Raw genomic sequence first — 72089 nt, 5'->3', positions numbered from 1 at the left:
TTTTTTTCATTTTCCTAAAAGTTTTAGCAAAAATCTTGGGTTTTTGAAATTTTCGCGAGCATTGAATTTTGCGAATTTTCGGGAAAACTTGGGAAATTTGCCAAATTTAGTCCTTGCGAAAATTAATCCATTTAAGGAGAATTAACTTACAAGTGTCCCTGAAATTATTGTAACTTTCACTATAACTCTCTCTCTAAGGGTGAGAAAATCATGAAAAGCAGAATAATTCATCTTCGAGTCGAACATATGGTATTATTTTTTCCTTCAGAAATACATTTTGGGGAAAGTGTCAGCACTTTATGAAAAATACGGATTCGAAGATAATGATGACTTCTTAGAAAGGTAAAAAAAAATTGATTTCTTTTGTTTAACAGTCTGTCCTTTTTATTTTGCCCATTTCTTTGTCCTCCTTCCAGGAGCAGAGACGTAATTCGATACAGGATCAGCCATTCTTCAATCGGAAAATGATTTAGCTTTTCACTTTTATTCCGATTTTAATGTAATTTTGAACATTTGAACATTGTTTTCTTTTGTTCTCTTGTTCATTCATTCGTTTTTTTATATATGGTCCTTCGTTCAGACTTTATTTCTCTGGTTATTCTATTTTCTGCAAATAACTGATTTTCTAGGTATCTCCAAGTTGAGATCGTCAATCTGGCTTGTAACAATGGCCATATTGGTTGTCTTGGCAACTCTACAAAACTTTTCAAAGATTGGATGGAAAAAGATACACCGTATGTAACATCTTTTAACGATTTTTTGAAATCTACTCACGTGTAAACCTATCTTAAAGGCTATCTAAAGAAATGAAAGAAACTGTAAAATTCAACACATAAAACAAGAAAGCGCCAACAGGCCCGGCGGAAGTAAGGAGTCTGGGGAGACTTCAGCCTTCCCACTTTTGAGCAAATCAAATTTTTTTATCAAATGCCTAGCGAATTTTATCTCATTTTGAGCCTTCAGCCTCCCCACTTCTAAGGCTGTTCCGCCGGGCCTTACCAATTGCAAAAATTACCCTATACTTCTCTAAGCCTAAAGCACAAAGGTTGTGCCTTTTTTAGAGCGGTCGAGAAAAAGAAATCAATGGCCCTTGGTGAACAGAGAATTTTTCAATGGCTTTTTTAATTGCTGAATTTAATCGACCGCCGGAGGCGGTTTCTTTCATAGTGGTACGCTAATTTCGTTTTGCCTTGGCTCATTACTTTGTCTGCCATTTACTTTCGGTTTTTTTAACTAGTTTACCCAGGTGTTTCTCTTTTTTTTCTCTGAATGTCTTTTATTCGGAATTGAATAATCGAGACATGAAAAATGACTATATTGTAATCTGTTTTCAATGAATAATCTAAAATGTACTGGAGATGACATGTAGGCGTTAATAATGTGCGTGCGCTCTTTCGCGAGCGTGATGCGTGATGGAAGGCGGTCGTTTCAGTGTGGTTTAGATCCACACTGTGACCTAGTTTTATTTTGCCTTTTCAGCTCTTCATTAATTGTCCATTCGGGAATAAGTTGTCGGGGAATTGTCAGTTCGGGGAGTTGTCCTTTCGGGGAATTACTTGCTTGGGGAATTGTCCTGTCAGGGAATCGTCCACTTGGGGAATTTCCTGGTCGGGATGTTGCCCGGTCGGGGAATGGTCCGGGATTCATTGAAAATAACTTTCTGAATTTTCTACCTTTTCTTTTCAGAGTTCCAGGTGATTTCCGTAATCTTGTTTATTATTACGGTATCAAGAATTCCGGAATCGAAGCTTGGGATGAAATGTTCACGAAATTTTTGAGCAACAAGATTGCATCAGAGAAAACGAAACTTCTTTACGGATTAGCTGCAATTCAAGAACCTTGGGCTTTGGAGAGGTGAGGAATAACTCTTTAAATGTTCATGTGAGATGAAATACGGTTTTTTATAAGAACGTTTATCCTTGGGCTTTGGAAAGGTGAGGAATAACTCTTTGAATGTTGATGGGAGATGAAAAACGGTTTTGTATTAGAACATTCATCTTTGGGCTTTGGAAAGGTGAGGAATAACTCTTTAAATGTTCATGTGAGATGAAATACGGGTTTTTATAAGAACATTCAACCTTGGGCTTTGGAAAGGTGAGGAATAACTCTTTAAATGTTCATGTGAGATGAAATACGGTTTTGTATAAGAACATTCAACCTTGGGCTTTGGAAAGGTGAGGAATAACTCTTTGAATGTTGATGGGAGATGAAATACGGTTTTGTATTAGAACATTCATCTTTGGGCTTTGGAAAGGTGAGGGATAACTCTTTAAATGTTCATGTGAGATGAAATACGGGTTTTTATAAGAACATTCAACCTTGGGCTTTGGAAAGGTGAGGAATAACTCTTTAAATGTTCATGTGAGATGAAATACGGGTTTTTATAAGAACATTCAACCTTGGGCTTTGGAAAGGTGAGGAATAACTCTTTAAATGTTCATGTGAGATGAAATACGGTTTTGTATAAGAACATTCAACCTTGGGCTTTGGAAAGGTGAGGAATAACTCTTTGAATGTTGATGGGAGATGAAATACGGTTTTGTATTAGAACATTCATCTTTGGGCTTTGGAAAGGTGAGGAATAACTCTTTAAATGTTCATGTGAGATGAAATACGGGTTTTTATAAGAACATTCAACCTTGGGCTTTGGAAAGGTGAGGAAACTCTTTAAATGTTCATGTGAGATGAAATACGGTTTTGTATAAGAACATTCAACCTTGGGCTTTGGAAAGGTGAGGAATACTCTTTGAATGTTCAAGTGAGATGAAATACGGTTTTTTATAAGAACATTCAACCTTGGGCTTTGGAAAGGTGAGGAATAACTCTTTAAATGTTCATGTGAGATGAAATATGTTTTTTTATAAGAACATTCAGCCTTGGGCTTTGGAAAGGTGAGGAATAGCTGGTATAGTGTAGTTTCCAGGGATTGTTTTTTCATTTTTCCAGGGGGTTAAAAGTTATTGTAAAATCTCCAGGGGGTAAAAGACTGATTTTAGTTCGTCCACCTTCATTTTAAGGCTTCAAAAGGATTTTTCCAAGGATATTTTTCAAATTTTCCCATTTTCCAGGGGGGTATCCACACATTTTCAATAATTTGTTTTTGACTTGAAAAGGTTCGTCCATCCCCCCTGTATGGTTTTTTAATGGAACAGCCCATTGGTTTTGGAACGTTTCGGATCAAGAAAACGGAGCAGTTCCGTCCCGATAAAAATAGTGGAGGGAAACGAATTTCGTCTAATTTTATTTTTTAGATACTTAGATTATGCAATATCGGGTAGGAAGATCAGACCGCAAGATGCTTCATATGTTTTCGATTACGTAGCCAATCATAATCCAATAGGACGTCCAGTGGCATGGAATTTCTTGAAACAAAACTGGGACAAAATTTATGAAATGTAAGTAGTACTATCGACTTGTAAAGTGATACAATACCGTAGAAAGTTTTGAGGAGCGTTGGCCGATTGGTTAAAGGCGTTATCAATAAATTCGAACCAATCAGAAATAAATGTCATTTTGTAACAAGTACATTAAAATTTCGAGTAAAAGCGTGATTTTTATTCAGACTTTAATTTTGCAACCGGTGTATTTGTGACTAAATATTCAACTGGCATAAATATTTTTTCGATAATAAGACGTAAAAATTTTAGTAAAAATATAGAACTTTTCATAAATTATTTTGAGTTCAATGACTGCATCGTTTTGAAACTATTACCAAGGTGATTAAATCCCTTGAGTCTTCAAGTGTTACTCTTATAAATAGAGAAAACTCCTTCTGAGATCCATTAGGGATCAATTACCACAGCAATACATATTTTGAAAACGAGGTAAGCGTTATGCTCGTGACATAATTCATAAAGGTCTATTCTTTCTATTTAGTCTGTTCATTCTTGTTTTTAGGTTTAAAGATACATTTTTTGGAAGAATTGTTGGTTCTGTAACTTCAGGGTTTACGACAAATTATGAACTAGATAAGGTCAGCTTGACAAAACTCTACTTTTTTAACCGAGTAGCGAATAAATTTTTGAAAAGTTGCACCTTTTCATCATAAGTTCCACCGTAAAAGCTACAATGAATTTTATTTCTAATTCTAACGGGCTCTTCCAGAAAATGTTCGTACATGGGGGTGGAGGATATAGTGTCCGGGGGGAGAATAGTGGCAAACTTGCTTTGTTTCGGGGTAATTTTGAATGTTTAGAGGGTCAACTAATGCTTGTCGGGGTCAAAAGTCACAATGTCCAGGGGGTAGATTTCAAATTCAAATTTTTGCTGGAAAGCCCAATGTGTATTTACTTCAAGGCAACTAAAAATTCAGAAAGCTCGAAATTTAACCGAAATATATTGTGGACCGCATAATACACTCTTCTCGAGATGCATAAATTTATTGTTGTCCTCGTTTTCAAACAGATTTCATTGCTATAAAATTACATATTCACAATGATAATTGTGTTGTTTACACCTCATGAGACATTTTGAATTTCAAGTACTTTTGTTTTAGAGTTAATGTTTGCCTTTTGGGAATTTAAATTGGTTTAAATGTATAATTTCATGGCAATGAAATCTGTTTGAAAACGAGGACAACAATAAACTTATGCATCTCGAGAAGAGTGTATTAAGTACCCTTAGCATCAATATCACGAGAGAAAATAGATACCAACATGTGTCGTGAAATCACGAAAATGGTAACTAAATTATCCTTTCTTCTCAATCTAGATGCGAGCGTTCATCGCCGAAAAGAAGCCAGAAAATGGGCAACGTATTATCCAACAATCTGAAGAAACAATCAAATCCACAATCGAATGGTTGAGCAAATATGAAGAACCTATTGATCAATGGTTGTCCACTAAAGTTCCTGCTGCTGCTGCTTAAAATGCTATGAACTACCAATAACTATTAGATGTTATGGCAGGTTTGAGTATTTAGCAACGATTATCTACCTTTAAACCGAAAACTCGAATCACTCTTCATAAAACGTTAAAAAACAGATATGTATCTTTTAACGTGATAATCATGACACACAGAATAATTTTTGCAGTATAAGCAGAAATAAACCAATGCATCTGTATATAACAAATTAAAAAATCTTTGACAAGGCTTATCGGCAAAGAAACGTTCGCTGCTTTGTAAAAATGTAAAGTACAAATTCTACATGTATGTTACCTTATCGGGGGAAAAAATGCCGGGGGGAAGTGACGAAAATTTTGAGGGGGTGATTAAATTTTCCCCCGGCGAAATATTTCCCCGACATTTTATCATACGACCAAAACTTGTACCCGATTTTTTATCCCCGATCAAAACATTTACCCGAAATTTTAAACCAAAATTCAAATCTAATATTTTTACACCTTTATTTACCGAAATTAGTGCTTTAAATGTCGAATTACAAAAGATCCATCTTCGAGCTAGTGAAGGAAACCATTTCTTTTGGACAGTTTAGTCGGGTGAAAGTGACGAATTTGAAATTTTGGTCGGGGAAAAGTGACGACAATGCCTCTAGGTGACGAAATCTTTCCCTGACGAAGAAAAACCCCAACTAAATAAAACTCCGACATTTTTTCCCCGATAAGGAAACACTTGACGTTAAAGAGTTTGTTTTTAAATAAGAGTAATATCATTTGTTTACTCATCAATTTTAATTTACAAGCATTTGCATATTGAATTGACGCAGATGTGGAGCAAGATTGGTCAGGAAGAGGAAAAGAAAAACCGTCCTGGTATGCAACATGTGCCAGATATGAAACGGGAACTCTGATGTTAAAGGTTTTATTTTCACATGAGTGATCCCGTTTCATATCAGACAGTGTCTGCCTATTGTTATATCATATTATGAACCATTGAGTTTCAAGTCCAAAGGGCTAGAGGCGAGACTTCTGGATGGGAAATAAAACCACTTATTTCTCATCCAGAACGCCCGCGCGTAGTTTTTATACAAACGCCGGTTTGAAGCTATAGTCTATCTCTAGATTTCAAAAAATGTATTCCTCCAGAACAAAGGAATCGTTAGATACAATCCGTTGTCATGATTGCGGTGCGATCTATGCGCGTTTTGGATGGGAAATAAGTCGCTTCAATTTCTCTCGCCTGAGAAGATTTGAAGTTTCGCCTCTAGCCCTTCGGACTTGAAACTCGATGTTTTGACCAATTTTGCTCTACATCCGTGTCAATCCAATGTGAGAAAGCTTGTAAATTAAAATTGATGAATAAGCAAATTATATCACTCTTATTTAAAAACAAAACCTTTAAAGTAAAACCTTTAAGGTACTAAGCTACTAAAACTTACAAATATATTTTCTCACTAAAAAAATAGAAAAAATTTACAAAACTGTATATATTTTTTATAAAACTTCGCCAGAAATAATAAAATGATCTCCAAAAAAGAATGATTCTAAGATAAATTTATCAATATTTCGCTCTCAAAGCAGATAAAATTTTCAACCGAAATCGCAGCTTTAAGATGCGATTATCAGGATAAAATTATCATTTCACTGGGGTTGGTGACTAAAAGCGGTTGTCCAGTAGATCTTTATGATAAATCCATAAAATTCTTGTCATGTAGAATAATAACTCATCACCCTTTCTATTTCCACAAAAAAACACATTTGCTATTTCCCAGGGGGTACTAGGGTTGGGAGCTGACCGGGGGGGGGGGGGGTGCCGCTCAACTTTCGAACTTTGGACCCTTACCGGGACTAAAAAGGAGAAAACAAAGGAAAATTTTGGGAATTTTGCGACCCTTAGCGGGATAAATTTGACCGAAGTTCGATCTTTCAGGGGGTAAAAAGTTGATATCTCCCTATTCTTCCGACCCTTAGTTGGACTGAAATTTGATTTTCTGATTTTTCCGACCCTTAGCGGGACTTTGGAAATCCAAAAAAGTACCCTTTAGGGCGGCACATACCGTACCCGCCATTTGCCTAAGCACCCCCCCCCCCGGGCTATTTCCATTGAAAAAAAAGATCATTTAAAAACTACTTGACGTTTGCCAAGATTTTTAATTGGATTTAAAATCACTTTTTTTATTAGACAAAAATAGTTAGAGCTTAAGAGAACTAGTTTCAGAAGTTTGTTGAACAAAAGATGTCTTGAGAGTAAATAGAGCAGTGCAAAAGAAAGTGTCGAGAGTTTTCGATGGAATTTGTTCTACACGTACAAAAGGGATCTAAGGTGTCACGAAAATTGTGTCTAAATTTATGTTCATTGAGGTGACTAAATCCTACTCGAAGAAACTCGAAGATTGTTGCTTTTTTGAAGGTATATACTGAAGGCATATCTCTTATACGACCACCCAGAATATTCCACTGTGATATGCAGTAAGGATAAAAGGTATTTCGGAAACGCTCAATTCGAATATTAAGTTGATAAATAGGATTTATTGTTCGTAGATTATTCGGTGCCGCAAGTCTTGCTGGTAAGTAGTTACGTAAATAAGAGGGGGGCTAAATTGTTTTAAAAATTTTGTAGAAGAAGATCATTCGTCTATTAAATCAAGAAAAATATGTGCGGTACAGGACAAATTTCATGTTTTGATCGTTTTTGAGGAATTGCTATGATGTTCTAGCAGTTGAACCAATTCATGATATGAACCATTGGAGAGTCTTCTGAGAACTTTTAAAATTATCCGCCCAATACGTCACTTAAACAATAGAAAAAGTGACGTATTGGGTGGAACAAACAAAAACAGAAAAGTTGCATAATTTCGTGAAGTCATTGCAGTGTTGCATATCATGAATAAGGACCCCGCTGGCACACAACCTTATTTCAACGTTTATCTATAAACGCTATATAAACGTTGTGAACATTGATAAACATTGAAACAACGTTGTGTGCCAGTTGGGAATACAATTCTAATGGATACGATAATCGCGTTGGTGCAATGCAACATGCTCCATCCCATCAACACAAGAAAAAAAATTGCGTTAGTAGGGACCAAGCCTGGGGTTCCATTATTTTTAGGTTATTATTTTTGAAATTTAAGACCAACTAACTGTCAGTTCTACAGTGACTTGACGTCAAATCTTGTCTTGATGGTACTGACGTCGGTATGTTTTTGAACTTCAAGCGGCTGTATTTCTTTGTGTGTTGTACACGCTTTTTTTATAAGAATGGTGTAAATCCATTTTATCATGGATATTCTTAACTTTTTTGGGAAAATGATCCTAAAATATTCTTACAGCACATTCTTAGGTTAGGATCCTAATTCATACTAGATTTAACATGTAGTACATACGTCTCAAGCATAAAATGGCACTTTTGTAAAAGGAGCCTTACTTAGGGATAATTGATAATTTATAATTGAAAATGCTCTTAAAATGGCATTCTTAGCTTCAGTAGCAAAATTCCATGATGGTGATATTCTTAGCATATGCTTAGTTTTTTGGCCATTTTCATCATGGACATTCTTATAAAGTGTATTCTTATAAAAAAAGCGTGTAGTTAGAGAGTTGTTGTAATACATTTTTTTGCTCAGAATTTCATGCTATTCAAACCAAGGACCCTATTATGAAATCTTTTTACTATCAAAGATATAAAACATACAAAAATCTCATAGTTACTCTTACACGTAAGAGTAAGAATAATTATTATTCCAATTTTTTCTCCGTTCATGCTACAAATATTTTGAAAGTCTGGGAAGGGATCAGAGATATCATTGGATCTGATTCCAAATCTTCTCCTTCATCTGTTCGTGCCAATGGCCATCTCAACTCTGACCCAAACGTTGTTGCCAATGGCTTCAATGACTTTTTTACTTCTATTGCAGATACTGTCCGTTCCAAAATTGGTCCAACCAATCGTCACTTCTCTCACTATCTCAAAAATCGCATTAGGAACTCTATTTTTCTTGATCGTGTTAACCCTGCTGAAGTTTTACTAACAATTAATTCTTTATCCTTTAACAAATCATCTGGCCCTTATAGCATTTCCCCAAAAATTCTTCGTCTTCTAAAGTTTGACCTCTCTGGACCCCTTTCTTTTCTTTTTAACCTTTCATTTGAATCTGGTTGTTTTCCCACAATGCTTAAACTCTCGAAAGTTATTCCCGTTTTCAAAAACAAAGGCTCTCCACTTGAAATATCCAATTATCGCCCTATATCTCTTCTTTCCAACATAGAGAAAATTCTTGAGAAACTTATGTACTCTCGTCTTATTACTTTCTTAGATTCTCATCGAGTATTTTTTGAGCGCCAGTTTGGTTTTCGTAGATCTCACTCAACCATCCATACCTTACTTAATATTGTTGAACGTATTCGGAAATCTCTTGATGATGGTAACTTTGTGTGTGGTGTTTTTGTTGATTTGCAAAAGGCTTTTGACACTGTTGATCATTCTATTCTAATTTCAAAACTGGACCACTATGGGGTTAGAGGAAAGGCTAATGACTGGTTCAGATCATATTTATCTAACAGATCCCAGTTTGTCTCTATTTCATCTAATAAATCTTCTATTAAAATAATCCCTCATGGTGTTCCACAAGGCTCTGTTCTAGGACCTCTCTTATTTTTAATCTATATTAATGATCTTCACAATGCAATCTTTTCAAGTGAAACTTTTCATTTCGCCGATGATACCCATATTTTACATTTTAATGATGATCTTCTTTCCCTTTGCAACAGAGTCAATCGTGACCTAAGATCCCTCCAAACTTGGCTCAAAGCCAATAAAATATCCCTTAACGCTGGAAAAACTGAATTTTTAATTTTCAGACACTGTCGAAAAATTCTTCCTTTTGTTCCTTTTCTTAAAATTGGAGGTAAGAAAATTTTTCAAAGTTTAAATATCAAATATCTTGGCGTTTTAATTGACATGCACCTCAACTGGAAAGCCCACACTACATCTTTATCAGCTAAACTTGCCAGAGCAAATGGTATTATATCTAAGCTCAGGCACTTATGTTTCAACAAAAAACCTTAGTTAACATTTATTATGCTCTTTTTCATTCTCATCTTCAGTATGGTTGCCAACTCTGGGGTCTTACTGACAATACCACCTCCAAGCCTATATTTATCCTTCAAAAGAAAGCCTTACGTCTTATTACTTTTAACAACTCTCGATGCCCTTCTTCTCCACTCTTTTCTGATCTCAAAATTCTCAAGATTTTTGACCTTGTCAAATGCCTTAATATATCTTTTGTCCACAGATTCCTAAATAACAAATTACCCTTTGACCTTCTGGAGTTTTTTAACTTTATTCAGCTCGATGCTGAAGACGAAAACACTCAAAGTACCAGAGGAGCATGTTTGAAACTACTTTTTGTTCCCTCCTACAACACCATTACCTTTGGGAACAAATCTTTCTCTAAGTTTTGCATAACACATTGGAACAGCATGCAGCGATCTTATCCAAATATTACCCTGAGCTCATCTGATTTCAGTTTTGTTAAATCTCTCGCCCTTACTCACTGTCTTGGGAGATACTGAGCACACCCCTCCCTTACCAAGAAAGGTTAGCAAACTTTCTTTTAATTTATTTTTCATTACATAACAAAATTCTTAAAAATATATAAACATTTTTAACTAATTTACAATGTGTTATAAACGCAATCTGTACTTAGGTGGCCGCATCTTTTTGATTAGCTAGACTATAAGGCGGTCTCCTTCCATATATTTTTTGTGCATATCATCACTTGTATCTTTTCTGTAGTGTTAAATGGTAAATAAATACTTACTTACTTACTTACTTACTTACTTACCTCTCACAATTGTTTAATAATGCGTTAAATGGCAACATCCAAGTCCCTGATTGGTGACAAAAGCAAAAACCACACCCTTGTCGAAAAACAAGGAGACCAAACAGCCCAAAAACTACCGCCCTATCGCACTACAAAACATAATGCTAAAACTCTACACATCGTGTATCAATCAATTTGTTCAACACCATTGCGAATCGAACAACATTGTTACAACTGAACAAGCTGGAGGAAAAAAGGACGTTTGGGGTTGCTTAGAGCAACTCTTGATCAACAAAACCGTAATGAATGAAACTAAGCACTATCGGAGATCGCTTGTTACCATGTGGCTAGATTACCAGAAGGCATTTGATAGCGTACCACACCAATGGCTCATCAAAGCACTCCAACTTGCGAAAGTTCCCCCAGTTATCATCTCCGCACTCGAGCACCTTATCACGAAATGGTCAACAAACGTTCATCTTCGAACTACCGAGACGACGATAGTATCTGACGAAATTAAATATAACAGAGGAATATTCCAAGGAGACAGTTTATCAGTCATCCTATTCATCTTATGTCTCAACCCGTTATCATTTCTTTTAAACAAACTCGTGGGCTATAAGATGGGACCCAATGGTAATCGAACTCAGAATATCACAAACCTATTTTTCGTTGACGATCTTAAACTATTCGCTACCAACCTGACTCAGATGAAAACCTTGCTGGACATTGTCACGGAGTTTTCGAATGACATTGACATGAAATTCGGCTTAACAAAGTGCGCATATCTTCGAATCGACAAAGGTAAAATCGCAACATCAAAAGAACCAATCGTAATGAACAATGTCTCGATCGACCCAGTGAAGGAAGGAGATTCGTACAAGTATCTCGGCCAAGACGAAAATCTTGGATACGTCGGTCCAATCAACAAAGAAAGAGTCGTAAAGGAATACCTAAAACGAGTCAGAAAAGTCTGGGAGAGTGAACTCTCAGGCTACCATAAACACATCGCCCATAATGCTTATGCTGTTCCAGTTATCGTACCTACATTCGGTTTGCTTGATTGGACCAAAGCAGAGATCGAACAAATCGACATAAAAACTCGAAAAACACTTTGTATGATCGGCAGTTTCCACAGAAACTCTGATGTGGACCGTCTCTACGTCCAGAGAAAGAAAGGAGGTCGTGGACTTAAGTCAATTCAAATCGCCTATGAAACCAAGATCATCTCTATACGACAACATATAACCCAAAATGTCAAACAAAATAAATACATCGAATGTGCCAGAGCTCACGAGGAAGACAAAATTGTACGAGTTGCGAGAGAATTGTTACAACAAGCCGGTATTGACGACGATGAGAACGTTAGCCCTCGAACGATCAGCCAACGCTACCTTCAAAAAGTTTTGAAAACCAAATTTGAGAAGTTCGAAAGCAAAATACTCCATGGTTACGTTCAAAGAAAAGTCTCTGCAGATCAAAACGTCGACCATTCTGCATCAAAAGAATGGCTCACCAACAAATATACTTCGTCTCACTTTGAAGCGTACGCATGTGCTATCCAGGAAGGTGAAATTGGAACGAAGGATTTGATATATCGCAGAGACAGAAAGAACAACGTACCAGTAAAGCATGATAATAAATGTAGACTGTGTAAAAGCCAAGTTGAAGATATTACACACGTAATCAGCAGTTGTCCGAAAATGTCTTCACGCTACTACCTACCAATGAGACATGATATCGTTGCTAAGTTTGTATATGAGAAAATTCGACATGAACACGACAAAGAATACAACGTCAGATACGATGCTGACGAGTTCATCACTACTGGTGGCGACCGTGAATACTGGTGGAACGTGTCCGTTAAAACACCTGCAAATGTTCGTCATAACAAGCCTGATTTGATCATGTGGAATAAGGCAACAAAAAGTTGTCATATTATTGAGTTTAGTTGTCCCAACGATATGAATGTATCGAAAAAGGTGAAGGAAAAAGAGGACCACTATGGTCCACTGATTCGGGCAATGAATATCATGTACCCCGACTACAAGTTTGTCTTTGTTCCGATTATTGTTGGTGCTCTTGGTACTGTTCCCAAAGAACTGTTAATGAACATTAAATTGCTTGGCTTTTCGGAAAATGAAAGCAAACAAATGATAAGATTTATGCAACAAAAAAGTATCATCGGGACTGTAAAAATTACGAAAACATTTTTAAATTTTAAAATTTAACATAATTCATTCACAATTCAATATAATTTTTTTTTTCCTCTAGCCTGTTTTTCCTATTCTACTCAAGTTCATTTACAAGTCTCGTATGTTTTTATCATGACCTTACTGCTCGGCAGCAGAGAACAGGGTTAATTTCCACCCTGAGAATCTGTAGGCCAGAATCTTATGGGTGTAAATCAACCATTTTCTTTGTTCCTTTGCTAATTTAGTCTCGACATTTTCGGTAACGTTTTTACTATAAATTTTAACTCATATTTCATTTGATTTTAACACACTTTATTGTTTTAATCCTTGCCCTTCAGACGTCGGGCCGGAGTTTTTATTGTACATCTATATAATAATTTTAAATATATTCTCGAACCTTACTTGTACCCAGATATTTGTCTATCCGGAATAAAGTCCATAGCCCCTCTGTTGCGATTTCGCGCGGCCGAGTGGCGGAATACTATGCCCCAACAAACCGCCTCTGGCGCTAAAAGGATACAGGAAAAGTGTGTAATTCGTTATCGGAAGTAATTTCCCAATTTACATTACGAATTTGGCTTTGAAAAGAAGCTAATGTACGGTGGCGGAGACGACGAAAGTGTGACCCTGCTGATTCTAACCGAATAAATTAAATTACCATGATGCATCCGTTCTCGTTGTAAAATGAGAAAATGAGAAAATCATTGTCAAGTTTTGAAATATTTATAATTCAGACAGTCAAGGAAATCCCTCAAGTGCAGTAGTAATTTTTACTGCAATTGCGGTATGAACATTGCTTTTACATTTTCATATACTACAATTGCAGTTTATACAAGAAACAAAATTCATGATTCCAGAAGAAAACAGGCAATTTTGGTACATAATTGATCATATCTTTTTAACGCACAGATGAATTAATTTTTCTGTAGATCAGATTCTTTTAATTAAGACAAGCTTTCTTCTCGTATGATTTTTTACAGTTGATGTTTGTTTACTCAGGTAAAAACTAAAATACGTCAAATAATGATGACGTCATCAAAAAATTTCAAATATTTTTAATGCATTATTTCAAAATCAACAATCAACGTCTCCAGTCAAAATTTGGTGTTGATTGCATTAATAGACTTGAAGTTATCGCTGTTTTCAATAATGACGTCATTTGAATCTTACTTATGACGTGTTCTTTCGACGTATTTCCTAACGTCAAAATCAGTTTTTGGTCAATATCTTGAGATTGGCTTAATTTAAATTTTCGGCCCAGCACTTTCCGAAATCCTCTCATTGATACGCTTCTTTTGAGCTATATACAAGAGTTAAGGAACAATGGCATAAGCCTATGTAGGCTAACCACAAATGAAAACTACCGCAATTATTGAGTGTCAGAAGCGTTTGGTTTGGCCTAACACTACTAGGCCTGAAAACATCAATTGTGGACACGGTTGATGTTTTTTATCCACAGTCAATCATTTTTATGGACAGTCAATCATTTTTATGGACAGTCAATACCCAAACATCGACTGTCAATACTTTTCATCAACTGTCAATATCCAGATATCAACAGTCAATATCCAGACATCAGCAGTCAATTAAATAATCTCAACAGTTGATGAAAAGTATTGACAGTCGACGTTTGGATATTGACAGTCGATGTTTGGATATTGACTGCTGATGTCTGGATATTGACTGTTGATATCTGGATATTGACTGTTGATATCTGGATATTGACTGTTGATATCTGGATATTGACAGTTGATGAAAAGTATTGACAGTCGATGTTTGGATATTGACTGTCCATAAAAATGATTGACTGTGGATAAAAAACATCAACCGTGGACAATTGATGTTTTAAGACCTAGCAGTGTAAGTAGTGCTTAAATAGAATAGTTGGAATAGTGTTTCAAATAACCAAGAAATTAGATAAGAAAGTTACTAAGGAACAAAGTTAAAGTAAAGAAGAAATTAGAGAAGAAAGTTATAGAGGAATAGTGTTTCAATTAACCAAGAAATTAGATAGAAAGTTACTGAGGAACAAAGTTAAAGTAACAAAGAAATTAGAGAAGATAGTTCAGAGGAATAAAGTTAAAGTAACAAAGAGATTAGAAAAGAAAGTTACAGAGGAATAGTGTTTCGAGTAATTAAGAAATTAGAGAAGTAGACCAGCGGCTGAAGTAGTGTTAACTGTGTCACTTCCTAGGGTACTCCTTGGTATTGTCTGTTTACTTTTGATGTCTAGACAGTGTAGGTGGAACTTTGATATTCCAGGATTTATGATTTTACCAGCTTTTTAGCAATTTTTGCCTTGCTAACCCAAATCTCGCAAAATACATCTTTTGGTCAATGGCTTTTTTTCTGACGTTCTTTCTTTGAAGAATATCGATCACTTTCGTTTTCCCCTTGAGAACGTGATAAAAAAATTATTTGCTCGCGTTCTCGCACGGTGGAATAAAGATGAGGCGGTAATCTTGTGCTGAGGACACTACATAGTTTCCGCCTTATTTTGCACCCACGATAGCAGACCCCCCTTTCTTAAGTGGAGATGACACCTTCCGAAGAAGGGGATCAGAAATTTTCATGAAAAAGGGGGGGGATAGCAAGGAAGGTGGGATAGTTTAAGAAAGGGGGCTTACATATATATTGTAGATTATTTATAAGCTCTGTTATAAATTTGGTCTTCATGAAAGGAAATTTTCTATTAAAATAGTCTCAGTCAAAAAGAAGAAGGAAGTTTATTATTTTGCTTTCTCTCTCTAAAGATATTTCACATATATTTGTTAGCTATTTTTGTCCGAAATCAATGGGGCATAGGCATTTTTAAAGGTTTTGGGATTTTATTTTCGTCTGCCAAGAAGGGGAGGGGGTCATTTAGGATGGGGGATCAGACCCCTTTCCACACTATGGACAGAATGATCCAATGTTATCTAAAATAAATCATGACATGCCACAACTTATTGAGTAAGCTAAACTTTGGCTGGTTATTTTTGGACCTACATGGAGGTGACAGTATGACAGTAACCAAAAAGTGACGGAGCTAGATTTTTGAGATAAATATTTTTTTGGGTAAATTTGGTTTCTTGGACTTTGTGTGAGTGGCTTCATTAGTTTTTTTCTGTTTTTTAGCATAAAGACTAAGAATTATGTGGCTGAAGCTGTTTTTCCTAGAAAATTTTTGTTGTCTTTACAGATTTTCTTTTTTTGGGGGGAAATCCCATTTGATTGTTGACCAGTGACAGATAATGAATAATCGTTTAGATCAAGTGATTTGTGATATATGTGTTTTACAGACATGTGTTTCATATGACATTAAGTCAATGATTAATGAAAAATCAACTTATGCTTAAATGATATATCATGATTTCGTTGTACGCCTACTAACAAAATGGACCTATTTTCATATCACAATTGGAAAGTGCTCTGGACTTGTTTTATATACTTTTTTAGTCTTAGTTCTATAGTTGCCATTTTCTTCCTATTTTCTTATTACATCAATTTTCAGGTCGGTTCAAATTTCCAAAACAAAGTTTTGTTACATGCACTCAACCTTATACGCATATGCATAACCACTTTTTATTAAGTGCATTGTCAGTACTCTAAAGTACTGTTTAAAACTTTTGATATAAAAACGATAGAAAAAAGGATCTGATAACAAATTTGAAATGAGGCTCAAATATTCCCAACTGTGTCAAGAAGGGATTTTTTAAAGTTTAAGTTACGTTGCCAAAACCTCTCATGTTTGCAAGTAGCCACAAAACTTCTACCTTGATCAGTGAGGGTAAATTGACGTTCAGGTAACCCAGGATAACCAGAGAGATCGAAATATTTTTGAAGCTCTCACTGACAATTTACTGAGAAGAAAATGTTCTTAGATTTAAAGTTTTCTAGGCTAAGGTAAAATCAGATTTTTTCCGTTCAATACAATAATACATTTTTATTTCAGACAACACAATACAAATAAATATGCTCCGCTTATTTTCACAAAACATGATTATTAGTAATCTAAATAAGATGAAAGCCTCACACAGGCATATTTCATGTCTACCCATTCTGCGTGCTAAGTTAGACATTAGCCCATTGAAGAAAGCGTCCATGCCAATGTTCAGAGATCAACTCAAAAATTGCAATCGCATTGTTGTGAAGATGGGATCAGCCGTCATAACCAGAGAAGATGAGACTGGTGTGGCTCTTGGTCGACTTGCTGCTATAGTAGAGCAAGTAAGTACTATCTGAGTATTTTTATATGTATTTACTTCATGCTTTTGTGCAACAACAATTTCTATGGATGTAAACCATTATAAGTAGTTGAAACAATGCTTCAACTACTATAACTTCTTTTAAAAAGCAAATAAACTTTGGTTTAAACAAAAGCAGAATGCTAACACGAATTTTAGAAAATATATTTAGCTATAATATGATTTACTACTGATTTCTTCAGGTATCAGAACTGCAGAATGTTGGCAAAGAAATGATGATCATTACAAGTGGAGCTGTTGCATTTGGAAGACAAACACTTCGAAACGAACTTTCTATGCAACAGACAATGAGAGATTCCCTTAAATTCAACACAAGACGAATGGTAATTTTTATCATTATAAATTATATTATATTGTTTATTTTAAATTCTTAAAAAAGGCAGTATAGAGGAAAAGCGGAGCCTGTTGTTTTCTCGACTCTTTAGTTCTTTCAGTACTTCTTTTGTATATGAAATACTTCCGATTTTGAGAATGCTAAAGTTTTTTTTGATTTCCTTGGTATACTTTATTTAATTAAATGACGCATTTGTTTAGTATGTATTTTATCCAGGAAATTAATATGTGAAATGATGCTGAAATGATTAAGTATATCACCACCTGCCACTAGTTTTAAATATATTTTACATCAATCAAATACTTGCTTTTTGGAAGTTTGATGTTTCTTATGTTATTCTTCTTTTAGGGGTTTATTGATTCAAGAGCATGTGCTGCAGTTGGTCAAGGTGGCCTCTTATCCTTGTATGAAGAAATGTTCAATCAGTATGGTTTGACTGTTGCCCAGGTTTTTATTTTAAAATTATGATTAAAAATTATGTTCTGTGCATATGTTTGTTATTTCAAAAGATGACTTTTTTAATAAAAGGAGGGTGCATTTTTTCTGGTTTTCAAGGCTCATTTCTTTAGTTAATAATTTAGTTTAGAGCGGAACACTTTAGATATTTCCCTTATGAAATTATTGTGTTTGTAAACTGTTTAGATACAAATTAAGACATTAATGAATTTACAGTTTAAACTAGGATGAACATCTTTTAGCAAGAATAAAAACACTTAAAGTCTACTTGCAAGTCACCAGTTACTAACAGGAAGAATGGACGTACAAGAAGTTGATTCTTTCATAGTAGGAAATGAGGGAATGAGTATTTTTTTCTTGGGATCTGGTTTTAACATCATACAATACTCACAACAAGCACAAAAACTATGTGTGATTTTATTTCTCCAGGTTTTGCTCACCAAACCAGACTTACAGAACAATGGCAGCCGTGCGAATTTACGTGCGACAATGGAAGAATTGATTCGAATGAATTGTGTACCCATCATTAATGCTAATGATGCTGTTGTACCTCCCCTTGGTCCTGAAGTTGACCTAGCTGGGGTAACTATTGTTTTTTTCCTTGTTTACTCATTTAGTCCTACCTTGAGATAAGCTCGTTTGTTTTTAGTACAAAGTTTACGATTGGGATACCTAGATTTGACAGGATATGTAAATGGCTGAAATTATACTAAGGAAGTTGTTGTTTTCCATTTAGGTTTCTCTCGCCCTCGCCCACAAAAATAGTCATTGATCATGGTAACCTTCAAAGTTATATATTAGTTTGATTTTCAATCAAAATGAATTCTTGACCCGGACTGAACAGTTTTCTGTGTTTTTATAGAATTGTAAAGTATTTATTTCTATGTATTCATTCAGGTTAATCTTAATACTTTAAACTAAAGTATTTATGTATGTTGTTCTTTTAGATGACACCTTGGACTAAATCAGTAAGTTTCAAATTGTTGTTTGCTATATGTTTTGCAGGATTCCCATAGTGCAGTTAGATAATTGCGTCAACATCATCACAATTTAAACAGGGTTCTTAAAAAGAGCTATTCATTATGCAAACGTTCGTTCGCTCGTTCGTTTACTTCACACTTACTGTAAAGGTTATCGTTTTATGTATCCAATCATTCATTTTTAGACACTTGCTTTGAAAGATAATGATAGTTTAGCTGCATTACTAGCAGTGGAGATGAATGCTGACTTATTGGTCATCCTATCTGACGTTGATGGAATCTATACAGCTCCACCAAAAGAAGAGCATTCCCGACTGTTAAGTATCTTCAGACCAAGTGACAAGAACCTGGTTCGCTTTGGCGCATCTGATTCTAAAGTTGGAACTGGTGGAATGGAATCAAAGGTTTAGTTATCATTATTTTCTAATTTAATTTTTAATTTTTTTAGCGATATTGAAGTTTGACATTGACTCTGGTTTATCACTCTTGGATATCCTCCACATTACTCGATTTGATTTAAAATAGAAACGTTAAAACACAACTACTGATTAGTAGCTCAGTTGCCTTACAATCCAAGTGTTATAGGTTTGATTCCCGGTCACCACCAACTCTGCGAATAAGTAGCTTAGATTAGTCAATTTGATCTAGGTAGGAAGTTTCTGGTAGTTGAGAGTAGATTTAGCGCTCTACCTCAGCATTCAGAAAAGTGGATAGACTCCCCCATCTCTAGCTCAGAGGACAGCCGGCTTGGATTTATATGAACTAAGCGGAACATGGGAAGGACCAGGGGGGGATGGTAAAGCACTTACTGTATATGTGATGTTTATTTGTTGTCTTTTATTAGGTGAACGCATCTTTGTATGCGTTAGAAGGTGGTACTTCAGTCGTCATTGCTAACGGTCAATTCAAAGAAATTAACACTGTCAATGACATTGTCAACGGGAAGAAGATTGGTACCTTTTTCACTTACGCTGAACGAGATATAGTTCCTATTGAAGATCAAGCTATCAGAGGTAAATACAAATTCCTTTCCTCATCATCATTCTGCAACGGTCGTGATAATGGATTCGGACCTTTCACGTCGAGAATCGTGGTTGCAAGATCACAAATACTCTTGTCCGATGTACTTTTTTACTGAGTCAATAAAACTTGTAAGTAAAAGGAGGTATTGCCTTCTCAGGGCGTACGAAATTTATGACCAGCAAACTGGTTACTGCTGGTTATCTATGGTTGAAGAAGAGATTATTTACAACTAATACATAGTGAAACTTTTCTCAAATCAATCAACTATATAATATGAAATGTTAATTCTTCTCATTCTAACAGCTCGAGCTGGTAGCAAAGCTTTAGCGAATCTGACACCGAACGAACGTGCTCAGATCATCCAACAGTTAGCTGAACTTATCCAAGAGAATCACCATGAGATTCTCACTGCAAACCAAAAAGACATGGAAGCCGCCAGACGTGACGGTACCATGGCTGCTTCTTTGATCTCTAGGCTAGCTTTGACCCCACAAAAACTGAATGTACTTACTGAAGGTTTAAGACAGATTGCTGAATCATCAAAAAATATTCTTGGACGTCCTATACGGGCAACACGTGTTGGAGATGGGTTGGATTTGCACCAGATTACAGTTCCCATCGGTGTATTGCTGGTTATCTTTGAATCTAGACCTGACTGTCTTCCACAAGTAAGACTATTTTATTTGTTGCATCTGTTTTGTTCGAATCCTAAGTAAGTCAAAAAGATTTGGAGATTTTACTTAGAACCATAAAATCCAAGAAAATCCCTTTCAATATCAGGCAATATTTGACATATTGTTTTCAGGTTGCCGCACTCTCAATTGCCAGTGGCAATGGTTTACTGTTGAAAGGTGGCAAAGAAGCGAAGCACAGTAACGAATTTCTACAAACACTGGTGAAGAAAGCATTATCACTTCATGGTGTGAATTGCAGTGGTGCTATTACTTTGGTACGATTTGAACAATTGTCACAGAAAAAAAATCCACAGTGACATTTTTGGTAAATTCATGGTGATAAGCTAAAAAGTTTTCTACAATTTGGTGCTTGGCGCTGATAATTTAAAATCAAAAGCTCACAGGACATTTTTTTAGTTTTCCTAGTGAGTTTTGTCGATTCTTTCAGCTTTCTATCATTCCTTGATGGCTTCCATCTGTAATATGAAAACAATACTTGTATACACGGGCATGAGGTTGTCTTTTTATTGTTGTACATTGCTTGCAATTTTAACCACAAACTTTATTATGTTCATGTAGTTGCCAGAAATTCATAGGTTAACCATAACATGAAGCACTTTTTCTAAAGGGAGGAGGTAGCCGTATTTAGGGAGGAGAAGGCAATTTGATTGTTTTACTTTAATACTATCTAATAGTATACTCATGATTTTCACTTCGTAGATTTATTGGGGAGGGTTCTTCAGATATTGAAAAACTTCGATCAAAAGTGGCTGTTGAAACTCAATCCTTAAGGAGATTGACCTAGGGGAGCGTCTTGACCCCTCTAGAAACTATGATACTTTTCAAATTTTAAACAGGTTGATTCAAAAGATGAAGTATCTGATTTGCTACGAATGAAAGAACATATTGACCTTGTCATCCCTCGTGGTTCAAGTGAAATGATTGCCAACATTAAAGAACAAAGTAAAGACATTCCAGTGCTCGGTCATGCCGAAGGAATCTGTCATGTCTTCGTTGACCGAGATGCGGATATGGAAACTGCTGTCAGAGTCGGTTAGATTTTTGTTTAAAAAATGCGTTCAAAATAATCATGTTCTCCCGTCCCTAACAGATTTCTGTCTCATTAAAAGTTTAATAGGTCGATTTTTAACGATTTCGAGCACTTTCTGAAAGTAACTTTTTCATTCAATTGAGCATAACTTTTGATTTAATGAATCGAATTTAATAAATGAGCCATCAAAATTTAAGTTTATCTTTCTTCTTTTCAATGCAATAGGAATGGCTCATAAAATTCTTAGATTTCGAGAAAATAAGTTTCAAAGAGAGGCGCACCCGGCACAAAGAAGTATTTCAGCCTCAAAACTCAGAGAAATTCAATAAAATATTGAAGAATTGGGACTATCTATTCGGAAAAATTTATTTTCTGTCTTAGAAGAAAAATTCTAGTTTGACCATTGAATATTACGCGTTGAGAATTTTTTAATCAGTGGGGATATAATGCTGGTGCGAATTGAAAATAGCCCATTTTTCAGGGAGTGGAGACTCAAAATCCAATGGGAAATTTCAAAAATAGATTCTTATCCATGCGATTGAGAGTTTAGTGTAGTTTTCAATGATGGGCGTGACATTCTATGGTACCTTTCTCTCTTGGGACGGTTTTCCTGTGGGTGGGTAAGTTCAGATAAGATGAGTTCTATGTACTTTAACCTAGAATATTGAAACTGTACAATGATTTTAAAAAGTACCTTCAAAATTTCTTCCCTTCTTGTTTAGTGATAGATTCTAAATGCAACTATCCTGCGGCCTGCAACGCCATGGAAACGTTATTGGTGGACAAGACGTTATTCGGGACCACCGCTTTTGATGAATTACTCCAAGCTCTTAAAATTAACAACGTAAGAAGCGAGCTCGTAGCGTCAGCCCCCTGCTAGTTGGGGGGAGGTTACACCCTCCAAAAAGCCCAAAAAAGGTGGGGGCTAAAGATTTTTGAAATATTTGGGGGCCTAATGTACTTGGGGGAGATGAAATCTCATCATTTAACGTGGGGACTGTATACTTCATCTTAATGGTTGGCCTCAATTACTCAAATTAAAGCTCATGAAGCTGAAAACTTTTTTATAACCCTTTTTTTCGTGGAACAAATTTTTAAAAATGTAAAGGGTAAACTCAGGGGGGGGGCTAATTTTTGCCTAGGACCTAAACCTAGGCTGACGCTATTGAGCTATATTGGATAAATATTTTGCCTGTACTTTCCAATCTCTTACATTTATCATGCTACTAATTCTTTTTATTTTTTAATGGTAGTTTTAGCCGAAGTTTTAAGCGAGGACTAACAGAATTAGACACACAGCGTACATGACTGTAAAAATAGGCCAATCTCATATGATGTCAGTGACACTTAAAGGTTTTAGTTTTACATAAAGTGTGCCCGTTTCATATGAGACACATATCTTCTATCAGGCCAGTTTATCCTATTGTTATAATGCGTTCGACTTCGTGCTAAATAAAAGAAAAAGGTTTCCTTTTCCTCTTTCTAACCAGCTCCACATTCGCGTGTCAGTTCAATGTGAAAAAGCTTCTCAATTGAAATTAATAAACAATATCCCTCTTATCGGAAACAAAACCTTTAATGAGTTAAGGCATACCCAATTTAGATTTTTATGTGACATTTCCACTGTACATTCACTCTCACAGTCTCGTTTTTGTATGTCATCAGGTGAAAGCCCATGCTGGGCCACGTCTATCACATGAGTTACCTTTCGGTCCAGTTCCCGCCCATTCATTACGTAAGGAATATTCAGACATGGAATGTGCTATAGAGCTGGTGGAAAACGTGGATGACGCTATCAAACATATTGAGAATCACGGAAGCTCACACACTGATTCAATTATCACCGAGAACGGTAATTTCCACCAACCAGATTCTTTATTTATTTACTGGTCAGTAACAGACATTAACTGCGTAATAAAAATAATCTTGTGCAAGATTATTAAAAAAATCGCCCTTGTCATTGGATAATTTTCGGAAAATCTTTTTACACGGTATCTTGTAGCCTGTACCAAACTCTTCGTCGCTGACATGATAAGGTGATTTATGACATTTAGTTTTTCAAAGTATAAAAAGTTGTCTGTGAGCGTTGTTGTACAGGCTAAGAAAAGAGATCTGTTGGAGAGTTGTTTTCAATAAATTACCCCCGGACTCCTTAAATTTTGACGGTTGCTTAACAACTGATATTGATTGACCCTCTAGATACCGAAAATTACTTAATAGCAGTAATAGTAATATTTGGTATGAAACATATACAGAGTTTCAAGCAGAGTTTTTTTGAAGAATGACGATTCATAATATCTCCAAGCAGAAATGATTGAAGCCAAAAAGAGCGATCTGAGAACACTATATAGACTGGCCCTAAGTGCCAAGGGCTGATTACCGTTGATTTTACTAAGGGATAATTATTCTTACATTTCCAGAGGCCACTGCATCCAAGTTCTTGAAGAACGTTGACAGCGCGTGTGTATTTCACAATGCGAGCACCAGGTTCGCTGATGGATATCGCTTTGGACTTGGTATGAATCTATTCTCTGTGTTTTCTTAGACGTTACTCTTCTTTGAGATGAATCAAAATCAATCGGGTCTTTTTTCAGAGACAAAAGTAACGACAATCGCATGTTTTTGAGGACGTTGCAGTTACTGTAACGATTAGGAACAACCCGCAGTTCTGATCTGAGTAGGGTAAAAGTGCGGATTTACCTGTCGTCCTCAGTCAGTAAGGATATAGGCAAATCAAAAACTAACCTTAGAAAACACATCGGGTATCGCATTTCATCTTACAGAAGTGAAAATGTTCGCGATCACAAATCAAACAATGCCGTTGAAGTATCTTGTATACTTTGTAAACGAGGGCCGCAATTATTGTATGCATTTCGGAGAAAAGTGTGTTGTGAAAAAAGAATATCGCAACGACAGAGTGTATCTTTTTGTAGATCGCTTTTGAAGAACTAAGAGTGACTAGTAACAATTCTGCTGATAACTTGAAATTAACAACCTCAAATACCTGTTTTTGCATGCTGAAAATTTCTTAACGTATTTAATTCGGGTGACAGTTTTAGCATGCATTATTGATAATTGGCTGCTAAGTCGTGACTTACTTAACTCGTCATTTATTAGTAAGTAATTATCTTTTCAATAATTAACTATTCGCATATTATTACCTTTCTAATGATAGTATTTCCCTGTAACGGTTAATTTCGTTTTCAAATTTTCACGAATAATCTCAAATGCGCGAGCCTTTGGCTAAAATATGTGTTGGGGTTAGCCTTCACTCTCCAGAAATATCGGAGACAGACCAGCATCGGGGTTACATTACATTAGTTTACTGAAATTAAAGTTTAAAAATTGACTATGAAACATGCTTTTATCGAAAACAAAGTATAGACGCGAGTTTATCTATTTTGGAACAGTATAATAAGTGCATTAGAGGGTGTGAAAGGAAGACATATACCAGAAGAAGTTAAAGACTTTAAGTAAAAAGTGCAATCAATAAACATCATCGTTAATATATCGGGCCAAGCAATCAACAGTATATTTAGAACGCGAAGAAGAGAATTGTGAAATAAAGAATAACAAGGTATTATCAGTTAATTGATTTTTCAACATTTCTGGTGCATTATGAATGAAAAATAACACAAATGACTTTTAAGTGAAGTTTAATCATACAAAGGGCCGTAATGATTATCTTAAACATATGGAGATTTTCTTTGAGCTCACACTAAAAATGTTCGGTCAATAACTCTGACACACGTTTTCATTATAATATAGTTTCCCTTTAAGGGGGGGGGTTCAAGGGGTACTGAATACCGAAAAACCGGCATTTTTTCCTGGATACCGAAATACCGGACACAATTAACTCCAAATACCGTCACCGAAAATTTTTACATTTCATTTTGGGCTTATTTCGCGAGGAAAGGTATTTCAACTGCAAGAATTGTTGATGTAATAAGGAGTAGGGATACCCTGTTGAAAATTTCATTTTCAACTGTTATTAGCTGAGTATATCAGACGAACGATCTAATTTCCAAGTGCAAATAGCTACTGCACCACGCTACTGTTTGGGAGCTATATATATAGTCTAGAAGTATAAAACCTTCAACTACTCAAAATGGAAACAATAAAGACAAAAACCCCACAAAACAAAAAGACAATACAAATACAACAAAAATCTAGAATGAACATTCACAGAAAATCAATCAGGTTGGAGTAGAAAAGGAAAATATGATGACATAGAAATCCGTCAATGTAAAACTAGTGATCTAAAATGACTTTAAGGAAGAAAGTAACTCAATATGAGTCAAAAAATATTTCAAGAAAACACATTATCTGTTCCTCAGTTTTCGACCTACACAGGATTTCGGCCTTTTACGAAAATATCCTCCTATATGATGGAAATAGGGTTGTGTAGGTAGGCCAAGCAGTGTTAATTAAACACCACCACAGATAAAAGATAGTATATGTATATATACTATATACTATATAAAAGTACTACTATATAAAAGATGTATATATATATATATATATATACATGGGTGTAGTTTTCTAAAATTTAAGAAAGTCTAGCGCCGCAGGCGATTTTTGGAAGTCTCTTTATGAAGAAAAAAACAGTTCGGAAAGATTTTAAAGTTACCGAAATACCGAAGTTTTACGAGTAAATACCGAAATACCGAAGCATTTTTAGGCAATTTACCGTCACCGGCAGCATTTCAAATACCGAAATACCGTACTTTTTTTTCTTAAAATACCGAAAAACCGGACAGAAAAAAGGCCGATACCTTGTCACCGTAAACCTTGAACCCCCCCCCCCTTTGAAGGAGAACCCCTCCCATTCTTTCAAAGAGTCTAACCCTACTCCTTAGCATTATTTTACACTTCGACACCCAATAAACTAGCGGGCTGGAATGAACAGACGAGCTTAAATAAGCGAATGGAGCAGAGGGGGTTGGCAAAACATTCAATAAACAGGGAAGGGATTAGTCTTGGATGATGGGAATGGATATTGTTCTCCTTAAAACCTAAAATAAGATAAATTGAAAGTAAGATCAGACCATCTAAAGAAAGCGAAGGAATTTTGTTTGACAGCTGAAGATATTTTCCAACTAATGAAGTAGAGTTCCTAATAAGTTCATCAATAATACGATGTTGATGATAAAGTTGGTCGAAAAGTTATTTTTATTGGTCTTTATGAAAGCTGTTAAGCCATTGTCACCTTGTTTAGCATTGAACTAGATAACATCTTAACGCTTTCTTGTAGGTGCTGAAGTGGGAATAAGTACAACAAAAATTCACGCCCGTGGACCAGTGGGTGTTGAAGGACTTCTAACCACCAAGTGGGTGCTCAAAGGTCATGGACATTGTGTGACTGACTTTGGGGAAGGTGGACAATACCAATACATACATCAAGAACTCGATACTGGTGCATGAGGATGTGGGATACCATAGCAGTGACGGATTGTGATCAGTTGGGATCAGGATTTAACAAAGTTTTAAACGATGTGAAAAGCGACATTGAAAATTTACAGTAGCGTTTTTATAAAAACAAAATGACAACACGAAATACTTAAAAATGACATTGAAGATATTTAAATAAAAAGGAGAAAATGACAAATATATTATTTAGAATGACAGGTACACAAATGACAATTGAAGCAAAATATTTATGGGGAGTGAAATTTTTAGATTTTTTAGTTCGTTAGGTTTTTTTTTATTTAACTTTGTTTTATTTAATCATATCGGATAATCATAAGGGACCTAGGGACGCACAATAAAGGTGCGCTTGACAATTTTTTTTAACAACTCTTAAAAATTTTATTTAAACACTTTTGTAACAATTTTTTCATATTTTTTATCCGATGGTTAGAAAAATAATACAAGTAGAATAGACATTAAAAAGTAAAATTATCTGTTTTCATTTTCATCGGCTATAATTACAATCCCGGAGAAAAGTTTTAGGACAAGAAAATGTTCGATTTTTACCCAATTCAATGTTGTTGTATTTCGATTTAAAGAGGGCACCTGCAGAAGGTAGGTCTACTCTTCGTTCACTCAACATTAATTTCACAGACTGGACGTGACCCTATTCACTGAGAAAAAAATGGCTAAAGACTTAGTTTAGAGTGGGAATGTGTCGAGGTATTAACCCTTTCAGTCCCACGATAGTACCACTTGGCGGCCTTTGACGGACTATATCGAACAGATTTTGGGACTGAAGGGTAAAAAATGTCTTCTTTATATAAAATCTCCAGCGAGTTATTCGAGTAGTTAATCGAATGGGAATTTGTATCCAATCAGATTTCTATTAAAACAACGATTTTCGCTTTATACCGTATATGGCCCCTGAAATGTAGGTTAAATCTAAAATCCCAAGCGAGACGTTAGCAATAAATTTCCGTTTAAAGTGAAACTGTAGGTCAAAATAATTTTGCCTTTGATAGCAACATAGTTTCATTGCTTCGTTAAAGGCGAGCATATATTTACCGAATTTGTTTGCAATCAAGCTCTTATTGCACATCATTTTATTTTTTTTGGAATCTCAGATCTTGAAATTCTGGTCCATGGCCATATTCAAACAACTCTTTATTTCACTGGCGATATTCATTGAAAACATGGATTTCTAGCAGTTTCGGGTATCGAGTATTCAATTTTTGAACAAAACGCTCAGTTTTACCCAAATGCGTTATTTGAAGTCAAAACACATGTTTGGCCAAGTGCAAAAATAATTAATCTCCATGTGTCATTTTTCACCATGGTGTATTATTATGATTGGGCTCTTCCAGAAAAAAACCATTCATGGGGGGTGGAGGATATATTGTCCAGGGGTATTGAAAAAACCCTGAAAAACTGCCATGTCCATGGGGTAAATCTGCGATGTCCAGGGGTAAATATTTGTGTCCAGGGGGTCAACTTGATGCTTGTCCAGGGGTAAAACACGTGTCCAGGGGGTGAAAAATCGAAATGTCCAGGGGTAGATCACAGAAAAAATAATATATCCTCCACCCCCCATGAACGAATTTTTTCTGGAAAAGCCCATTTCAAAATTTTGCGCTTATTTATCAATTAAAGATCGCGAAATATAGCGGATGCTATGCATAACGATTATAGATTTTTAATAGCATTTTACGACCTTTCACGTTCAAGACATGCCCGAAATTTTTAATTACGATGAAATATCAAAAACCTCAAAAAGGCAATGTGGAAGAGTATTTTTGAAATTACCTTTTGACCACAATGGAATTTTGAGTATGAAATAATCTATCAAGCCTTATAATGCTTTTTATCAATAATGATGGAAGTTTACCGGTGGGCCATTTCAAAATATATTCAAAACACTAACGGCCCGAGCCGATGGTTACGCACGGAATCTATTTCCAGATCGTATATTTATCACAGGGTTTTAAAGAAATACTCCATTAAAGCGTTTTAATACTCTGTTCTTTGTAAACCGAGGCAGCTCCAAAACAACAATTTGATGCTATTTGACTAGGTTAGGGATTTCTAGGCTAGCTAAGGATGCCCTGATTGATTACCGTGTAACAAAATTTGAAAAAAAATTGACGGTTTTTCTTCTACTTGATGTATATGATATAGTATATGAGTGTTAAAATTCGTGGTATGCGCGTTTTGGTTGGCATTTGTTGAGTTTGTGGGAACTAAGTTGCGTGTGGCGGAAGTATGTTTTGACTGAACGGAACCTTTTAACGAATGTTAAATTCGTGAAGTTAAACAGACATTAAAAGATAGCCGTGCTTTTTGATATCAACCTTTAATAGCTACTTAACATACATCGTTAGAATAGATTAAAGGAGCTTTAAACGACTCATTATTGCTGTTTTAAATCTTTTTTAAGACCTATTCTTCTTAATGTGATTAAAAAATTTGTCAATCATATTTCGTCAAGGAGTCTTATTCGTTAATTGTACGAGGAACTAAAAATATAAAGTAGACCTTTCAAAACTTTGAAATCTCCTCTTAGTACCATTTTTCGTATTTAAATTCAAGTGACGTATAGAATTCTCGGGCACCATTTAGACGGGAGTTTGAAATAAACGGAATGTGTCGAAATCTTTCACAAAATCTAATAGCTGATGGGAGAGTTCGAATTAAAAAGCCCTATGGTACACTGTATGGGACTAAAATTTACTTTCTGGAGATCTTTGGTAGCGCTGAATCCCGGAAGTAGAGAAGAGCACTTGATAAGGTCGCCATTTTGAAAATTTTCACTTCCGCTTTTAGAAACTTCTAACCAAACAAAACAGAAACTAAAACAACAGAATTTTTCCCGGTGAAAACCTATGAAAGGATGTACCAGCGTCTCTATCGAGAGCTATCGACGAAAGGGCCAGTTATAGAAGGGTTTTTTGAAAACAGTAACTTTACAGCGCGCCTAAGATATTTGAAAGAAAAGTTTACATATAGGTAATTGAAAAATGACAACAAAGAGATAATAGAGAAAGCGGAAATCTTCTACACTTTAATTGCATTAGCTTTCCGTTTCTATATCCTGCCTAACAGAGCATGAATTTCCGTAATTCATTGTAATTCTTTGCTATTTTTAACATGTCATTTTACGCAATATGCCATAAGCTTTTCGTCGCTAATAATTTTACCAGTGTGACAAAAACACTATTTTGGCGTATTTTTGAAGAAGTTTTCGCCTCGAATTGCTGTTGTATCTCTCTTCATTGAAGAATCGTAATTGCTTAGAATTCTTTTTTGTCAAGCTGTACATGGCTAACCAACCATCAAAATGTTATGTACGTGTTCTTTTAATGCAATTTGTATATACATTGTGTCCGAAAAAAAGCCAAACTGAATTCATTTTAACTTTTCTGACCTAATTACTCCATATTTTTTTCAAAGACGTTTTTAATCTTATCTCCATCATTTTAAACAAGTGAGATAACGAGTTTTGAGGATTTATATGAAACTTGGTCCGCTTTTTACCGGACACTGTATAGTGTATAGTGTATAACAGCTTTGTTTTAATTTTATTTGTGTAGAAGTTCACTTTCTCTGCTCCATGGTTGAAGCCAGTATAAGAGAGGAATATTTTGATGTGTGGAAGGTTATGTCAGTGTACGCAGTGTAACAAAGGGAAGAGAAACGGTGCATACGTGGAGGGCGGTTGTGGCGTGATGGAGAAATCATTGTGGGTGACCAGGCAGAATATGGAGCGTGACATATAAGAACTTGTTGTTTTTTTATAAGTATTCAAACAGCTTTAAATAGAGAAAACTGAAAAGCTTTCTTCGTACCTTCTCAGTCCTTAATATTATTAGCATCCCTGCTGCCTGGACGCCCTGTCAAAACAGCACTGGAGAGCGGGAGGGGAATAAAAGCATATAACAGGTATTCAATCTATTTAGATTCCACCCTCTTGACTATGATTTCTTGTTCCGCCTATTGAAAGGGCGGTCACCAACACGCCATTAGAAAATAGACAATTCCTATCATCAGATCCGATAGAATTCTTTCAAGTTCTTTTTTAGCTTATAGATTTTTGTATAAAACTGATCGTGTTAAAATCCATTGTTTATGTTCGAAAGAAAGCCGCTTATGCTGACCAACTGTTTTGGGACTTTAAAGAAACATTGAAATAATATTATTCTGTTGGTTTTTCTTTCCTTAATTTTTAAGAATGTAAAGATTTTTTCGAGTTAATATTCTACACCATAATTCTGTTTAGACACGATTTGTATATCTTTAGTTTTTCCTTTTTTTGAAAAGAAAGTCACTGAATCTCAAGGACAGTTGCTGGATTGAAAATTCTCGAATTCTGCTTATTTTCTGAAAGTTTCAGGGATTTGAGAGAATGGCAATCATTTGTTTTCATTATATCAATTACCGTGAGTATCACAGCGCACGAATATTACATACACTGTGATGACAAATCGTGATCCTTTTCCTAAACGCGCATTCGGCAAAAATAATAGTAACCATGGCAATCGTCCAGGTTCTTGGATGAAGGCCGTACCAATCACAAAATTAGCAAAGTGGAAAATATTCTATGAAAGAGAGCCAGCGATTTCGAAACACAGTGTACAGGTTTTTCTATTGAATCGATTAAAGTAACGTCAGAGGATTGGAAATTTAAACCTGTTTGTATCTAAAATCTGTCTCTATGAAGAAGAAAAAATCAACTTTTTGTAGAAATATGGTATAATTACCATTTTCACAGGAGTGACTCTTCAATCGTAGATCATCATCAATGTGAAAAAAATTTTCAAAAATATTCATTCAATCAAAAGATATCAAACAAAGTTTATTGCTGGTTGATCGACAAAAGGCTGTTTTTTTGTCGTTTTTTACCAGTTTTTACTATTTTATAGAGTCAACCAGCAATAATCTTTCTTTGATATCTTTTGATTGAATGAATATTTTTGAAAATTTTTTTGACAGTGATGATGATCTAAGATTGAAGAATCACTCCTGTAAAAATGGTAATTATACCACATTTCTACAAAAAGTTGATTTTTTTCTTCTTCATTTTTCATTTTCATTTCCCTTTTTTTTCTCAATTTTTTTACTTGATAATATTCCACTCACGAATATCATTTTAACAAGCACTTAATCGCAACTTGATTCGAACTCTATCAAAAGTTACAGCCATTTTTGTCTCCAGCTGCAAATTATTTCGAGACAGACTTTAGTATTTTACAGACCTGCCCAGAATTGCCCTTATTACCTAAACCAGCCCTTTACTGTATCTAAGAATTGGAATATGCTACTTGCTAAACTTTTGACAAGTGTTATGTTAGGTATTTTAGGTAGTCATGATACAAGCTTACAACCAAAATTTCAGCAAAATCGGACAAGCGGTTATACGCTGAAAGTGAGCATTTTAGGTAAAAAGCAGACCAGTCTGTAAAATACGCACGCACGCCAACGCACGTGACCGAACTGAAATTTTACACACTGTCAAGCTTAACCTTTCAAAGCCGCTAACTTTTTTGAAAAATGCCAAAAAGTTCATCATTTTTATCTGGAAATTTATTCTTTCAAAGGCAATTTCTCGACCAGGACAAACGATTCAGGTATCAACCTCGGTATCGTTGGAAAGCTCTTCTTTCAGCTACAAAAAATAGCGATTTTTTTTTCTCTGAATCTCAAGTGGTCAGGAGTTATGACCAAAAGACTGTGTATCGGTAAAATGACCTTTTCAAAACGTATACATACGTCTTTCGCCTCCTAAGGGTTAAGTAGTCAATGAGTTCCGGTAGGACCAACGTGTATTTTACAGACCGGTCTGCGAAGTACCAAAATATACTCATGAAAGCAATTTTATTCCGTCACTAGTCTCTTTAAGTTTCTTGTTTTTACAAACCTTAGCAGCCTTCAGAAACAAATTTCAGTCAAACTGAAACGAACCAAACGGTCGCTACGTGATCGTGGGGCACGCGACTGAATCGAAAATTTCTTTGGATTTTAAGGGGGCCTCGAGACACCCCTAAAGATGCCTCCCCTAGTAACAAAGTAGGAAGATGCTCGAAAGGGTAAATGGCTGGATAATTACTCACTTATGACCTTATGAGTCGGAGAAAGGATTTCTTTTAAAGTAAACTCATTTCACAGAAAGGTCATGGTATGTATCAATTTTAGAGTGAATCAAGTTTGCAAATGTTAAAATACAACCAAAGTTTTCAAAACTTGTCAATCACCAATCAACTTTGCAATCTGATTTGTCTTTTCGGTCTAAAGTTCTCGAAATGATTTTATCTCTGGCATGTGATCAAAAAACATGGATAGGTTTCTTCATGGGATTAGGGAAAACGTTTCCGTGTACAAAATAAACTTGCGCTAAACAAAAAGAAAGACTATCAAAACATTATTATTTGCAACCATGCCAAATGCTAGGGTTTTTGTAAACGTACCCGTTACTTTGATCGAAGGCGAGATAACCAACCGTACTGCAGGGGGTAGAATTCATAGAAGCAGCGAATCCTTTGCAATTGTATTTTCTACTTGCTCAAAACAACAGTATGAAAGATCAGCAGATTAGTACGAGATCGAAATCATATTATCGATGTTAATTACTCTACCACATACAAAGTAATTAGGTTAACAGCGGGAAAGTGATTAACGCTCACTAAGTTAATTAATGAGACACATACGGGGTTTATTTTTATTACCTTTCTTTTTTTAATCTTGATTTTTAATCTTGTTAGTTCTTCTAAGGTTGATATCTACTTAGGACTTAATGTGATTATTTTTTTGACGTGATTAACAACGTGGAGCTTGATTTAAAACGTATGATAATTAATCTTTCGATTCGATTTTGATAATTTTTTAGGGTAATTAATAGTCTTACGTAATTATAGATTTGAATCTATATATTAATAGCGGTGCTTTGTGTGTCTGTGTGTCACCACTTTTGTTTTCGCTTTGTTTGTGTTTTCAAATTATGACTTTTAGTCTCTTGCTCCACAAATTTGTTCTATTGGATTCGCGCCATTTGCAAAAGATCGGATAGAGCTTGGTTTAGACTTAGTTTTGAAATTTAAGGCCCATCTACATTTAGTAATTTTAATTTCTGCCCAGACATATGCCTTTTTCTCTCTTCTTTTGTTTTAAATGTTTTCGAATGTATTTGACGATCGTATTTATTAATGACATTCGAATTCTTTTCAAAACAAAACAATTTCATTTCATAGAAAGGAATATTTCAAAAGTAAATCAAAACATACTCTTGTCTCCCGAATAGACGGGGGGGGGGTCCGAATAAGCAGGGGGGTAGGAAAATTTTCTAAATTCTAATAAGCGGGGGGGGGGGTAATTTGAAGACAGAATTTTTTAAAACTGATATCAATTTTACCAACAAAAAAGAAACTTTAACAAATAAACACGTAAAATAAGAACCAATACTAACAAAAAGGAAAATTTTAACAAGTTTAAGGTTTATCTATATACTGTAATAAAATATTGAATTATTCGAGTAAGCGGGGGGGGGGGTGGATTTCTGTTCTCTTAACAATAAGCGGGGGGCGTCTGTTCGGGAGACAAGAGTAAAAATCAAAAAGTTTGAGAACAACAACAGCATTCAAAGGGCGATATAAAGCATAAGAAAAAATTAGTTCACTGGTTCTTTCTTCTTATAAAAATATTCAAGTCGTTGTGACTGTTAAAAAGTATGTACGTCATTTTTTATGTTTAAATTCGAAAAGTTACGACAAGGGTTTAAAAAAGCAACTTAGAATTGTCTTATTTTATTTCAATCTGATAAAAACAAAGAGTTGCACTATTCTTTGTGACCTTCCCACTTTTTCCTGAAAAATTGTCATTTAAACTGGACGGCTAGCGAGAAAAATAACTACCTGCAGAGTCGTGTCAAACGACACTGGTACAGTAAACGATGCTTTTTCTGATAACTTTTGACTTAAACAAAAAATTATGTCACGTTAAAAGATAAGACACCCAGGGAAAGTTAGAGTTAAACGTTGTAGAGATTTCTTTTTTTTATTTGATCGCTTTTTTAAGCCAGCTTCAACATCCAAAGGACTTTTAGTGCATTCAGCTACAGCTTAACCGGCGTGCGACGCCGGGTACCGGCTAGTTTCAATATATTGGTCGTTTTAGTTGCATTCGACATAAGTCTGTTCCATCCTGCAAGAAGTATCGCATATGGGGTTTGATTAAAACTGTGGAGGCAAAGTTATTGCTGAGGCATGTGAGAAAATATCGCTTCAAAAAGAAAGGTCGATTCTGATTCTAAGAACACGTCTTCCAGCTTCTTCCCATAATTCAGTGGGGTAGTTCGACCGTATGTTTATAAAAATATATGGTGATCGTGTGTACATGAATAAAACATTGATACGCACGGTCGTCGGTTGATTTCAAATGGAAGCTTATCTTTGATGAGCCTCTAAATCAATATAATGAAAGTGGTCATTTCAAAAAAGGATAATTTGATAGCAATTAAGGTATGTGTATTTTTTCTATCGTTGTGAAAAGAAGCAATGATTGCTTAAGAAGTTTTTAATTTAGCAGTGCGTTGAAATACGGGTGTGGTCAGACCAATAATGTCGATAGTTCTAAATCTTTCATTGAAAATATTGAGCAATATTGAAGAATAGAATGTTTCAACTTTGGGTTTGTCGTTGGACAATGACTAGATATGACTACTATTGTATTTTTTAGGAAAAATTAGAAATTAGAAAGCACGCAATTAAATTACACAGTCGACTTTTAATCGTCGTCACTGAATGAATGGGAAATTCCTTTTTTTTTTCGAATTACACAGAGAGAGAGATTCGAGTTAAAGTAAGTATTTTACCAAGCGTAAGTAAAGTTCAACAAGGGGATCGGTTTCCAGTTAAGGGCTCGAAGGTTGATTGTCAATGAAACGGCTTTAGATATTTGGTGTCTTTGAGTGACACCTGAAGCTAATTCCATTGTTAAACTTTGGTTGATAGCCATTGCACGCTTTTTTCTTTATAAGAATGGTGTAATTCCATTTCATCATGGATATTCTTAACTTTTTTGGGAAAATCATCCTAAAATATTCTTACAGTATTCTTAGGTTAGGATCCTAATTCAGACTATAAATTTAACATTTAGTAAATACGTCTCAAGCATAAAATGGTATTTTTGTGAAGGACTGAGCCTTACATGGGGGTAATTGGCAATTTATAATTGAAAATGCTCTAAAAATAGCATTCTTAGCTTCAGTAGCCAAATTCCATGATGGTGATATTCTTAGCATTATTCTTATGTTTTTGGCCATTTTCATCATGGACATTCTTATAAAGTGTATTCTTATAAAAAAAGCGTGCAGCTCAAATTATAGAAAGGATTCGAATGATTAAAGTTCAAATTAGCGATAGCGTACTTTAGCTTATGAATATATAGGTAAAAACTACATATAAATTTTGACACTGTCTAGCTTTCTTGGTATTGTGAAATCTTTCCATTGAAAGATAAAAGATAATCAGAGATCGGAAGTTATTAATGGTACAAGCAAGCTGTCAGGTATTCACTATCATTTGAAGGGAGCAATCCGATTTTTATACAAATGCAACCAAGATAAGAAGAAAATGTTTAAGATACGATCAATGTCAGTCAGTTTTATTCATCATTTCAAACAAATCATTTCCAGAAATCAGGCTGTTGCTTGCAGAATCCAGCATAATAACCCAATCTCAATTTTTCGGTTTTGTAGCTGAGGGAAGGTCAACTTTATATTCATGAATTTTTGGTCCTTTTTTACACCCCTTCTTACAGCCCAAGTAGAGCTTTTTTCCACGGTGGGGATAAAAATTCCTATTGAAATCCCAATTGAGGATGGTTTTGGAGTACAATTTTTAAACATTGAATTTCGAGTGGGGATGAAATCAAAGTCAAATTCCTAGTGGGGCTGAAATTCCAAGGTATTTTCTTGCCGGGGACGAAATTTTTACCAAATTTTCCAGTAGAGCTGGGGTTCCAGCGGGTCTGTGACACAGGGGTGTTTTTTCTAATGACATCGGGTCCCAAATGTGGTCATATAATGGGACAATCTGTCTTCTTAGGTAATTTTTTATGGAAAATGAAAAACGTTTAGCAGTACATAAATAACTATTTAAGTCTGATTTTGAAAGTAACTTTTACCTGAAAAAAATCTACTACTAGTCATAGCTTTCACTAAATGCCCCCACATAAGGTTCATGTCAAGCACTTATAAAGCATTAATGCATTACAGATTAAAACATTAAAAAGTAATCAGGAATTAGACCTTTTTTCAAAGAGTACGTCCTGTTGAATAATTATGTAGTCCAGCCATAAAAACAATGATAGAGCCATGCATAATTACTGTATCGTGCATATTGTAATAATTATGCATGGTTTTATCATTGTTTTTCTGCTGGACTACATAATTATTCAACAGGGTGGCCTCTTTGAAAAAAGGTCTAATATTGATTGATTGGTTGATTGATTGATTGATTGATTGATTGATTGATTGATTGATTGGTTGATTAGTTGAGGCATTTGCTTGAAAAAAAAAATTATATTCCATTAACAAAATAAGAATTCGCAGCTTGATAATTTAATAAAATTTAAGGAAAATTGGAAAAGCTTCTCAAAAATATATTTAAAAAATTTCTTACATAGGGTGAAATAGAAACCAATCCTAGTTAAGGCCCGGCCTCCACTTGCGTACGCTGTGATTGCACTTCTCAAACAAAATCTTCTATTTTATTGGTCAAAAGAAAAATAAAGGAATGCCATTGTGGTCGGACCTAGGTCACTTGTTCGACAGTACACTTGTGCGACAGCTCAGTTGTTCGACATTTTAGCAAAATTGTCGAACAACTGTATTGTCGAACAACTGTATTGTCGAACGACTGTATTGTCGAACAACTGATCATATAGTTGTTCGACGACCCACTTGTTCGACAATTATGTATTGTCGAACAAGTGGGATTTCGAACAACTGGGAAGTCTGACAATTGATCTTCCCACTTGTTCGACAATACATTTGGCCGACAATTTTCACGATTTGTCGACCAAATGTATTGTCGAACAAGTGTACTGTCGAACAAGTGCAGAATCCCCTTGTGGTCCATTAAGACGTACAGTCAAGAAAAGTTGAAATGCGCCTAAATTTTTTTTCAAGTGCATACTGTAGTACTTTTTCATGATGCAATCTTTTCTCCAAGCTGAAAGGATTGAAGCCATTAGGATGATCGCAGCGCAGACAATGAAGAGACGTGCCTTCAGGAAGCTAGACTTTTTGAGTTTATAGCTATATATACTTTCACTTTATGGTGTTTCTGAATTCTGTATGACTGTCTGTGTACCTAGTCTAACCACCGTTAAATGCCTTCGGGAAGGTCCATCCTAACTTGGAAAGCCAGAATTGGAGCTATTTCACCAAACCACTGGAGCGTAAGTTATTTAGGCTATCACAACTGCATGAAAAAGTTGAATGTGCGCATGTAAAGTTAAACGAATGTAAACAAACTTTTTGCAGGTTTTTGAAATAGATTTACCACACTGAAAAAACAGTGAAAAAACTCTAAGTGAGGTAAATCTATTTTGAAGACCCCCAGAAAAAGTTTGTTTACATTGATTGACATTCAACATTCATTCAACCACTTTTGGATTCAACTTTACATATGCATACATTCAACTATTTTGTACTTTGCCGGTATCTTGTTTTACTAAGTTAAGAAGGACTTTCTCGAGTTACGACCATATGATGGTATTTAAAACTCGAGAAGCTCTATAAACAGTAAAGGTAGTTATTAATAAAATAAAAGACAAAGATAAATTAGAGTTTGAACAAAAATATCAAATGTACATTTGAAAACTTGAGCAAATTTCTTTAAAGATTCCGGAAAAAGAATTGAAATCATTGCTGAAATGAAATTCTGACTAAATTAGAGTAGTTATTATTCAGTTTCAAAGACAAGAAACAAAATTTGACATACAAAACACTTTTTCCAGTCAATGAATCAGCTCATCATCATAACCAGTCTGCCATTTTGTTTGTTTTGATTTGCACAAGTAATATTGTAATTCGTGTTATATCATACACTGTTATGATTTGCATTTATAACACTCGCTTCAGCTTTTCAAAGTTAAATCAAAACTAAAATTGTAATATGTAACAATGGTAATAGCATATAACGTAATATGAAAATATGTATACTACCGTCCCGGACATTTACGGAAGAGACTAACTACGGGTAGGCTTGCGCGACAAAACAAAACACGCAAAGTTTCGAGATTCCAGTCCAATATCTATGCGTGAAACTATGAGTGCCTCCTCGTCGCTACGCTCCTGCGGGGGCAACTAGTAATTTTTCCTCCTTTCTTTTTTCATATTCTAAAAGAACTTTTTCCCACATTCATAAATTTTGTTCTTACAAAAGTATTTTATATAGGGAATTAAGAAAATTTCAAAAAAAACCCTTGACAAAAAATCTCTCTTATCACAAGTAGGAAAATGTGGTTTTTTCAGATCACAATTTCTTTCCACTCCTTGAAACTGTTAATACTTATTATATGTAGAGAAGTAAGCGATAATAAATCCGTTCACACATTTTTTTATCGAAAATATACAGTACACTATATCGTATGTTTAAATTATATGGGGCTTTTTAGTTGTTGTGTGTTTTAAGTCGTTTTTTTGGTCAAAAGAAAAGGAGTTTTACAAACTCTTTCTTTTTCTGGAAATCTAATTTTGATGGATTAATATTTGAGGAATTCAATGATGGATTGATAAAAATATCACTGTGACTTATTTTTTTTGGATTTTTTTCAAAACATTTGGAGGATGGCACGTAAAGCAAGTTTTAAAGTGATTATTTACAAAAGTTGTCAGCGCCTGAGAATTTAACCCCTATATGTTTTTTACAAGCATTGCACTTGATAAACTTATCTAGGCTCAGATATGGCAAGAATTTAAGCATGTGATAAGCATTACCTTGAACCTACGAAAACAGGGGGGGGCCGGGGGGCCATGGCCCCCCCACTTTTTGCTAAGAAAAAAAAACCAACCAACCATGGTGGCGCCTCCTTAGACACTTACTATTTGGCCCCTCCACTTTCAAAATTGATTCGCCGGCCCTGGAAAAATGCATGTTTTTGGTAAATAGATACCTGTTTTTGGCTGGGATTTTACAGATTTTCCGAATTTCCTTAAAATTTTGCTCGGAATGTAAGCATCCTTATGGACCCATTTTTCAGCCTTCTCAAGCCCTAATGAAGTCTCTTTAACTCGAACCTGCTCGAACCTCTATAACTCAAATGTCTCCTTAACTGAAACAAATTTTATGGTTTTATAAATCTTCTATAACTCGAACAAATATGTGTTCCCCGTGCGGGTTCGAGTTATAGAGACTCTGCCACTAATTTTGAGTACTTCCGTGTAAAACATTGTCATGTATATCGTGAATTGAGACATTAATTCCGAACAGGCAATCTCCAGTAAGTAGTGCCACTTTAGTGTAGGGTCAACCGCCCCTGATTTCTTTGATAGCAGCAAAATCAATTTATTAAATTTTGTAATTAATGTACGGAAATTTATCTCCTCAAAATGTTCACTGTGTCAAAAATACTCTATAGATAATTTTATATTTTGCTTTGACCTTAAATAGATCTTAAATTTTGGGAAATTTATTTTAAGTTCACAGAATTAACCGATTGGCTTAACTTATGGGATTTGGTGTTTTTGGTTTCTATAAATTAAATTGGTTTGATGGGTATAATATGCTGAAAAACAGCTGGAATTTTCTTTTCTGTTGGGAAGGGGTTCCTTTCTTCGTCTCGTCCCTTACCTTGCTGGCTTCTTGCGAAATATGTGGGTAATAGTAAGAGGATGGATCATGAAATATTTAGCAGCAATTTATTGGGAATATATTACACAAGATGATTTTATGACTTTAGCTGATGATTGTCGTCCATACGGAGGCGGTATGAAACTTAAAGTTCTGAATAATTAATCAAAGTTTCTTTCTTTTAATTTGGGAATATATTACATAATTTACCAAGCGTACATACGCACCCAAAAATTTCAACTTGAGTAACTGTCCTTTGTTAAACAAGAATAATTATATAATTTAGCCTAGACTCTAGGGTAAAAGGGTAACAAAGTTATGTATGTTGGAAGTAAAAGAAATTTTACGGTCAATGACCAAAGTTTAAGAGATTCCAATGTTTCCATAACTCAGACGCAAAAAAGAGCCGAGTCCGAGTTATAAGGAAAAAAAAAACCTGGATAACGATAGGTTCAACATTTGAGGTGGGGCCAAGGCTTGAGGTAAGAATGCACGCGACTGTATTTTATCGTCTCTTTCCTCTTAGTTTTGCTATAAATTAGTAGTTACTCTGTAAGAAATTCAGAATTTATAGAAACTTAAATTTGTAGTTTTTAATGATATACAGTCAAATAAATAAGTTTTGAATTTGAATTTGAATTGAATTCTTCTTTCGAATGTCATGCGTGTTATATATCATTGAATCAACAAAAATAGTTGACCTTTACGAGTAACCGTTTTTTCGTCAACGTTGTTGTTTTTGTATAAGTATACAATTCCTTACAATAATTAAAATTCCTTCATCAAAACATGAAAGTTTAAACAGCAACCACTAGATCAATATACAGCACAGGTAAATTGTATAAGTGGTGACATGCGCTATATCTTAGCCTTCCCACGCCCGCTTCAAACCCCTAATGACAATATGTAAGGCATCACTTCTTAAAAATGGATGGTGAACTTTAAACGCCCCTCTCTTAAAGAAGATCCGCCTCGACAATCTTTTTGCCTCGCCCCCACTTGAAAAGAAATCTATTTTGTTCGATTTATTTTTGTTAACCATCTCCATTGACGAGAGGCGTTAAGGTTAGAGAAAAACGGAATTTGAAACTCTATAATCCTGTTCAACCGCATCTTGATTGACATGAAGCCAACAAAAAAGATGGTGTCACTTTTCGTATGATTGACAATCAATGTGTGGGATTACGTCATTTTGATGACTAAAAATAAATTCTGTTTGATTAATTTTTTTGGTTAATTTTCTGGGGCAATTGGAATACCTTAGTTGAATTGATTCATCGGAGAGAGGTGACTAATTGACCCCCTTCCTTCCCTGATTAAAAATATATTGGATTAAGAATAATTCTGATTTTTTCCCTTGGAAGTTCCCTGTATAACATACTATCTACTGTATTGGGGTTCAAGGAATAGAATTCAATAAATCTTTATTTTCATCTTCATCAAGGAATAGGATCAATATCATCGATTATACCATGTTGAAAAAAATTAATGATAAAAAAAGAATACTATGAGATGAAGAGAAAAGTACTGTAATGATGAAATATCAAAATTTGGAGAGGATACAGTAAGAGGGATATACAACATAACAAAATAGATTTAGATAAAAAATGATGAGTTTGAAGACCCCCCTTCAAATCAAATGTCGGCTTTTTTCCCTTTTTTTCTATTTCATATGCTAATCGATAAAGCCGATCAAATTACTTTTACTCCGTATTAAATGCGACCCTTGATTAACTTTTCTTGATGTAATGAACAAAGGTGGCGGTACTTGCCGTGTTTCAAGCTTCATAACTCTTCTTTTTGTTGATCCTGATAACAGGTAGGCTGTGAGAGACCAATTCCGTTCATCGTTGGGCTAGTCCAAAAAGAAGGTTATTGCAGGGAGGTCACCCCCTCCTTTGATTTCTGTCAAATTTTAGAGATCTCTTGGATTTTTCAAGTAATCTAATCACCTCCCTGGATTTTCCATATTTTTGAGACAACCTCCTGGACGGAAAATAATTATGACCCCCTCAACATGGGTAAAAGGTTTTCCTGGTATACCACATTGTATGTTGGTAGGACGGTTTTAGTTTTAATTTTCGATGACATTGATATTTTTCTATGGATACCGTTATAGCTTTCATTGAACTTGTACACCGAAATTTTCGAGTGGAATAGTTACCTTATCTTCCACTGGATAAGAGAGCTTCAAGCTTTTCTATTTTGTAGCCAACTGCATTCCATGATCACCTCACGCATTTCCTTCTTATGTCATCTAATGTTTCGTTGATTGATTTTACAGTGAACCCTTAGCACCGCCCTTTCTTTTAAGATTTTCAAGTATGATGATTTTATTGTTTAAAAGCATTCATAATAGAGAAATAGAAAAAAAATAGTGTCTTTAGAGGTTTGGACCTAGAATAATTTGTGCTCCCGCACATGGCGTCGAGAAGCGTGGTACTATAAATTCTTCCAACGAAGGGCTTCTCCTTTGATCTTATAAATTTATTTAGTCCTATTGCTAGTCTATATAGAAAACACATAGCTTAGCTGCTTAGCTCTCATAATTCAGCTTTCTCTTGTTATGACTCTAAAAAGAGATTTTTTGTCTGTCTTTTATTTGGTACAAAGATACTTGCGTGTTCTTACATTAGTCTACTTTACGTGTTAAGCTGATGAAATATGAATTATGAGACGTTGAGACATATTTCTTATCGCTTAAACTTTGGTTGTGATTTTTTGAAAGAATACTTTAAAAGCTTCTTCTAACTAGAGGAAAGGGTAGGAAAGCTCTAAGTTAGACAAGCTGCCAATCTAATCCTGTATTTTTAAACAGGGTATTTATTTTGGTTCAAACTCATCTGTCGCCCTTAAACCATTTCAAATGCAGATTTACCGTCTATAATAAACGCACCATGGGTGTTCTTTTAAAAAAATAATTCGTCATTTTGTTCGTGTTTTGGCAAGCTTTTGTTATTCTGTAAGCCTTGCACGACAAAATAAGATTTATAGGTTTTATCTATGTAGCGTACTCGTACTATCGCTTTGTCGCACGTTATTATTATTTCACTTTCTCTTTGTATAATTTATTTGAACATCATGCCGCGTACCCAATCCCCCTTTTGTCCTTCTTTATTTCGTGATGGCTCTAAGACCTCATTTTTTCACTGCCACACTTCTTGCACCACTAGGTTTAAGATCTAATTCAGGTGTTTTTAACAAAGTCAAAGGTGGCAATGTTGAAAGTGTTGATTTAAGGTTTCCAGAGCTTGCCAGAGTTTGTGGCTCTTTGTATGTTTGCCAGATGGATACTGCTCTTTATTGATAGTGTGCGTGAAAGCTTTTTCTCAAACGCCAATCAAAACGTATGCGCGTAAATCTTTTGAATCAAGTTTATGCTGAAAATCAATTAATTCCACGAGTTAATGACGATAACAGATAAAACTGGCCAATAAAATAACCCAATTAAGACGTCAAACAGGGCTGAAATAAAATCTGATTTTCAAATGCAAATTTCATTATAAGATTAATGAATCTTAGGAGCTATGCAACTTTTTCACTTCAAATTTGTGCAAGCTGTGAGGTCATTGTGCGAGCACCAGAGGGAGCTAGATATAAAATAGATCAGTTGCATTGTATTTTGTATATTTAGCAATAAGGAAAGGCTGGTAATGTCCTTTTTCATTTGAAACCGTGCGACGAGTGAGGGTGGAAGGAACATTTCCAGTTGACATACCAAATTGTCGCGATGCGTAATGATGCCATGGACATTTTCTAACGAATATTGTTTTGACATTGTGTGTCATTTTGGCAAGTATAACATGGTTATATATATATTTTTCTTTGTAAGAACCATTAAAGTTTTGATGAGACTGCTGGGCTCTTATCTATTTGCCACTTTCAACCCCTAAAAGTATTCTTATCCTGTTTTCTTTTTGTTTCTTAAAGCATTGTTGTTAAATTGTTGTTATTCTTCGGCAAATTCGAGCCAAATTGTTCTTGATTAAGTTCTTCTTATAAAAAAGAGTGTAGATCACCCCTTTCTCAGTGACCAAGATTAGACAGTGGGGATAAAACGAAGTTACAAAAGCGGATTGGGTTGGGAAATTCTTTGAGCCTCAAATTGGCAATTTTCTTTTGGCGTTTTAGTTGTTTAGCAGCTGTTTTGGTAAAATATCTTGCCAATCTTAAAAAGCCGAATACCATTAGATACTAATGGAATGTTTTGACGATCGTATTATTGCCAACTAATTCTGCATCGTTACCATAGTAATGTATATTTGGAAGATTCCTTTTCGTTCTGATTAATGGTAGTTAAGTGATGAGGTCAGAGGCTTGATTTGATCGCTCAAGACTGAAATCACCGTTGGATCGCTTGATTACCAATAATGAAAGGGTAGAAAAATACTTGAAATTATTTCTGTAAGTTTCCTTAATTTGTCAAAGAATTGAGGTTAACTATTTTGAGATGTTATCACGGGTTTTCTTTATTGCGATGAGTATGATAAAGGATTTTTTTTAATGTCATTTATGATATGTCAATAAGTACTTGCTTTGGTTTCTTTGGCAAGTACGACCCGGTCTCGGTGCCCAAGGTCCCAATAATCTTTTACTTAATGTGAATTTTAGGGCATTTTCAACAGAAATTCGAGTCGCTGTTATTGAATTTCCAAAAAAGATGAAAATTTAGTTTAATTTTACCATCGGGATAATTCTTTGGCGGGTCATAATGGGGAAGGGGTGTCCGAGAGCTGTACATGCCTTTCTCATTATTTCGCACTCTGCCTTGGTACCCTATAGGTAGAAGAACTCCCCACTGTGTGAATGTCTAAAATATCTTACTTTTCTTCTTTCTTCTCAGTGGAGCCTTTTAATTAGAGTTAACTAATATGACTCAAAATTTGCAAATAATTTCAATTTAGTCACGTCTCACAGTGAACCTCTCTTTGAGAAAAGTAAAAATTTGAAGCAAAGATAACGAAAGAAAGAATAAAGTCATTTTTCATCAAAAATCAACAAAATTTTAAAAGTCCCTAAATTTAATAAACGGAACATGAAAATGGAGGCGTCAGTAGACTTTAAAGAGTCTACTCTGCCCCTTTTCCCCCAATTCGATAGCAAATGAGACATTTTTGTTAGTTCTAGTTTCACACCTTATATTGAAAACATAACAACAATAACTTTATTGGGACCTATTTGAGAAGAAATACTTTCCATGAAAACTACTGTTCTCGTATGCAATTCTGAAAGTCTGTCAGAAAATGACATACTTATAGCTTGGTGATCGAATTTTCTTTCCTCGCTTTATTTATGCAGCAGGTGGCCCATCTTTCTAATCATAATATTTAGCAAGGGTGTCTTAGCTTTCTGTACCTTCTTCTCTCTCGCCCCTTCAATTGACTTTCTTTTTAAACCATCTTATTTTATTCCAAAGCCTCAAAAATAACTTTCCTTTCCTTTTTACACGACTAATAATAACAAACAGTGGACCTTATTCACTCTCAAACTCATCAGGGGTCTGTTTTTGTTAACACTCGAAAAGCTTGTGTTTTTGTGGGGTTCCCCTTTTCGTTCACGATTTTCACTTATAGTTTTAAACTTTGTGTATCTTATAACCTATATGACATGAGGATGGCTTTAGTTGAGAGTACCTTGAACAATGAATGAGTTAACTTTAATGGAAGTGTATGGCACTCATAAATCTTCAGATTTCGTAATTTTGTTATGACCAAATTTTTCCACTTCAAATAAGTCAATGTTGAGAACTGCAGCACTGTTTGATTCTTTATGAAGTCCTTGGAGTCTATTGTAAAAAGCTTTGTTAGGGTAAGATATTCATGATGATTTTCTAACGAATTCTAACGAAAATTTTTGATTTTATTTAATATTTTAGAGGGGTCTATAAGGAAGTTTCAGGGAATGTACTAACAGGTTCTTTAAATTGCACGAGAATGAAGGTTGTTGCTGGTAGGAAGCTCCTATCTAATTTGGGTTGATAAGGAATTACGGGTATAATGATTAGGCATATCATTAATACCCATCGGAAATATTTTCAAAAGAACTTTCATACAAAATTTAATAGTGATTAGAAATCATTTAAAGCCATTAATGATCGTTTTAAATCTTAATGATGATGAAAATAGAAAAATGAGTTTCTATACAGATTTTGTTTTTGGTAAATTGTTAATATGTCAATAATTTCCGTTAGATTTTCTTTGCCAGTGCAGTGAAATTCACGGTGACAATTGAACTGTATATAGAGGTTCAAAATGAAGAAGAAAAGATGCAATGAGAAGGAAGACCTTTGAACATATCATTTCTGTCATTAATCTCTTTTTGACGAACTTAATTGCAATCGTCTTACGTTACTTTATAAGAAGATATACTCATTGCATTTTATACTGTAAACTTCAGTTGAAAAGCTTCAGCTGAACAGGCTTCCATCTGCTGGGTTTAGATATTCACTGGTAAACGAATACAATATCCATAGCAAAATTTCGAAAATACCAATATCTTATATAACTTTACCGAAGGAAATTTCAAGTCCTATTTGGCGCATTTCAAAAATGAAGAATGGTATTTTTGAGGTATAATAAATGGGACAGATAAACGGTTAATTAGGCAGCAATTTGTCCTACTAATAGTTTCCGTTCGATGACCGATCAATGAGCTCGTTATCTACTTTTATTCGTTTTTATGTGTCGTTATAGATATCCAATGATCTGCGCAAAACGACCTCCCCTTTCTTTTTCAACTGAAATGCTACTGTAACTGTGAGTTGAAGTTTAATTGATGAAGTTTAATTATTTGAAGAAGTTATCTCAGATAGGGTTGATTTTAAAAATTGAAAGTCCTTCATTTTTTGGATAATTATGGTATTTTAGAATCAATTGGATTCTGGTATGGACGTCAAATAACTCATCTAACCAAAGCTAGAGTATATTTTAAAGTAGTCAAAGCTCTATTAAATTTAATTATAACGTAAAAACCAGAAAGGGAAGGACTTCATCAAATATGTAAATGGTATGTGGTATAAGATGTTATGGCTCAGCTGTCTTTCAGAACAGAAGAAAGAGTCATATCTATTAGTTGGAATATTAATTCGGTTTAATCATAGATTGCGTGAATTGATAAGCGGTATGAATTTTATAGCAACAATAAGTTGGGAGGAGATTGTAAAGTATTTTTGATTTGTTGTAATTGTAACATTGTTTTCATGAGAATTTCGTTATAAAGAAAGCAGAGATGTTGATCTGTTGGTTTTGGTGTTTTAGTCATGGATGGTTCAAAGGGTACAGTTTGCTTTACTATTTTATCATTTGGACAAGATTTCGGCAGAATACCTCCATGTGTTAAAAGTAAGGTGTTTGTAATTATAAGATCAATTTCTTAATTTTTTGTTATTTTGAAAATTAATTCTCAACTCATATAAGACTGAGATTTTGGCCATGCAAGATGCAAGGAGCAAAGCTTTGGTGTTACTTAGATCTGGAATATCTTTGGGAAAATTTCCTTTTCGCTTATTTTTGTATTCATCATGATGCAATAAGCCATAGGTTTTCGAGAATGTTAAAATATAGTTTTGAACAGAAACACAAAACATTAGATCTTGATCTTCCTTATGTTACATTGTAACTGTCATTTCCTTGGTATAAAAATAGCTATTTTATGTTATCCATTAACCTTCCTCTGATGTTAGGTGAGTGTTTTTCTACTCGTTTTTTGTTGTTGGTGCGCCCCAGTTGTTTTATAACTGGGTTGGCTATATTTAGCAATAATTGAGTAAAGGAACCATGACCTTAAATTGACAGTGACTTTACTGTTAAACTCAAAAACATTTTTTTGAGATGTACAAATGAAAACATGCTGGATTTGAGCCGATTAGATAGTGATGTCATTGGTTTTCTTGTAAAAAAAAATAATACACAATACACCAACCATAAGTACATACCTTACATAATTTGGTGCATAATATGAAGAAATTTACGAAGAATTGTTTTCACCAAAACTTTAAAAGGACTCCAGGTTGCTTTGAATGGGAAGGCGACGAGCGGGTGATGATTTTCGGTTGATGTTTCCACCTACGAACATGTCAACCAAAGCTTATTCTATTACAGTATAATACAGTACTCTTAGGTTCCAAATAAACGTTTATTAATTTTAAATTTTTGTTAACTTTCAAAGAGGGGGTCCCTTATTCTGCTCTAAATAGCCTAATTTTAGCCTATATTTATTTACCTTATTTTGGGGTTTTCGGTCGTATTTACAATTTACAACCCCCCCTGGCAATTAGCCCCCCCCCCCCCGTTTATTAAAATTTTCAAGCAAAAATTTGGCGTCTTAGATCAGTTGCATGATGGTGATATTCTTACCGTATTCTTAATGTTTTGGCAAATTTCATCATTAATAAAATATATTCTTATAAAAAATAAGCGTGTAGACACATGAAACGATTGAAAAACGAAGATTTGTAATTTTGAGCACATACGCGCGCGTGCGTGCATCTTATCTTGTCCACTGCTTTTTTCACACCCTGGTTACCTGAGTTTTAATCAACAAGGTAGCCTTCCTCTTGCGCGCGCTGCTTGTTTAATTTACTAGGGCCGTTTGTGTACTTCGAATCTTGATGACGGCCTTTGTAATAAACCACAACATAACATCAATTTTTTTGAATAGCACGCACCAAAACTTCAGATTTCTTGTGTTTTGTCATTCATAAAACTTGAATTTTTTATCTATGGAGATTTTATTATTCATTACATATAACTGGCAAGGGTTATATTTATTCATATATTCATTACACTATGTTATTTTCCCCTGAGAAAGCATGGTACATTCTATACAAGATGGAATCCCATGTGAAATGTTTTGACAATTTGAGTGTCTCTTGGTCATTATCTGAATCTTGTTGTTTTGCTTAGCCATTTGGAATTTATTTGTTTATTTTAATATGTCAGTAAGACAAGTGTAACATTCAATGACCTATTAACCTCTTCATGAAGGCAAGGATTTTTGGTAGCTTTGCAATTTTTATTTGTCAAATGGTTTTTTTGTCTGCTGTGAGGAATGTTGTTATTATTGGTTTAGAGATTCTGAGATTTCCTTGTGCCACTATGTTAGTGGTATATTAAGTATTAAATCTTTCAATTCAACCAAACTTTACGATAGACATCTCTATGAAAAAATATTTTTGTTAAAGAGAGAAACTGGTCTGTGTCTATGGAAATATATATACTATTCAAAGTTTTGGATCTTTACCCTTGCGGTTAGGTTGATAAAAAGCTCCTTTGGTCATTCCTTCATTCGTACCTTGCTCTCACCTCTCATTTTTAGGTAAAAGTTGTGCCTGTCTGACCTGGTCTAACTGAAGCAAACAAATTTTAACAATTTACCTCAAAAGCCTTGTGTCAAAAGGACTTCTTAGCTGTCAATTTCCTTGCCCTCAGGAGAAAAGAAATCAGAAAACTTATCCTACAAATCAAATAAGCGTTTTCGTTAAATTACGTTAAAAATTCAACGTCAACGTGCGTGGCTCCAGGACTGGTTATAATTGTTTAATGTTTTAAAAACGTCTACGCTTATTCTCAGTCTTCTTTTATATTTTTATGATGCTGTGGATGTTGTCAGTGTTAATGACACTTATGCTGTACATGATAAAAGTTTTCTGTTAGAAGCATTGCTTCACAACATAGTTTGGTTGCCTCTTTGCATCTTTTTTTGTGTCAGTGAAAGGTTTTTTTCTTTTTAGTTTTGTATTTTTGAAAGACCCCATCAGATTTAAGAACATTTTATGTTTTTTAGGAGCTCTCACCGTAGGTGTACATATTTAAAGCATGATGTTAATGTGACTAACTCATTTTTGCTAGAGTCTTTCAATTATTATGACCTTTTTGCTAATCACAAAACCATTTGGCTCCAAAAATTAGCCTCCAAAACATTATATATCTTTAACCAACCAGTTAGCCACACTAGGAAATCTAGCTTTCAGAAAAAACAACATCAGTCATCTACATGATGTATTTGCACAACAAGGATGAGAGTTACCTGAATCAAGTTCGCAAGACAATTAATTAAAACTTGAAAGTTTGAAACAAAATAAAACGTGCAGCAGCCAAAATCAACCAACTAAAATTTGTCATTCAATTCCCGAGACAGCGCTTCGATTTTTAAGGCCTTGTTTATACGCTAAAGTAAAAAATTTCCGGGAAACAGCCTATCTGGTGGTGCGCGGATCTAGGTGGGTTGGTGGATCTTTTTCTTGGGAAGTTGATCTTCAAATTAGTTTTCAAGGACCAAGGTTGGCTTGGCTCAAATTTTTTCATCTATGGCCCAAATTTTAGGCAATTTCTCAAAGTTTTTGAAAATGTTAATTTCATTAAAAAGCGCTGGGTTATTTTTTCATGAATCCCTTTAGAAGTTTTGCAGCGCATTTTTTTGCTTGAGAGTCAAGTAAACGATATAGCGCTTTCGTAGCATTAATCTTTGATACGCATTTTGGCGGGACGCTAGTGTGACTAACTGCCAACAGATAACCTGTTAGGGATAATTTCATCTAGCATTTAGCTAAGATTTTTTTGATTCATTACATGATATTTTCACTGCTAATTTTCAGAGTAATTTTGATTAGCAAAAGGTCTATTCAACATGACATGTTACTCAATTTTTACTGGGAAAATTGTGTTGGAAAACTGTGATATAATGGAAATTTAATAGTTTGATAAAGTTTGGCAGAAATTAACAACCTTAGTAAATGCAAGAAAAATCTAAAGAAAATTGGAAAGGACATTTTTGAAGAAATCTTTCATTCAGGAGAAGTTATGAGATGCAAGAGAAGCGACAGATGCACCTAGTTAACACTAAGGCTAAACAGGCTCATTGAGACATACTGTAGGGTGTCATATGGGGTTCTGGGGTGGCTCTAAACTGCTCTGAACTGCTACATCTTTTAGTCTTGTTTGGTCCTTGATCTGAAAGTCACAAAATGACTGGTTTTCATTCTAGCCCAATAGCATATTTATAACTTGCAGGTTAGAAGGGTCAGCTGTTTGGAGGCTATGAAAGTACCCCCAATTGATGATGACACAAGCACTTTAGAAAATCTGCTTTTGAATTTGCTCAGGGCTGGAATTTTCAGAATATATATTGGTGCTTAGTAATAAAATGAAAAGGAAGTTCAGCCTGAAGCACTATTTCAAAACTGATCACCCAGATCTTGCTCAATCTGCTGAGCCTCCCAACCACTTTTCTCTGAAATTACAGTCATTTTGCAATAACCTGATTCTTTATCTCAAACCAAAAGCAATGTCGGTATACACTTAAGAACTGGAGTTGCGCTCACCAAATTGAGGGGTATGTAGTAATCCTGATTGGTTGATTTGGCCTGATGGTATCATAATTTGACGTCTGTCCAATCATATTGATTGTTTAAAATTATATGAAGGTTTTCTTGCTGGGTTTTGTGATGTTACGAATGTGTCATCATTTTAAAACTAATGAATAAACAGGGGAAATCATTTTTTTTTTGGTGACCTAACCCCAAACATATTTTTGATTTTTGTTTACACAATGACTTTTTTACCACTTTTATGTAAAATAAAAAAAATAACTGAAAATACTGTATCTAACAATACCTTAAAAGCGAGTCTGGTGATATCAAAAAAATATTTACATGATTGAATGTTATTCAATGGTCAAAAAGGGGCTTTTTCAACCCTTATAACAAGAAGGCTCTTCTTTAAAGCGCATTGCTCAAAGTTTTTGCAACATTGTTTATATTATACATGTTGGAAAAATGTTATTTTAAAATTTGGAAATTTTGATAAGGAAGTTTGTTTTGGAGAGAGGCTTAACCATTGATATTTAATACCCATTTTAGTAATGAGAGTCATTTTGACAAGATAAATATTTTTAATTCCCAGGCACACTTAGCAATAACTTCTCTATTTGTCTTATGATGCATTTTAATGGTATGTGGTACTCACAGTAGAAAGTAGCGAGAGATGATAGATTTTAAAGGATTCCCTGTTTTTGTTTGCGTTATTTTGACCTTAGAATTAGAGTTTAGTACTGTTTTGGTTTTATCATTGTAACTGTAAGACAGTTGTCTGAAAGCAGATTTGAATTAGAGGAGGAAATTTGTACATCTAAATTTTCAAATGCTGGCTTTCTGTGGCTTAATGGTATTCACTTTAATGAAGAAAGCTCTTAAAACTTTCTGCTAATTATTGAAGTTATCTTTGTTTACGAAAATTAATTTATTTCTTACATTCTGCCGCTTTTTTTTCTTTTGTCACGTTGATACGATCTATCAAAACTCTGGTTTTTGATTTATTACAGACTTTAATCAATTTTATGGGTAGTAAATTAGTCATTAAACAGCGTTAGATGGTGAACTAACTCGATTAGTTTTGTATGTGAACATAAGATTTAAGATAAATATGGTTTTACTGATTGAATTTTCTGCGTTATTGTTATTTCATAATCAACTTTACAACAAAAAAGTGTTATGGGAAAATAATTTTGATTGAAGCTTCCATGTTGGTTTTTCTCGTGGGGGATCGTTCAGAAAATGCTGACAAAATGGAAATTTGATATAAATTTCTGGTGAAGATATCGATGTTGTGTTTTCTCTTGTGCACAGAACTTTTCTTATTTAAGCATGACAAATACAGCTAACAAAAGAAATTATAAAGGGGTCACAAAAAAGTGTCAAGGAGTTACAGCAAAAAGAAGTAGATGATAAATGATCTAATTTGTCACCACCTCGCCACCATCAATAATTTTCTTATTTTTGCCTCTGTGTTAGTTTTGTATCTTATTTCACCTTATTCTCTTCATATTCAATATAGAGCAACAATAAAAAAACAACAAAATAACGATGAATCTGTAGATGCGGTCTTGATGTGGAGGAATAATGGCTCAAAGGATCCTCATCTTGTTCATCTGTTTTATGATGCTACAGTTTGGTGCCACTGGACGCAAGAAACGCAAAACCAATGACCCAAGTAAGTCATCACCTTTTGTTGTGCTTTCACGTAAAGGAGAGTCATTACCATCATTTTATTTGAATAGTTTGAATTATATTTATTATTGTGAGAGTTTTGTACTCTTTTTAAACGGACAAGGTATATTTTCTATATTCGAACATGTTTCATACTTCAATGCTGCCAGAGCTTATTCGAACAATTTCGTTGTTTTTCACTTGTATTTTTAATACTTTGCATGTCATTGAACATTTACTTAGCAAGAAGAGCCTCAAAAATGTTCTACATTTTATTTCCAATCGATTAATTATACTGTCCCTACATAGTAGTCAAACATTATTTCGTGTTTCTTTGTTTTGTACAAGGGGATTTTTTTAACAAGCCGTTTTCTTTTCATTTTCGTGTTGTTTTAAGAAAGGTCTTTAAGCAGGAAAATTCGTTTAAGAGTGTAAACATCAATCGACCACATTTCTTGATAGGTCTACTTGCAAAACGTCAAAAGCCCTTCTCGTCCTTAATCGTGTACTTGAGCTTTAATATGTAGTATTGCATATTATGAATTGAATCGATAGGGATGTTATGACATACAAACTGCCTTTATTATATTGTTAACTTTTTCGTACGATGATATTGCCTCTCATGATTATGCTTCGTGAGATTAATCTTCATTTTAAAAATTATTTTTGAAAGAAGCCCTTGACCTCAAATTAAAAAAAAATGTATATGCAAGGGGACCAAGGAATGTCACTAGCCCATCCAATTATTTTCGCGACTTTTTTAAGTGGTACCTTGATCTGATATAAGGTTTGTCCTGATCTTGACATATTATTGATAACAAAGACTTTTGGTATTAGTGGTCTTATATTTGTGTTCGAAAAATAGCAAGAGACCGACTTTTAAGGGGCTTGAATCGATTCTCTTTTGATGTCGAACGAATTGTTGTGGTTTTCTCTCTTCTTTTACAAAAGCTTGATGTCATTAAAAATGTAGCTTAATAGTAAATTGTTTCAAATTGCCAAAACTAATTAAAATTCTCTTCTCTGTAATTTTCTTTCAATATCCCGCAATGCTATTGGTATGAATAAGTTAGTTACTGATGCCAATTTGCGTTCGTTGCTGTTTTTTCAAGAAAAGCCCTCGTTAATTATTGCAAAATATTGACCATTCGTCTTCATCAAAATCTAAAGACCATATAAAAATAATTTACAAGTAAGATTCAATATTCAACTGATCCAATATTCTCTCATAACGGAAATAATGAGCTTAACAAGTCCCAAAAGCCACTCTACTCCTAAAATTTAATGAATCTTTCAGATTTTTAGATAATTGAAAACACGCAAAGTTAGTTTAACAAAAATGCTTGCTTTTCTTTTCATGAGAAAAAGTACGGGAGCTGCGAAATCTATTATCAGTTAAGGCTGGGATAAGCTTTTTTCTATCAAAGATTTATGGTTGTCTCATCCTTTAATTGTCTCTACAGATCTCACTTCAACTTTACTTTTTGATAGTATTGTTGTACGTGTTGATGTCGATAGCTCTTTTATATATACTCTACATATACATCGGCTTTTCTTTTGAACCCTCTTTTTTAAATCATCTAAATTGGGCCTAATTGGATCTTCAAGTTTTGTGCGTCCAAAAATTTGAATTGATGAAAAATATCTTGAGCTAATTCTCCAAAAATTGAACTATTGAAAGTTATTCGAAGGCTCCTTCCAAAATGATGCCGATGAAAGATTCTTAATCCAACCGAAAGTGAGAAAAAATCAAGATGCTAAAACTTTGGAATTTGACCATATGGTAAATTATTATTTCGATAGCAAAGCGAACGTTCAATAAGATGGAAAAAACAATTTTAAGCCTAATAAAAAAAAACCTCCTACAGTTTTTCGGCCCCCTAATGAGCACTTTAAGTAGGTAAAAGTCAATTTAACGTCACAAAGGGATTTCTAGTGAGAGTAGTAAAACAACTGAAAATCAACTTTCTTTTTGGACCTACCCCGGAGGTCCTTTAATTTAACCTTCGTTCGTTCGTTCGTTCGTTCGTTCGTTACCAGCTTTCCTCGGGATCGGACCATTAGTTTTTTCTGATTTTTCACACAATGATGCAAAATGGTGATACCCAAAATGTGACGGAGTCCGATTTTCGAAAAAAAAAAATTTGGGTAAATTTGGGTCAAAAAGTGCCTAAAAATAAGGTTTTTTGGACTTCGTGTGAAATTGATTTTTGCATAAATATAGAGGGCAAGGTTCTTTAAAAAGTAGCTGAAGTAGTTTTTTTCGGAAAATATTTTTTTGGCCGTAAAAATCCGATTATCTTATTTGGGGAAATTTCCTTACATCATTTTTAGGGAAAATTACTATTTCTCGCGACTGCCTTGGTATTTTTTTCTGATTTTTTACACAATGATGTAAAATGGTAATGTTTAAAATCTGATGGAGCCCGATTTTCGAAAAAATAATTTTTGGGCAAATTTGGCCAAAAATGCTTAAAAATGGGGTTTTCTTGACTTCTTGTGTGAAATTGCCTCATTAGTTTTTCTGATTTTTTACACGCTTATGCAAAATGGTAATCCTTAAAATGTGAGACTTCAAGATTTTCAAAAGAAAAATTTTTTAGGCAAATTTAGGCCAAATTTCGGATTTGTGGAAGTTGTTTCATTCAATTTTATCTTTAATGATATAGAGTTATTATGCTTTAATAAAGAGTTATCCTTACAGGCCTTTACAGGAAAGAAAATATTGTTTTGTTTTGTTTCTGCCCAAAACTCCTTGGGGCTCCTTAGCTCTAAAACATCGGAAAGCCAACGTGAAACAAGTTGCGTCATGTTTTTATGATGTCATCTTAAATGTTATGTTATTTTAAATCCTCTTACCCTCATCTTCTCTCATAGACGTGAAAAGCGCCACAGATCAAACCTGCCAAACGAGAATATACGGTCAAATTGAATGAAACCATCTGTCTGCCCTGTCAATTGGAAATCAAGTACCAAAAATTAGCAGACCGAATCTTGATAGCTTGGTTCAAAGATGGATACTTGATTCGACGGGAAGGTTCCCGATATATCCACGATCCCCAAAAAGGTTGTTTACTGATTGACAGGATCAACTCCTATGATCATGGCACTTACAAGTGTTCGGCCCACAACCGGTTGGGCCATGTAGACGCTTATCGTGTACTTAATGTTATTGACCGTCTTCCAGTTTCTATACCACCAAATCTACCGACATTGAATCCACCGAATACTCCATACCCTTTTAATCCTTTCAAAGGTTTGTTTGCTCCTTTTGTCGATACTTCAATATTTCGTATTTTTAATCGTTTTTATGAAGTAGGAAAATTTAGCGAAATGATAGTTCCCAATGCAACCACACAATTGAGAATCGTTTATTTTTATTTATTTTTATTTTTTTAATAACACTTTTTCTTGGGAGGTTCGAGTCATCATACTTTTTCACTTTTTGTATCTAATTAAGGTATAGTATGTTAATCGTTATTGTCACGCATCTTTAGATACCATTGGTGTTATCCAATCGCTTGAGCGTAAATCCATCGCTGTAGGGAAGCGGATGAAGTTACGTTGTCTGGTGAAAGGTGATCCCACACCTCAAGTTACTTGGCTATTCAATGGAAAATACTTGCAGAAAGATTCTAAATATTTGATCCGACCGCGCACGCTAAGCATCGTAATACGTAAATTTCAAGAAAGTGACGCTGGTAATTATACGTGTGTTGCAACGAATTCGGCCGGACGACGTCGTATGACGTATCTCGTGAAACCGAAAATCAAAAAGAAACCTTTTGTCCCTTCTCCTCCTGTACAAATGGAACGACTTTTAGTACGAAAAGGAAAAAACGTTACGCTCTCCTGCAAAGCACCTGAAAACAAAATCCAATACCTGATATGGAGTGCGCCGATCAAACAGAACCAACGTTCCGGTATCTCCCGATCTGGAAACATTGCCGATGAGTTGGGCTCGCGGAATAGTCTAAAAATCAAGAAACGGCACTATTTGAAAAATGGCATGCACGTCCAAATATCTGATTTGATTGAAGTAACGGCTGATCATGAAGGTGTTTATAAATGTATTGCACTGTTTTATCAACAAGCACAGGTGGTGACAGTCAAGACGGTCGAAATTGTCGTTGTTTCAGGTAATATTTCAACTTCTTTCATCAAATACTCAAAATATACTAAGATAAGTTTGGAAGAAAATAGAATGAAAATGTTCCATGTGTCACTAGACCACCGTTTTGTTAATTATCGTCAATTCAAAGTTGCCAACCTTTCATTAAATTCAAAAATCTGAAATTGGGAGGGATACTTTATTATGAGGTCTTTATGTTTTGTTTTCTTTCCATAGGACCACCGCCAAAGGAGGAGGATGAAGAAAGAAACAACGGTGAAGGTGGATTTCCACTGAACATCGTTCTCCCTGCTGCTTGTGTGGCTTTCTTCTTACTTCTTGTCTTCATGTGTATCTGTTTCGCCTTCAGACAACATAAGGTGGGTGCTACTTCTTTCTCCTTAATTAAACTTGTTTCTTTTGCTGTGTCCAATCCTCAATGAAAACTTACCGTCATTTCCAAATAAAATCTAGTAATAAACTCTAGTTATTGAGGTTCCAATCTATTATTGTATTTTGACATGCTAAAATAAGAACTCGATGCTCTATATAAATTTTTAAAAGCCAAATTATTAATTCATATTTGTCATTTTTTGGATTTTCAGGCTCGACAAAGTAAAGGCTTACTACGACACATCCAGCAACAACAAGCCAACAATGCAACATCAAACGAGGTCTCTGAGAACGAAGGGACAGATATGCAAATCCTACCAATGTGTAATTATGATTCACTCAAGAAAAGTACACAAAAATGCAACCGCAGCTCGTCCTCCAGTCAAACATCAACTCGATCTAAACGAACAAACAGCAACGATAGCTTACCTTCCAATCACTTATCTCTATCAAGTAGCTTAGTTGTTACTCCATCCCAAGACAATAATATACAAATTACTGGTTTGAACAGTAGTCATCAATGCTCGAAAGAGAATTTACCAGATACATGTTCAAGACTTTGGAGGGCATCTTCGGAAGATATAAACTCAAACAAAAGTAGTAGTAAACTTCATAATAACCTGCAACATAAAAAGACTTTATCTTCATGTTCATCTTCACAGCAAGATATTTCCTCACCCTACCCAGCGAGGACGTTACTTCTTCAGCGTAATTCTTCCCTAGATATTCATTGCACACACGACGATGAAGATGATAGATTGTTAGTTGATTACCAGAAACGAACCAAACCGTTACATAGTCAAGTGCAATATGAAGGGCGTATATTATGAACACGTGTGTTTAGTTTTAGTTTTTAAATAGTATTTTTTTGAATATACATATTTTTTTATTTATTGATCGATTCAAAAGAGTAGATTTTTGACTCGCTGGAAATTTAGTCCTAGAATATTACTTAGAAAGAGAAATTCCATGATTAGGGAGCTCCATTGATCACCAATTTACGTGATAAGGATAGACTAAAAAGATGACCTTAAGGCGTGTCCCTCTTGATCCATTGCAATAAGAGGTTGGATTTGGATACATTTTGTACTAATCAATCATGGGTTTGATGAAGTGTTGGGGTCACCAAGGATCAATCAAAAAACATGCTTCATGCTGACTCATGCAATGTTTTTTCTTTTAAGAATTTTGAGTTTGAATATTGCAAAATGCATACGTATTTCCTCGTGTTTTTGAGGATAACAATTGCTTCAAAGTCCCTTTTCTTCCAAATTTAGTCTTATTTTTCTATGCTTTTTGCCTATTTTTAGATATATAGTTTTGTTAGACACATTTCTTTTGATATTATGAAAAATCTCTTCTGTATATTTATTTTTGATATTAGTTTTGAGTTAGTTGGTGACTTCTCAATGTGTGGAACCTTGGTTTATTCACCTAAGAAGCCATCACCTTTCTCGTCTGGTTATTTTTGATAGCCTGTTTTATAGTAGTTTTTTAGATATATTTTGTTATGATTTGTTAGTATAATTCGATCCTATTGTCAACATGTTTTCCAATGATATTGTGCTTCCCATGGATTCCTAATTCTTTTTCGAACACACCGTGCAATAAAATGAGAGGACAATATTTGGAAGACACTTGACGGTGGATCAAAATTATATGATTTTATTTTTGTACCATATGTAAATATGAAGGAAAACAACAAAAGTTAGATAGTTATTCATCACGACATTTTGGGGATAAACTATTGTAAATAGCCACTATGAAGAAACGATTTTAGGCTTTGTTATATTATACTATCATTTTGACTTCAAGAACGAGAAGAAGATCGAAGAGTATTAAAAGCTCACCAAGAAAATATTTCTGTCTTTATCCTTTTTCCTTTTAACCCTTTAAGTGCCACGCTCAAGTTTTTTAAAGAAAATCGCTAGTTCAAACTTTAAAGGTTTATATCTCTGGATCTAGAAGGAGTTAGAAGCTCGTTTATGGTCCGTTGGATAGCTTAGAGTCTCCTCTTTCTCTTCGGTGCCGGCTTAGGGGGGTGGGGGTGGTCAAATTTTTGCATTTTTTTGACTTTTTAGCTTAAAATCTCGCTGAAAAGACTCACTTTTGATTTTTTTTTTTTTGCTTGGCCATGAAGCCCAATTTGATTTCTACGAGTTAGACCAAAAATGACGATTTCTAACTCAAAAAGGGCATTACAGGAGGGCTTCGCCCTCCTACATAGCCCATGTCTGATATATACGACATTGGCACTTAAAGGGTTAAGGTTATGCCAGGTTTCCTTCTTCTTTTCCTTCTCCTCTCCTGCGTTGTCTCTTGAGCAGAGTGATTCTATTTACGCTCGCTTTGGCGTAGAAGTTCTAGTCCATCCATACCCGACATTTTCAAACAATTACTCCCCTCTTGACGCAGACGCAGACTTTTTTAAGATAAAGTTTTAATTTTTTTTGAAGATGTATGCCTGTATTCTCTCCTCTTTCTCACTCGCCCCACACTTTGCTCGATAGGGCGATCTCGTCATACCACCACATACAATAGACTCCCGGTTATTCGAACCTGCACTTATTCGAATAGTGTTCGGTTATTTCGAAGTGAGATAGCGTGCCCCTTGGATCTACTTACCCAACTCAGGCAAAAACACTCTCGGTTATTCAAACTTCAACTTTTCGAACTTTCAGTTATTCGAAGCGATTTCTATTTCTCTTGGGGCCAATCATAGGCTAAATCACCCTCCTTATTCGAATTTTTCTTATTGTGAGATATCGTCGAGTGAGAACATTGGTTTTCTGCGATTAAAACACTTTGCTTCAAAAAAATCAGGTTAAAATATTTATGGTATTTACACTCTTCAAGGAATTTATTTGTTAAGTTGAAAATCTGGCGGGAAAACGAACTTTCCGGTTATTCGAAGTAAATTATTATCCCATTTGGAGATTAGAATAACCATAGTGACTATGGAATAACCGGGAGTCTACTGTATTGCCGCCTGAACGGTATATAATGTTTCCGGGAAAAGTAATCTTGAACAATCTCAGTGTTTAAAAATTCATTTCATACTCACCCGAATCGTTACATCTTTGTCAATACTGGTATGGCTGAAATACATCAAATGGATCCCTTCCTCGGGACCATGTGGTGTCATCAATATCTCTCTCCCCTTCTCTTCACAAAACAACTTTTACTTCTCAATCATCTTCATCGCCATCAAAGATGTGATAAATTCTTAATGCTGATTTTATGGCGTCCGAAAAGGTTTACCCAAAATAAAAATCATCGAAACGATTTTGAAATTGAGAAGAAAAAAAGTCGATAACGATAAGAAAAGTATAATGTAAAGGAGATGTCAAATTATAAAACCTTGATTTATGGAAACTGAATTTTTACCATAATTAAAGCATGAAAAGGCCGACTCTCCGTATCTGGACCCCCAAAATCAGGGTATAAATGAAAAAAAAATCATAGCAAAAACCTATTTGGTAATTCTCAATGGAAAGACAGAGAAAGAATTTTAGATACTGTGTCTGGAAAAAGTGAAAGGGTGATTTTCGTGAATTTTCTGCCCCCTTTTTGGATCACCTTTTGTAAACAATTTTTTCCATATTTACGCATAACTTTTGAACAACTGGAACAAATTTAATAAACCATACCTCTTAGCCCCCAAACTTAATTAGATATTGTATAATTCACCTTTTTATTTAAAACCTCTTAGAAATATTCTTTCGTAAAATACCTAATTTCGCATAACGTGTCGTAAAATTCGAAACTATTCAAAATTTTAATTAAAAATCCTTTCGAAAAATCCTTTCGGACCTAGAGAGTACACAATTGAACTTAGGTCATAAAACCTATACTTTTTAGGTATACTTATGGTAGTTAAAATCATTTTCTTCTTCATGGTTAGACCCAAAAGAAATAGTAAGGCCCTCAAAGCTCTATTTTAAAGCTCATTTGATTGACATTAAAAAAAAAACATTAGTACCATACACCAAAAATAAAGTCAAACCCAGAATGGATTTTTAGCAAACACTCTTGTGTCACAGCCCCACTGGGACCCCAACCCCATTGGAAAATTTGGCAAAAATTTGGTACCTGGTGGGAATATACCCTGGAATTTTAGCCCCATGGTACCATCCTCACTAGAAGTTTTAACCTTGAAACAATAAAATTTTTATCTCCATTAGGATTTCAATAGGGATTTATATCCCAACTGAAGAAAAAAAAGTTTCACCGGGGCTGTGAGACAGGGGTGTTTTTGATCAATTGAATCACGGTTCAGTACTCTTAGGTGCCAAATAAACGGCCCCCCCCCCCGCTTGTTAATTTTTCGAAAATTTTCCCCCCCCCCCCCCGGACCTTATTAGGACCCTCCTGTTTATTAATTTTTAAGAATATTTTCAGTTGGCTAAAAGAAGTCCCCTTATTTTGCTCCAAAAAGCCTGATTTTAGCCTATATTTACCTTATTTTTGGGTTTTCATAAGTACAATTTCCAACCCCCCGGCAATTAGGTCCCCCCCCGTTTATTGAAATTTCGAAAATTTTCCAACCCCCCCGTTTATTCGAACCCCCCCGTTTATTTGGCACCTAAGAGTACCTGAATTTCAATTTCTAAGTGCGTTGTGAGAAAAATCAAATCAAAAAAGCTCTTAAGCTCGATGTTTGTAGGTTTTAAGATGTAATAGTGTAGGTTTTAAGGTGTATTTTGATTTTAACGTACAGTTTTGAAAATATTCAAACATGATTAACTTTGCAGTGATTCACTGTTCAAAATTTGAGACCAAAAGGACTATTTTCAAGTTATTCAAGAACAACGTTTTGTAGGTTTTAAAGGGGTAAATAGCTAAAAGGGCATTTTTTCATTTCCTTGTGAAAAACTGGTTTCTACAACACATCACTGCTAGTGAAGAAAACCATAGACAGCGTACTTTCAACACAAAAAGTTTCAGACTCAAATTTGAACTAAATTTTCAGATAGAGGGTACCTCTATTTTTGTAAGTTTTAAAGGGTATTTGCTGGTTACTATTTTTTACCATTTTTCAAGACAGAAAGCGATTTTTCCTGAAAATCAACTTGGTGGAAATAGCAAAACATTGCTTTACTGTAGATAAATTTCTTAAATTTCCCAAGTACAAAAAATGTGTTTTATTTAATTTTCCTTGGAAAATACAGGAAAATGTTTTAATTAATTTCCATTCAATATCCAAGAAAATATTACGACGCCGAGACGGCTAGTTTGTAGCATTTCTCATTGCAAAAGCGGGTCAAATTTTTTACCATTTTCGAGACTTGGATTTTCTTTTTTGATTACATTTGTTTTACAATGACCCTTGATGGCAGACGCAGACCTGATCTAGCGGCCGAAGACCTGAATTAACGGTTTAGATGGTTTAGTGGGAGGAAGGCAAATGGGGTTTGGGTGGAATTTTATCGCTGATTATGCAAGAAGAGTACCCTCGCACGAGTCAGAATGCAGGAAGCTTTTCAACATTAGGTAAATTTTGCGGCAAAAAGGAGTTTCGAGCGGAGATGTATCATTGGGCAGGGTCGCGAGTCAAAAAAAATAAGAAGGCTTCTAACTTTGAAGCTTGGCTCTACAGTGAATATATTTGAAATTTTAGCATACGTGATACATTTGGAAATAAACAAATTTTTTTACCTAGAATTTCCCTATCCATGTACAAATAAAAATACCTCTAGAAAAATCATCTTATAAGGCATGTGGTAGTTCTTCTTTTTTCCATAAATACCCAAAGATATGTTTTAATAACACAGTCAATTTGTTGATCAATGGCCTAAACTTTATGTTTGAAGCATAAAAATATGGATTCACCACGAAATTACAGCATGATAATAAATACAATCCGTGATACAGATACATGTAAACTTTGATATTTCCCAGACGCTGTTGTGTAAATTTAGTATACGCGATGACAAGGTATAAACAAGTATATGGCGTGACGAGTATGAAGAATGTGGTCGTGATTAACGAAAATAAATTCGTGATTTTCTGAACTTGTTTGTCGCGTTTGATGCCCAACTTGGCTTGTGCTTCTTTAATGGAATGTCGAAAACTACGGACCGACTTCAAATGTGCCCAGCATAAAATAATGATTGGTATAATATTGGTGAAGCTTAAAAATAAAATTGAGCAAATGAAGCGATGCATTGGGGTCCAGTCGACTGAGCATTTTCCGTTACGCATTTCGATTTTTGCAGTGTAAGATGACGTAATAGCGATGGAGAAAAACCAAACCAGCAAGATTTGACACATAGTTTTGGCACCCCCGCTCTCAACGGTGAATGTAGTCTGCTTGAAAATCCTAAACAATGAAAAGAACAGAGAATGAAGATTTAAAAATGACGATTTTGAATCTCAAGTGAAGATTAAAAGGGCTTACTTCATTTTAAATATTTTCAAAATCTCTTTATTTTTGTTTATCATTTAACAGTACTGAAAACAGCGATCTGATCTACACCCGGTAGTTCCCATGGTTGTTCTTGTTCGCAAATATTAAAGTTTCATAACCGAACGTCATATCTAAACGTCCAAACAAAGATATAATCTACCACTGTTAAGGCTTGAGAGGAAACCTTTTCGGTCTTTTCGGTTACATTGACGAACACTAAATTAAAGAATTTTTCATTTTCTCTCTTTCAATCCTTTCTCTTCTTCCAAGTCAACCAGAAAACCATAATCGTAAAATTTTAAAGTTATATTGTAACTCGTACACGTAAAAACTTTTTGAGCAGGAATTACTGGAACCCGAGGAGAAAGACATATGTACCAAATTTGAGCTAAATTGAACTAAAAGCAAACAATTTTTCGTTCATTTTAGGGAGAAATGGTCGGATTTTTCAAAAAAAGTAGCCCAAGATCTCGTTTTTCTCACTTCCCAGCCATTTACAGCGGACAGCAAGCCTGAAAAGCTTCCCTTAAGTGTTGCAAGTGTCAAAGTAAGTCATGTACCGTGAGTGTCTCGCCGGACTGAAACTAAGAAAATTATACGCTTGTTAGAATTGGAATAAAATACCATAAAAGTTTTATTACCTGAAACGAGACAGTGCGATTGCCACTATGGTCCATGCGGACGCTAATGAACCAAGTAGAGTCATAGATGAGAAAACCTTGCAACCAATATCACCCATTCCACCCCAAGAAAATGATTTCACTAGATGTGTAATCATAACAAATGGCGCAAAAAACGAACCAATCAGATCAGCTAACGCTAAGGATATAATCAACAAATTGTACGATCTCATTTTGTCACTTTTTCGTTTTCGAACACATGTCGTAATTAGAACAAAAGCATTCCCAATTACACCAGCTACAAATAACAAAGAATAGCCAGATAATAAAATTGTATGCATTAAATTATGATCGTTCTTTTTATAAGTATTTTCACTTTTGTTCGCCGGTAAAGTGTAATTCGAAGCAACGGTAGCCATCTTTCTTTTTTTTTCCGTGAAATATGTACCGGTGGGCACACGACGTCTTGTAGGATTGAAAAATTCGGTGTTCTGGCTTTTTTTGATTTTGACTATGGTTTCGTTTCGCTTAATTTTAATCTTCGCTTGTTTTTCTCTATGCACCATAAGCTTCAAAAACAACCTCCTTTGCGAATTTGAAATTTCATCTAGGTTTTGAAATATCAGATCAACTCGTGGTTTCTATAAATCCAATTTTATAATGTCCCTTCGTTATTTTAATCTACCTTATTGCGGAGAATAGCACAATGATAATCGCTTTTAAATATTTCTTATTGGGATATTTTTGATCACCAAAACTACCCAAAAAGTCTACTTTTATCTTCCACAATACTTTACATTAAGTATGAAGGAATCTTCATTTTTTGAACATTTATTTAAATGCCTGCCCCTCTTTGTGTTTTCTAGTTTCTAAACTCCGATTTGATTGGTTCATTTCTAACATGTCTTCTTTGTTCAAAACAATAAGAAAATTACACGCTATGATGTTTTGTTTTTCTGAAGCTTTTGTCTTGAAAATACACGTTTTTTTTTATAAGAACATCCAAAACTTTTAAAGCCTTTGGATGTTTTTTCTTCCTTGTAATTTTGGCATAAAGGGGTGTTTTCGAATTATTGTTCCATAAAAAAAGAAATCGATATACAACACTTCTGAGTAAGGTCTTTTTGTTTTTGATCACAATCAGGGTCAAAATTAATGCAAAATCGAATGAAATTTTGTATTTTAAGACGTTACTAAAAATTCCCCACAAGGTTCATTTCCGATTTACGAAAGGAAAAGGCTTTAAAAGACCCCGCTAGCCGTAGTGAAAACTAGCTATAGTGGAAATGATAATTTTTTATAAGAATGGTGTAAATCTATTTTGTCATAGACATTCTTAACTTTTTTTGGAAAATCATCCTAAAATATTCTTACAGCATTCTTAGGTTAAGATCCTAACTCAGACTAGATTTAACATTTAGTACACACATCTCAAGCATAAAATGGTCTTTTTGTGAAAGGAGTGAACCTTACTTGGGGGTAATTGACAATTTATAATTGAAAATGCTCTTAAAATGGCATTCTTAGCTTTAGTAAAATTCCATGATGGTGATATTCTTAGCATTTTTCTTATGTTTTTTGGCCATTTTCATCATTGACATTCTTATAAAGTGTATTTTTATATAAAAAAGCGTGTAGTTATGGAAGATTCTTATTCATTCTTATTCAAATCTTCATTTTCTTTTTTTAATTTTCTTCTTTTTTGATAATATTCTTCTCTTTTCAAGGAGCACAAAAAGCTATCCAATTAAAATAATATAAAAAGTTAAAGTTTTTTATCTCCTCTGCAGATATATTGAGACAGACTTCATAACATCCACTTCTCACAGACCCGGTAGGATTTTTTCAGCCAGTGGGGAGAAAATAACAGACTGAAACTCGATGGGGATTGATATTGCCATATTGTTTATGACCGGGGATTTAAATTCTTTTGTTTTCAAGTCAGAAAATTCATTTGGGATGAGAAAAATAGCATTATATTTTGTGGTGAGGATTGGTTTATTTTATTATTTTCAGTGGGGACAAAAATTGGAGGATAACGATAATTTTCCAGTAGGAAGGGTTCCCAGTGGTTCTGTGAGAAGGGGGTGTTTCATACCAAAAATTGATGATAAAGAAATTAACATATAAACTTGAAATCGTCTAGCCCTGGTAAATACGATGAAGATGTTGGTGCGTGGCTCTGAAAAATCTGCTGTTGATAGTTTTTGTCAATCTCTTTCCCAGATCCTTAAGTTAGCTTAATTATATTTCTAAAGCTCTCACGAAAGGTTTGTTGATATGAAGTGGTGCGAGTGGCTCTGCGTTTGAGATCGAATTCTTGCGAATCTGTTAGGGGCGCGATGATTCTGGTAAATCTGCTAGTGATTTGATATTTTTCTTGAATCTGTCGAAATGTTGCCCGTTTTTTTAAGTTCTAGTGAATCTGATAATGGCATAATCACGTATAAATATTTTGATAATTTTAAATATTTCAACAGATTCAAATTCAAGAAATCTATCAAACTATCAGACTTTTATAATTTAAAGTGGGGTGAGAGTTGCGATTTCAGTACATTCAATTTAATTCTTTGGATATTTTGATTTGGAAGGGATTTCTTGGCTTCCAAGTTACACTCTCAGCCCTATTGAAACATTTTTGAGCCTTTTGATCTCGAAATTTTAAGTCCGTAAATCTTAATATGCTAACAATGTTAAAGATCAGAGTTAAATCGTTAAAGCTCCTATATTCTAGAAATAAGCTAGAGTGGAAAATCATTTGTGGTTTGTTTATACCGGGCTGTTAAAGATTCTAAGGAGCCAGATGATGGTTGATTGATGGTTTTCCTTGAATGGGTGTTGATGGTTCTGGTGGATCTAATGGTTGATTGATGGTTTTCCTTGAATGGGAGTTGATGGTTCTGGTGGATCTGATGGTTGATTGATGGTTTTTCTTGAATCTGTTTTTTTTATGGTTCTGGTGAATTTGTTGGTATTTTGAAAGATTTTTTGAATGGTGTTTGGAATGTTGGTGACTCTCTGGTGAATCTGATGGTTGATTGATGATTGTAGCAAGTCACTGAAGGAAACTTAGACAAATATCGAAATTTTTGCATCGCGGTAACACGATTTAGACCTGCAAATTGTTTTTTCACTCCTACTGCACTTATGCACTTAAAGAAGCCTTAAAAAACTTACTCTTAACGGCTTCACCTATTTATAGTACAAAAGAATTACAATTTGAGTATCTTCGTAAATCACAGTGACGTATCCACCACAAATTTTTTTCCGTCAGTGGACGCAGCCTGAATTAACGGTCGAGAAGACCTGGACTAAGGGCCAAAGACCTAAATTAACGGTTGAACATCTGAATCAACTGCCGAAGACCTGATTTAGTAAGTCACTGGCCGCTAAATAGGTCTGCGACCCCGTTAAATCTTCTCTGCTTTTAAAGAATTTGGAAATTACCAAAATTGACCAAAGGTAATGTTGCGCTAGTGTATTCTTGTCTTAAAAATTCCACAGAAAAAAGTTACTCTAGAGCCCTTCAAAGAAAGCAAAAGTACAGTGGAGTGAAGGTATAACTGATCCTTTAGTTAAAATTCTTCATTGAAGAACATAGAGTTAAAGAACTTTTCTTTTTGAATTTTGAATTCTGCATTTATTTGCATACTCAGTATACATACCCTTCTCACAGACACGGTGGAACCCCCTACCCCACTCTGGAAAAATTATCGTCCCCAGTTGAAAATCATACTTTTTGTCTTGCTGAAAATAATCGAATAAACCAGAATAAACAAATCCTTACTGCAAAGCATTGTGTTTTTTCTTTTTCCATCGTCATTGAATTTCCTGACTTGGAAACAATAGAATTCAAATCTCCAGCCCCAAAAAACATGTGAATAATAATCCTCTCTCATCGAGTTTCAGTCCGTTTTTTACCGGAAAAATCCTACTTGGTCGTGGAGGGGGTGAGAAATGCTAACCTGAATTTTATTCATTTTGAAAATATTCACAGCTGCCACCTTTCTTTATTTTCGTTTTTCAACATAATTTTTTATGATGGTATGATTGCTTGGTAGTATCTTTAAGGTAAGCTGCGAACGCTAATATCTAAAAGATACCGTGAATAGCACAGGTCAAAATCATATATTGACGCTGTGCCGACGAATCGAGATTCTATTCAGCGCGCAATCAACGAAGACAAAATTAACCATGACGACCATCCAAGATCTTGGATGAAGTTCAAAGTTGATATTTTTATTCCCGTCGTTGAAAGCACAACTTAAAAAAGTCAATGCTTTGTAAAAAGAGTCAGTGATAGAGAATCATAACATAAAGTCTGTCCATTATTTCGATTCAATTAAAGTGACATTTCCATAGTTAAAAGTTTAGTAATTACTGTTATACATTTGGGGATCATGTAAAAGATTTCTTTCGAAATAAACTCATTTCAATTACACTTGGAGGTTTCTGGGGAATTCGTAAATAGTAAACTGCATACTGATACAGTCTGCTAGACATTAATACGGTAGTATTTGCTCTTCATCTTTGGTTTTTTCTACAGTTATTAGATTGACACATGCGCGATAAAATTTCTATTATTGGTCTTCAGAGGTTAATATATTCTTTGAAAACTTAACTTCTGATACTCAGGGTATCTAAACGATGAAGATGGCTAAAGATGACATTCACTAGTCAAACGAAAACACATTGAATTATCTCATATGGATTCATAGTGTTTGAAAATTATTTTTGCAGTTTCCTGAATTTCGTGCCCATTTCGTGGTTGGGGAAACATAAAAAAGCAAAGACCTTTTTTCGAAAAGAATAAAAATTCAAAACCGCATTAACCTTTCATCCATTTAAGGGATTTTCAAGGAAAATTATTATCTCCTCTTATTTTTACTTGTAATCCGCTTATGGTTAAAGTCCTTGCGCTCTTCATACTGAAAACTAAGATTTTTGTACAATTTCTGTTGGAAAAAATCCCAGGGGGGGGGGGGTACGGAGGGTACGGTATGTGCCGCCCTTAAGGGTACCTTTTTTGGATTTCGAAAGTCCCGCTAAGGGTCAGAAAAATCAGAAAATCAAATTTCAGTCCACTAAGGGTCGGAAAAAAGGAAATTTTCAACTTTTTACCCCCCCGAAAAATCGAAATTTGGTGAAAATTGGTAAAATTCCCAAAATTTTCGTTCATTTTCTCCTTTTTAGTCCCGGTAAGGGTCTAAAGGTCGAAAGTCGGGCGGCACCCCCCTCCCGTCAGCTCGCAACCCTAATACCCCCCCAGGGGAAAAAATTAAAGGAAGTTCTTTTAGAAGAAGAAGATATCGCCCCTGTGTTTGCCGGATATGAAGCTGTAGAATTTTAGGGTAAATTTATTTTCGCTGGGAAGACACGAAGGAAGAATAAGTTAAAATTTTGTTTAAAAAATTTTATTTTGAAATTGCTTGATAAAATCATGATAAAAGACTAGAAACAGGTATAACAAAATGTATAACATTACGAGAAAGAATTCCTAGTTTCAATACCGTCAGAATAAAGATCAAAACAAGTAAAGAAATTTCTATTTGTTTTTACAATATTTTTTGTGAAGCTATTAGGTGCTATAAGATTTCATAAATAGTTAGATATTTTTATAAAAATTTGTGTGTCGGTTTTTTGTTTCTTTTGAGAGAGTTCTTTTTCAATTTAGTTGTAAAGCAAAGAACAACAAGTCAAGCTACCATCAACTTTATTCAATTCTGAGCCATCTAGATCGACTTTTGGAATGTTTAATTTGGATACAATATTGGAGGTAGCTGGAAGATCAGATCGCCACAAAATGGTACCATTAGCACTGACAAGGTTAGCTCCGTCATCTTCTGGTGTTCTAACAACACTGTACATATGTGTTGCTTTTTCCAAGACAACCTTCAGAGCGGCTGAGGCGTCTGGGGAGCCACCACATAGGATAGTGTCTTCATCGACTGGACTCATACAAGAAATCAAATGGAGGGTGTTTTCGGGAATCGGGATTGCATGAACGGGATAATTCGGGAATGTTTCTTTAACCTTCAAAAAACCAGCTTCATTTGTTCGCCTCGATTGCCCAACAAAGATTTCACGACCAGTAAACATGACGTCACCACCATCAAGTGTAGCTGGCGATTCCATTTCAACGATTTTCAAATGTGGTTCGTTCGTCTTGAAATAGTCTTTCATGATCTTGGTTTCTGCTTTTCGTGATTCACGCCCTGGGTTGGTGATTAAGACAGTATCGCCGATAATAACAGCTGGATCCTCAACAAAAACGCAATCTGGTGTCGATTCATCTGTTTCCAATACGGTGACCTTGATACCAAGTTTCTCCAAAGATTGAACCATGTGTTCATGCTGTTTGACAGCTCTCTCGTAATCCACCAAAGGTTTATTCAAATCCATTCGGATTCCTCCATCAACAATGGATCTTGGGATTCTTCTGCATACGGCTTTTGTGTATTTGAAAACCATTTTCGCAAAATGTATATTTTATGGATGGTCTAAAATGTTGTGTCTTGTGTGTTGTGTCAAGTAGTCTGAACTGAATGATTAACTAACCACGCTTTTTATACGTGAGGCATGGTATACGGGAAAAAACCACCCAACCCATTTACAATTACTAGTAAACATTGTTGATTTAATTGTATGCAATATTAATTACTTTTTGATGTCATCTGTCCAGTCTCTTGTGTTTT

The 72089-nt window shown here is 34.8% G+C and overlaps 4 protein-coding genes and 1 pseudogene across 4 annotated transcripts in view; 3 read left to right on the top strand and 2 right to left on the bottom strand.

The window, feature by feature from the left end:
- The window catches only part of LOC136812633 (glutamyl aminopeptidase-like), a 30011-nt gene extending 24946 nt beyond the window's left edge, over positions 1-5065 (top strand). Inside the window, exons 16-21 of the mRNA XM_067069161.1 lie at positions 269-342; positions 630-734; positions 1687-1854; positions 3252-3395; positions 3898-3973; positions 4711-5065. Of these exons, the coding sequence (XP_066925262.1) occupies positions 269-342; positions 630-734; positions 1687-1854; positions 3252-3395; positions 3898-3973; positions 4711-4866 (723 nt within the window). The 3' untranslated portion in view covers positions 4867-5065. The remainder of the gene's footprint in view (positions 1-268; positions 343-629; positions 735-1686; positions 1855-3251; positions 3396-3897; positions 3974-4710) is intronic.
- An 11731-nt stretch (positions 5066-16796) lies between these two features.
- On the top strand, positions 16797-27521 carry LOC136812632 (delta-1-pyrroline-5-carboxylate synthase-like). The gene is made up of 14 exons (XM_067069160.1): positions 16797-17067; positions 17288-17428; positions 17788-17886; positions 18325-18477; positions 18843-18863; positions 19061-19279; positions 19720-19888; positions 20202-20566; positions 20704-20847; positions 21430-21625; positions 22346-22467; positions 23289-23475; positions 24044-24139; positions 26878-27521. The coding sequence occupies exons 1-14, from the start codon at positions 16813-16815 to the stop codon at positions 27045-27047; spliced, it is 2337 nt and encodes a 778-aa protein (XP_066925261.1). The 5' UTR covers positions 16797-16812; the 3' UTR covers positions 27048-27521.
- Positions 27522-56744: 29223 nt separating this feature from the next.
- On the top strand, positions 56745-60223 carry LOC136812631 (fibroblast growth factor receptor 3-like). Its single transcript, XM_067069159.1, has 4 exons — positions 56745-57117; positions 57359-58000; positions 58210-58352; positions 58578-60223. The coding sequence occupies exons 2-4, from the start codon at positions 57415-57417 to the stop codon at positions 59193-59195; spliced, it is 1347 nt and encodes a 448-aa protein (XP_066925260.1). The 5' UTR covers positions 56745-57117; positions 57359-57414; the 3' UTR covers positions 59196-60223.
- Positions 60224-64029: 3806 nt separating this feature from the next.
- Positions 64030-65962, bottom strand: LOC136812529 (galanin receptor 2a-like). Its single transcript, XM_067069057.1, has 2 exons — positions 65416-65962; positions 64030-64687 (listed from the first exon to the last, which is right to left on the bottom strand). Exons 1-2 carry the CDS (start codon positions 65958-65960, stop codon positions 64075-64077), a joined length of 1158 nt encoding a protein of 385 aa, XP_066925158.1. The 5' UTR covers positions 65961-65962; the 3' UTR covers positions 64030-64074.
- A 4830-nt stretch (positions 65963-70792) lies between these two features.
- On the bottom strand, positions 70793-71950 carry LOC136812629 (N(G),N(G)-dimethylarginine dimethylaminohydrolase 1 pseudogene; annotated as a pseudogene).
- Between the last annotated feature and the right edge of the window lie 139 nt (positions 71951-72089).

This window comes from Clytia hemisphaerica, unplaced genomic scaffold (genome assembly GCF_902728285.1).
Source record: "Clytia hemisphaerica strain Z4C2 unplaced genomic scaffold, Clytia hemisphaerica genome assembly, whole genome shotgun sequence".
NCBI lineage: Eukaryota > Metazoa > Cnidaria > Hydrozoa > Leptothecata > Clytiidae > Clytia > Clytia hemisphaerica.
This window is presented reverse-complemented; position numbering and strand designations above follow the sequence as displayed.

Bases quoted from the DNA above. Each gene is read 5' to 3' on its own strand.
- LOC136812632 (XM_067069160.1), top strand. From the start codon at position 16,813: ATGCTCCGCTTATTTTCACAAAACATGATTATTAGTAATCTAAATAAG. The intron at 19,280-19,719 runs GTTTAGTTATCA...GTCTTTTATTAG, and splicing joins CTGGTGGAATGGAATCAAAG to GTGAACGCATCTTTGTATGC. The intron at 20,567-20,703 runs GTAAGACTATTT...TATTGTTTTCAG, and splicing joins GACCTGACTGTCTTCCACAA to GTTGCCGCACTCTCAATTGC.
- LOC136812529 (XM_067069057.1), bottom strand. From the start codon at position 65,960: ATGGTGCATAGAGAAAAACAAGCGAAGATTAAAATTAAGCGAAACGAA. The intron at 64,688-65,415 runs GTAATAAAACTT...TTCATTGTTTAG, and splicing joins ATCGCACTGTCTCGTTTCAG to GATTTTCAAGCAGACTACAT.
- LOC136812631 (XM_067069159.1), top strand. From the start codon at position 57,415: ATGAAGTTACGTTGTCTGGTGAAAGGTGATCCCACACCTCAAGTTACT. The intron at 58,001-58,209 runs GTAATATTTCAA...TTCTTTCCATAG, and splicing joins CGAAATTGTCGTTGTTTCAG to GACCACCGCCAAAGGAGGAG. The intron at 58,353-58,577 runs GTGGGTGCTACT...TTGGATTTTCAG, and splicing joins TCGCCTTCAGACAACATAAG to GCTCGACAAAGTAAAGGCTT.